This window comes from Panicum virgatum, chromosome 6K, assembly GCF_016808335.1.
Source record: "Panicum virgatum strain AP13 chromosome 6K, P.virgatum_v5, whole genome shotgun sequence".
Lineage (NCBI taxonomy): Eukaryota > Viridiplantae > Streptophyta > Magnoliopsida > Poales > Poaceae > Panicum > Panicum virgatum.
Window position 1 is genome coordinate 46,724,215 of NC_053141.1, and position 69,784 is coordinate 46,793,998.

General features: G+C 47.8%; 6 protein-coding genes and 1 long non-coding RNA gene across 14 annotated transcripts in view; 4 read left to right on the plus strand and 3 right to left on the minus strand.

Moving 5' to 3' along the window:
- Positions 1–15,458: 15,458 nt before the first annotated feature.
- On the plus strand, positions 15,459–19,564 carry LOC120713076 (bZIP transcription factor 29-like). The gene is made up of 4 exons (XM_039999056.1): positions 15,459–16,608; positions 16,686–16,818; positions 16,911–16,995; positions 18,980–19,564. The coding sequence occupies exons 1-4, from the start codon at positions 15,620–15,622 to the stop codon at positions 19,189–19,191; spliced, it is 1,419 nt and encodes a 472-aa protein (XP_039854990.1). The 5' UTR covers positions 15,459–15,619; the 3' UTR covers positions 19,192–19,564.
- Positions 19,565–30,040: 10,476 nt separating this feature from the next.
- On the plus strand, positions 30,041–39,565 carry LOC120713077 (ABC transporter G family member 45). Of its 4 annotated transcripts, XM_039999061.1 has the most exons (22): positions 30,041–30,315; positions 30,493–30,613; positions 33,150–33,238; positions 33,472–33,556; positions 33,678–33,837; positions 34,002–34,078; positions 34,154–34,204; positions 34,271–34,361; positions 34,651–34,952; positions 35,174–35,763; positions 35,855–36,015; positions 36,128–36,231; positions 36,326–36,485; positions 36,572–36,735; positions 36,825–37,157; positions 37,243–37,533; positions 37,841–37,924; positions 37,998–38,131; positions 38,239–38,466; positions 38,563–38,734; positions 38,846–39,100; positions 39,249–39,518. In XM_039999061.1, exons 1-22 carry the CDS (start codon positions 30,137–30,139, stop codon positions 39,516–39,518), a joined length of 4,101 nt encoding a protein of 1,366 aa, XP_039854995.1. In that variant the 5' UTR covers positions 30,041–30,136. The 4 variants fall into 4 exon arrangements, with proteins under 4 accessions (XP_039854995.1, XP_039854992.1, XP_039854994.1 ...); XM_039999058.1 differs by having other exon boundaries at positions 34,002–34,204; XM_039999060.1 differs by having other exon boundaries at positions 34,154–34,361.
- LOC120713078 lies at positions 31,718–39,359 on the minus strand. 4 transcript variants are annotated; one of them, XR_005691189.1, is made up of 7 exons: positions 39,219–39,359; positions 38,867–39,110; positions 38,592–38,747; positions 37,281–37,484; positions 36,108–36,176; positions 33,735–33,815; positions 31,718–32,226 (listed from the first exon to the last, which is right to left on the minus strand). It is a non-coding gene; the product is annotated as an uncharacterized LOC120713078 (long non-coding RNA). The 4 variants fall into 4 exon arrangements; XR_005691190.1 differs by lacking the exon at positions 36,108–36,176; XR_005691187.1 differs by having other exon boundaries at positions 36,108–37,484.
- Positions 39,566–40,338: 773 nt separating the features above from the next.
- On the plus strand, positions 40,339–41,343 carry LOC120713584. Its single transcript, XM_039999514.1, has one exon. The coding sequence runs from the start codon at positions 40,339–40,341 to the stop codon at positions 41,341–41,343; it is 1,005 nt and encodes a 334-aa protein (XP_039855448.1).
- A 4,619-nt stretch (positions 41,344–45,962) lies between these two features.
- Positions 45,963–47,879, plus strand: LOC120713079 (formin-like protein 3). 2 transcript variants are annotated; one of them, XM_039999064.1, is made up of 4 exons: positions 45,965–46,159; positions 46,204–46,287; positions 46,848–46,924; positions 47,595–47,879. In XM_039999064.1, exons 1-4 carry the CDS (start codon positions 46,013–46,015, stop codon positions 47,614–47,616), a joined length of 330 nt encoding a protein of 109 aa, XP_039854998.1. In that variant the 5' UTR covers positions 45,965–46,012; the 3' UTR covers positions 47,617–47,879. The 2 variants fall into 2 exon arrangements, with proteins under 2 accessions (XP_039854997.1, XP_039854998.1); XM_039999063.1 differs by having other exon boundaries at positions 45,963–46,300.
- A 2,929-nt stretch (positions 47,880–50,808) lies between these two features.
- LOC120713080 (transcription factor PCF2-like) lies at positions 50,809–52,341 on the minus strand. Its single transcript, XM_039999065.1, has one exon. It carries the CDS (start codon positions 52,182–52,184, stop codon positions 51,120–51,122), a length of 1,065 nt encoding a protein of 354 aa, XP_039854999.1. The 5' UTR covers positions 52,185–52,341; the 3' UTR covers positions 50,809–51,119.
- Positions 52,342–59,150: 6,809 nt separating this feature from the next.
- Positions 59,151–69,784, minus strand: part of LOC120713585 — an 11,240-nt gene continuing 606 nt past the window's right edge. The window contains exons 2-14 of the mRNA XM_039999515.1: positions 67,491–67,606; positions 67,234–67,385; positions 67,015–67,148; positions 66,647–66,914; positions 66,387–66,513; positions 65,285–65,346; positions 65,126–65,173; positions 64,902–65,030; positions 64,690–64,811; positions 64,254–64,601; positions 63,955–64,085; positions 59,565–59,606; positions 59,151–59,469 (exon numbers count right to left, since the gene is read on the minus strand). Of these exons, the coding sequence (XP_039855449.1) occupies positions 59,400–59,469; positions 59,565–59,606; positions 63,955–64,085; positions 64,254–64,601; positions 64,690–64,811; positions 64,902–65,030; positions 65,126–65,173; positions 65,285–65,346; positions 66,387–66,513; positions 66,647–66,914; positions 67,015–67,140 (1,473 nt within the window). The 5' untranslated portion in view covers positions 67,141–67,148; positions 67,234–67,385; positions 67,491–67,606 and the 3' untranslated portion in view covers positions 59,151–59,399. The remainder of the gene's footprint in view (positions 59,470–59,564; positions 59,607–63,954; positions 64,086–64,253; positions 64,602–64,689; positions 64,812–64,901; positions 65,031–65,125; positions 65,174–65,284; positions 65,347–66,386; positions 66,514–66,646; positions 66,915–67,014; positions 67,149–67,233; positions 67,386–67,490; positions 67,607–69,784) is intronic.

Sequence of the window (69,784 nt, forward strand, 5' to 3'; positions counted from 1 at the left end):
CCCAATTGTTTTAGGCCCGTGGCTTGTTACCGCAGTTATGCATTTTGATAGCAGCTGGCAATAGTCTCAACAGCTATTTATGCTTCGTGGATCTGTGGCGGATTTTGCTGAATTGGTCCGTGGGCAGCGTGTCGTCTTTAGCTTGTTTAGCTGTTTGCTCTTCATCGAGTGTTTATATAGTTGTTAGCGCCATACTGCCGTGCACATCGGTACGCACACAGAACAGTAGCCGCCTCGCGCATGCGAATTCCAATCTTTGGCTTGCTTCCTTCACTTGGCCAGGCCGTCGCTGGAGTGGGAATCCCTCCAGAGACCAGACAACGACGCCGGGGCCGCTCTCCAGGCTCATGGTGCTTAGTAGTAGAGAAATATGAATTTTGGGAAGGCTGTAGCACAACTTTTTCTCTGTATACTTCAACTTTGACTCTCTGTTCTATTGATCCCTCTGAAGAAACTGACCGCGAAAGTTGTTAGCTTGGTCTATCCAACACCGTGAGTGACGTCTCAACTGGCCTCCTGTAATTGCACCTCGGCGAGCCCGTTCACGCCATGAGGGTCGGCCGGCAAGACTCTTGATTGCCTTATCTCCTTCTCTGCTCCCTCTCTATCTTCCCTGGGCCTTCCTCGTTGACTTCTCCTAGAAGGCAGCCGTGTAGTACCAGTTATCCTCCTCCGCAGCTGTACGCCCAAATCCAACAAATTTGTCGCTCATGGTGAACCCGAGCTCAATCCCTCTATCTCTAGCTTTCTCTGCTCTTGATGCATCCATTTCAATCCTCCTCCTTGGAAAGCAGAGCTGAATTGTGGCCGCGGCCGCGGGGGCCAGGGCTAACACAGGATGGCCAGCCACGCGCTTCTTCCTCTTGTCTTCATCCTCCGGGGCCGGGAGCATGGCGAGGAGGCCGAGGCTGAGACTGTCGCTCGGAGGACCCGTGGGAGCGTGTGACAACGAAGACCCCGCCACCGTCGAGCGAACGGATGAGCCGCAGCTCAACCTCGCTGCTGTAGGCGGCCGGCCGGCAGAGCTCCGCGGTTGCTTGACGTAACCGGGCAGGAAGCACCACCGGATGACCGCCTTGTACCTCCGCCCGCCAGCGGCTGCCCTCTGTGCAACCACGGCCGCGCCCATCTCCATCCAACAGCGTCGTCGCCGTCACCGCCTTTGCCCGGACTCACCGCTGCAGTACTCCGAAATCCAGTTCCCCTGGATAAGGAGGAGGACGCGACGGGGCCGACCGAGTGCCGCGTGGGAGGCCAAGCAGGCGGGGCCGGGGTGGAGGGCGGGGAAGGAGGACGCGGTAGGAAAGGGAGCCGGGGAGGGGCCATGGTAAGGAGTGGAAGAGGCGCGGAGGGAGCGGCCGAGCGGCCGGAGCGGACGGTCGGGGCACTCGTGTGGGACGAGGGGTACAAGGGAAGTGGAGATGGAGGGCAGCAGTGCTGATGGGGAAGGCGCTGGCAGATGCAGGGAATGAGGCATCGGCGTGGATGGGCGCCGGGGTGGAGGCGGCGGCATCGGACCTCCGCGCTGGTGTGGCCGGGCTGAACCGCCGGACGGCCGGAGGTCGGAGGGGGCACTGAAGAGTGGAGGGGCAGGCGAAGAATCGCGAGGGGTGTGCTGCTGCACTGTCGTCCGTTGGATTGCGATCGGACGATCTCTGTTTTGGAGCGACGTGGCCCAATGAGGGAGGGAAAATCTCCCCCCGTTTAGGTCTTGTAAAAGATTTGGAAATATGGGCCTCATTTAATATCTCCATTTGGATCTTCTCATCCTGGGGTACACATGCGGTCTTTCAGCCTGGTACTTGGTCGTCGACTTGGTAGACGGATGCCTTTCCATTCCTCTTAGCCGTCTCAACTTCTGGATATCTGGTATTGTTTCTGTGCTTGTTCAATTCGATCCTTGAGATCAGACTTGATCGTCAGCCTGCTCAGTTGTCCTTGCTCAGCAATCGCAAGCTTTAGTTTTTTCAGCTCATCACACAACTCTAGTTGTTTTTCGCGAACCATCATATTGCTGCAATAGCTCTTTCTGCTCAGAGCATTTGCCACAACGTAGGCGTGCCTGGGTGGTATTGGATGGATGTTCAGGTTATAGTCGTTGATCAGTTCTAGCCATCTATGTTGCCTCATGATCACCATGGATGGCATTGTCTTTTTTTTTCTCTTGAATACGTAGGAGAGCTGCGCATCATTATTGTATTAAAAAGAAGAGAGAAAAAAGTGTTTTACAGGTCCAACGCCGAGTGGAGACCCTGCAGGAACAAGCGGCGTACTGTTGGAACATAATTTCACTTTAGGAGGCGCCCAGCTCTTCCAAATGCGAGTAGCCCCCTGCAAGCAAATGCTTCCCTGATGCATTGCCGCATATGCAGTGTAGTTGCCAACAAACTCGAGAGCCTGATGTACTCCATGAGGACTGGGATCGATAAGCTTCCCGAATGTCTCTGACCCACCGGCAAGCACACAGAGGTTCTGCCACCGTTCGTCACCTTGCGGTATGCTTGGAGATCGTCGCAAACAGGTTTGGCGCAATCTGACCCACGGAGCGCCCATCAATCCAGCTATCAGACCAAAATAGGGTGCGCTCACCATTACCAATCGTCACCGTGACAGAAGCGCTGAACAGGGTCTGAACCTCCAGCTCGAAGTTGATCTGCAGGGCCGACCACGCCCTGCGCTCTCGTCCGTGCGCTGAAACCAGAGCCAACGCGTGCGCAAGGCAAACCCAGCCAGCTTCAGGTCAACAATCCCGAGCCCGCCAAACTCGGCGTTCTTCCCTCTGCAGGAGCTGTTAGTTCCTGTCCAAAGAAAATTCTGTCTATTTCCATCCATTTCCCGGACCACCCAGGGTGGCAGCTTATCTGCCATCAACATGTAGATCGGCATGGTGGAGAGGTTGGCTTCGATACGAGTTAGCCTTCCACTTTTGTTCATAAGAGGACCTTGCCAAGGTCCTATTTTGGCTGCCATTTTATCCACCAACGGCTTGTACTGCACCTTTGGGAGGGCCCTGGTTGACAGAGGAACACCGAGATAGGTGATGGGGAAATGCGCAACAGTACAGGGTAGCACCGCTCTGAAGGCCTCCAAGTTGGATTCACAGCCAAAGATTGGCGTGATAGAACACTTGTCTACATTGATCTGCAGCCCAGAAGCATCTCTGAAGAGGTTCAGTATCTCTCGCACGGACGTCATGCTGCACTGGGGCTTGATCGCCGGGAGGCCGATCGGCTGCAACACCCCACCAACTTGTGCTTTGTTTAAGAGCCCATTGAGCACGTCCATTGCAATCACGAACAGCATGGGGGAGAGCAGTACGAATGGGGTGGAGAGAAGCAGAGCAATCCAATCCCACCATCGCTGGGCGAACCCCCCAGGTACGCAGAACCTCAAGCACAAACTGGCAGGAGATATAAAAAGCTTTAGAGAAATCTTTTTTTTTTGCGGGTAAGCTTTAGAGATACCCAGTTTGAGTAATAGCTTCGAGACCTTCCTCCTTTTCAACAGAGTAGCAGATGTCTGAATGTACTTGAAGTTATCAAGTATAGCTCTTCCCTGGATGAAAGCACTCTGATTGCACTTTACCAGTTCGCCAACAAAACTTCCCTCTACAAGATTATTGCTTAAAAAACGGCAGAGTTTGGTTGTGGGTGTGGTAGCAGAGGGAGGAATCATGCTGCAGGGCAGGTGACAGGGATGGGAGTTGTTGCAACTCCGAAATCTGCTGTTAAATTAACCTCTCAAACAAGGCTAATGTGTTGAAGGTTAATTTTAACCAACCAGCCAATGCAAAGTCGAATTCATCGAGACTTATACCTAACAAAGCATGGTGCTGGTTATAAGTAAAATGTGTAGCTAGCTGAGAGGGCTTTTGGGAAGCCATTTTAATTGGGAGAATTGTTTGCTCTATATGGTCTACAGTATAACCACGCATGGTCATTATTCATCTAATTTCCTAAAAGGAATCACACACTGATATATACACACACATTCATTCTCACATTCATCCTATCAAACATATCAGATGGAGAAAGGCTTACATTGAGAATCTCTTCAATCTTATCCTGGTTAAGCTTGAGAGACGGCAGCACGAACTCCTCCACCCTTTTGACAAGGCCACCACGATCCTTCTTGAAGCCCTTCAAGAATTGTGCCTTGACGTGCTCCTCCACAAGAAGATAGGCCTTGCGTTCCTCCTCGGTGAGCTCCTCCATGGTAGCCGTGATGATGTTTTCCTTGTTGATTTCTGAAGAGCCCATCTTCTTCAGGGAGTAGATCAGATCGGTTTTAAAACCAGATTAATCTCTCCCCAGCGGAGTCGCCAAAAAGTATGTTGACACAGAATCGCGCCAACACACTCGAATGCGCTAGAGCGCGCGAACGATCGTCAAAACGATCAACACCCGCGAAACCCTGGGCGGACCGGTCTGACCGGTACCGCCGACCGGTCTGACCAGTGCAAGTAGGGACTCGCTGGAAACCTAGAACAGCGAGCTCGGGAGGGACCCCGTCGGAGCTCGTGATCGTAGGGTTGCTCTGAGGTCGGCAGGCCACTTAGAACGTCTTCAAACGCCGCCGGGACGAAGGAAGAAAGCAATCTAGGGTTGGAAAAGACTAGGGTTTGAGAGATAAAAGTAATGCGATTTTTGTATTGATTCGATTGGGAATAATCTCAATCGGCCTTAGCCTTTATATTTATAGAACGGGGAAGACGTACCCCTTCACGGGTAGAATTACATGATGACTCTTTACAAAAATCCTAATTCTACTCGGACTGTACAGACCAGACCGGTCTGACCGGTCGACCTCAGCAGATGCCAAATTTGGTTGTCAACATTATGCCTTTTTGCTCTCCGGCGTTCGCGGCAACATCGTCTTCCGCCATGCCAGGCCGAGCTCGGGAGCATGCGCACCACCATCCACCACTGCGTGTCCCTCGACCACCCCGACACCCAGACCAGGGCTTAGATTGGCCGCGTCCGCGAGCTCGCTCACGACAACGAGGACTGTGTCGACCACCCCGACACCAGGACACGGCGCCTGCAGGGCGGGCGTGCCGCGGTCCGGCCGCGCCGGGGCACGGGCGCCGCAGCCTGGCCGAGCCGGGGCCCCTCGGCCCCAAGGCAGGCGCGTCACGCCCTGGGCGAGGAGAGGGGCCGGGGCGAGGCGAGCGCGAAGAGGCGGTGGGCGGCGCGCGGCCGGGGAGCGGCCAACAGATGCGGCGCCCGCGGGGATCTGCCTATGGCGAGAGAGAAGAAAGGGACGAGAGGAAGAAGTCTGGAGTATTTTGGTCCATAAATTTTATAAAATACTAAAGAGTTATGTAGTGGTATGTTTTGAAGAGTTGTAAAATCACAGTGGTATGATTCTAATATGATGAATTATAATGGCAAATCAGTGAACTTGGATAATTATAATGGCACGAATGCAATTAACTCATTAAAAAATTGTTAGACAAGTTTCCATCAGGCTATCTCCAACCATTCCCCCCATCCAACTCCCCCCAAACGTACTATTTACTATATTTTACTACCTCCCTCCAAAAGATTCCTCCCCCTATAACTCCTTCTCTCCAACTATTCCCCCATATCTATTCCCCCTATATACTATCACTCATTAACTAACTATTTATTTAACGTTTTTGAATTTTAAAAAAATCATACAGTATTTGTACTGTCATAATACACATTATCATCATGTTACAGGGCTCAAACGGAATTAATATCGTGAAGAAATGGTGTGATTAGAGATATAGGGGGAGTTGAAACTCACCCTATATGTGGGGGGAATTTCAACTCTCCCCGTATATAGTGAGAGATATAGGGGGCACCGTTGGAGCTAGCCTCAGAGCGGATGGGCCCATGAACAGCACGCATCTGCGTCGAGTGGCCCATGGTCCACGTACGAAACAATATAATGTGCACAATTTTCTACCATCGATTGTGACCGAGATTGCATTTCTGGTAACTCCAAAAAAAAGAGATTGAATTTCTGGTGCTGGCCCACAATGCCTAAACTGTCTAGCAACTCAAAATAAAATACTATATTGTTCTGGATACTATGTCGTAACTCAATATTATATTAATTGCAATATTTAATTACTTTTTATATATTGTTCTAGATACTTGGACTAGAAAAAAATTCAAAACGATTTGGCGTCTTTCCTACACCCGTCTACTGCATGTGGATGAAGAGAGCAGCAGTACCATTTTCTCTCTCAAAACATAATACAAGCGTAAATGCTCATTAACATGCACGTACATATTCAAGAGACTATGCTCACAAATCTAGAGATTACGAAGTCACTATAGATGCCTTACAGTTTTTTTTAGATTATCCGGTACAACTCAAATATTCGCATCACACGCGCATACACATGATGGATGTATATATAACATACAATATCAAAACTTCTTTTGTAAAACTTTTATATGAACTTTTTATGATGTTATGCATGGTCAATGATAAAAAACAATAACTTTGGATAGATTTAAAACTACTTGGATATATACGTGAGCGGAGATGATACGATCATATGATCCATCAATCATATGATAGTGATGGTAGAAAATTGCTTTGATAGTGATGCACGTACGATTAGTGTGATAGGTAACAAACACATGCAAACTAATTAATTTAGCCACATGCGACACTGCTAATAATTATTATCTATCGTCATGGGGCCCACAAACAGTATGGTATACAGTAACATTATTTGCATCGATTTTTTTTTTACAACTGGTCTCGTTCGTTTTTCAAGTAGTTGTCACATCAAATGTTGAATTAATTGTTCATATGCCAACTTAATATAAAATTAATTGTGTAAGTTGTAATTATGGTTCTAGACGAATCTATTAAGTATAATTAATGTATGATTAGAGAATAGTTACTGTAGCATTTAGTGATCAAATTATGACTAATTAGGCTTAATAGATTCGTCTCGTGAGGTCACGATTTATGAAATTAGTTTTATAGTAAATTTATATTTAATATTTCTAATTAGTGTTTAAACATGCAATGTGACAAAATTTATGACTTAAACTGAAAAACCAAATGAGACCAAAGGTAGTTGAGAAGGAGGGTTAGTGCCAGCAGTCCGTCTAATGATTAGACCCACAACAACACCAGTAGTAGTTAGGGATGGCAATGGGTACGTACCCGACGGGTAGTGGCCACCCATACCTGTACCCGCTAGGATTAAATTTTACCCATCGGGTTACCCGTACGCACACACGGGTAGGAAAATGCTTTCATACCCGTATCCGACGGGTAATTTATACCCGACGGGTAACTCGTACCCGAAATTATACCCGAAAATTATATATAAATATTAGACATTCACATACAAAATAAATCATTCCAAACTTTATTGCCACAAACTAAGAGAAATAAGGTAGATGACTCATTGGCTCATCATCCCAGCAAGCTAATAGAAATTGGATTGAGCCAACTTCATGGGCCATATGGGCCAAAATGAGTTAGACCGCACTTAAGCTAGCTTATCTTTTGCGGGTATTTTTTACCCGTGGGTACACGGATATGGGTAGTATACATTCACACCCGTACCCGTCATACCTGACGGGTATAAGATTTTACCCAATAACATACCCACGGATAGAAAACTTATTCCATACCCTATCTTCTTATCGGGTAAAATCGGTCGGGTACTCGAATTTTGAGTACCCATTGCTATCTTGAGTAGTAGTAGTTTTCCTAGAAACGCAAGGATTAGGCGGCTTTCCTTCTCGTTGCGCATGTCATCCGCGGATGGATCCGGCCTGTTTCGGTGGTGGATCGCAGCGCAGCCATGGCAGGACACGCCCCGCATGCAGGAAGCCAGGAAGCACTGGGGCAGGCCATTACTCTGCCAGGCTGAGCTACTGTATCTTTTGGTGGGCTGCCTTCTTCTTGACCTTCAGCGGTTTTTTCTTTTTTATATTTAAAAAAAATTAAAATTTCAAAAAAATATGTCGGTTTTGGAAAATTTCAAAAATATACCCCGGTCGCCCTAGGGGGGCGACAGGGCTCAAATGTAATTTTTTTTCTTCAAATTTGCAACGAAGTCCCTGGAGAAAAAAAAAAGAGGGGGGCCTGTCGCCCGTTGGGGGGGCGACAGGCCCCTGTCGCCCACCCCAGGGGCGACAGGCCAGTGGGCCCGCCAGGGGGGCCGGTCGCCCCTCCCGCGGGCGAAAGGGGGGCCTGTCGCCCCCTCCCCCCACGGGCGACCGGGTCAGCCTCCCATATAAGGCCCCCTCATTCCCTCCTCTCATTTGACCTCAAAAAATTCAAAAAAATCCAGAAAAAAGAGAGGGGTGAGAAGAAGGGAAGCGGCGAAGCTCTGCCGAATCCCGCACTTGTGATCTACCGGTAACTTTCGTATAAATTCGTTGATATTGTATAACAATTTAATTTAATTAGCAGATTAGCTGAATTAGATTTGGTGCTTTAGAACACTGGTTTAGTATTACAATTTGAGTACTATTACAGACTTTTTCAAATAAAATAATTATACATTAGAATAGAATTATGATAGTACCTTATTGATATTGCAGTATAAGACAATAGAATTATAACAGTACCTATATTTTCACGCATCGATTTGGTATACGATATGTGCATTGCTTAAATTATGGTTTGTTATTTGGCGCACCACACTATAGCGCCAATGTCTTCGTCAGGATCAACCTACATTCCGTGGAGCAAGTGTAAAGCCACCGTACCCAAAGGAATTAATGTGCCAATGTGCTTCTGCGGTTCGTTATGCAAGTTCATGCAATCTGAGGTTTTAGGAGATGACTACGGCATGAGGTTCTTTATGTGTGAGAACTACGAATATGATCCACCTAAGCGATATGGCAAAGACCGGGCCAAGGTAGCAGGATAACATACGCTATTTTTCTATATGACCTAACATTGAATTATGATTCTAACTTGTGTTGGACAAAGTCTCCTCCGCCTCTTTGTGATTTTATGCAGTGGTTCGACACCGTGCAGTCGCAGCAGGCAAAGGACATTGTGGAACAAAAAGTAAGATGGGCTGCAGAACGTTGGCGCCGAATGAAGCACGAGGAGCGGCAAGAGGAGAAGCGCAACAAAGAGCAAGAAGAGATCCGCAAGAGGATGGAGGAGGTGGATCGTAAGGCGGCGGCCGAACGTGAAGCTGACAGGGATAGAAAGCGAGGGAGGGCACGCCGTGCGAAGGAAGCCGGGCCCGAAGCAATTAGGAAGGGCAAATATCATAGGTGCACTCAGTAGAGTAGTACCATGTAATCCCGGCATTTTACATTCCATAAGGCATGGTAGGTTTAGATGCAACAAGAAATTATCTTGTCGCGTGCACATGCCACTGCAATTAGTTGTTTATGTTTTAAGTTAAGAGCTTAACTCTGTGTGTTGTAGCCTTTATCATTAATTTGCAGTTGTAGCCGGGAGTCTATGAAATCTTTGAACTTTTCCTTAATATTTTCGGAGCTTTTCATGTCACTAGAATACTAAAAAACACACATTAATATAACGATAAGAATTAAGAACTAAGAAATACATCAGGGTCTGCTGCTAAAAAGCTCAGCACGGCGATCACAAGTTTCCCAAATGTCGCATTGTTTGCCTAGACATACGTGACAAAAGACGACAACCTAATAGCAGTGCTCTTCCAACATTTCAAAAAGATGTGACAACACGGCAACCACACCAGCTCACCTTCAAAGCATTCTCTCTGGCGAGGACGACGGACCTGTCATTATACAGCGAAGGTCTGTGGCGTGTAGTGGGGAAGGCGGCATCTAGGCGCGATCGACCGAGCGGCAGTAATGTAGTGCTGTGAGTCTGCATGCACAGAGATGCATCGAGTAGTGAAATTATGACGATTAGGCCGGTGCCCTGCAGTGTTCCGGGCGATGGGATATGTCGGGGCAGTGCAATAATCACGAGTGAGCGCTGTAGAGCGTGCAAGTGCTGAAGTCATGAGCAGTGAGACGTCGTGTCGTTGTTTAAAGTGGGAGGAGTGAGCGGTGTTGAGCGTGCGAGGGTACAAATCAAGAGCAGCGAGAGGTCGTGTCCGTGTTTAAAGTGGTACGAGTGAGTGCTGTGGAGCGTGCGAATACTATAGGCTTTTCATGTTCATTTACACTCCACACTCCGGTTATCAGATCTTTGTGCGCCTATAAATACTCACCAGTTTGTGAACTCCCAGCACTACTCAAACACCAAAGCTTATTGTATACCCAATGTCTGGAGGTGGGTCTAGCGGGAAGAATTACTATGATTTTGGGAAAGGAAAAGGGGAAGAAAGGGAGACCCCATAATATGGGAGGGGCCTCTTGGACCTGATTCCTTTCCGGAACCAGTGTTTGAGTTTCCGCCCAGCACAAGAGTGAATTTACCAATGAAACTCCTCTTCGACAATACGATAACCGTAGAGAACCGTGGCCAAAATGCAGACATGATGAGGACTGCTTAGTGCAGATGTGCACCGACGGGATGGATGGCGGTCGGCGTTTCTTTAAATGTCCACACGCATGGGTAATACTTGGTTGTTTCATTTCTTTATCTTCAAGGAGACACCTTACCTGGAATTTGTTTTGCAGTCTTCCGATGCTCCAGAAAACTGTGGTTTTACTATGTGGGTAGATCCTGCACCAATTGATTTTGTTCAGAGTTCATCGAGTACCTCTAGATAAAGATCTTTGATCTGGAATGTAAGGTGAACCATTATGAGGAAGTGAGCGAGGCTAACAAAGACGACGAAGTTGATGATACCAGCAATGCAGCCGGTTCACAGGATGAACCATGCACTATTCCTTACTGCAACTGCCCTTGTCACAAGAAGAAGGGCCATGCGCCTCCGGCACCACCGCCTGCACCACCTGCAATGGGTGGATACTGCGGAGAAGGCTCAACACAGTTTGCTACGTGGGGGTACGGCTACTAGGACTACCCTAGTGCTAGTGACATGCTGCATCATTGTGTTTATTCTGTTTTTTTTTAAATTACCTAAGGCATGTTAGGTTAGTCCGGAATCTGTTTACCGTAGTTTGCAACGGGTTCTGACATGCCACTGCATGTGTGATGTGTGTTTCATTATCGTTGTATTATGATGTAAAATTTGGTGGTTCACATTATTACTTCTCGTCACCCCTCTCTTTTTTTCTGAATTTTTAGTCTCAAATGACAAAGGGAATGGCGGCGAATGGTGGCCAGGGTTTAAGCAATAACGGAAGCAGCAGCAATTAGTGGATTCATGTTGAGTTCCTCGTGTCAAAAAAAAGAAATGGTTAAGGATAAAATCAACCAAGAAATTATTACTTCGAACTTCTAAGCTTTATTGGTAGAAGTAACTAATAAGTACAAATAAATGATAATCGAAATCGTCCGAATTGCTTCGAGATCTCGTTTTTAGTTTCTAATCATTATAGGTTTGTGAAATCTGCATCTACCAGACATCCGCGCTGACAAAAAAGTTTATAGTTCGAAATCACATGAAAAGTAGTTTCTCTAGTGTCATCCTTTAGAGGCCGCATCGCCCACCAAAATTGACATCCGACACCTTCCGTAAATTTCATGATAATTCGAACTCGATTTCCAAATCCTTCTGCAAATATATCACAATAAATCTTCGGACGCTGGAGGAATTTTATGAAATTCAATAGGCTTTGTTGGCCACACAGGACCCTGTCGCCCCCCCAACGGGCGACAGGGGCCTGTCGCCCCCCCAACGGGCGACAGGCCCCCCTTTTTTTTTCTCCAGGGACTTCGTTGCAAATTTGAAGAAAAAAAATTACATTTGAGCCCTGTCGCCCCCATAGGGCGACCGGCATATATTTTGAAATTTTCCAAAACCGACATATATTTTTAAAATTTTATTTTTTTTAAATATAAAAAAGAAAAAACCGCTGACCTTCATGGGACGAACCGGGCCGCAAGTACGTTGACGGGCCTTTTTCTTCGCGGACCGGCCGGACCATTGCAGTGGAGCTGTAACATATTTTGTCAGAGTTCTCTTTTATGTAATCGCGCCGCGTACGATCGCAGCTTGGGCTCCATCACGAGCTAGTACGTGCGTACGTCTATCAGCACCAGCAGGACGGTTTAATTTGTTGTAGAGCTTAGGTTATAGCGTGACTACTAGAGTATTACTCCATCTATTCCAAACTGTAGATCGTTTTGGCAAATCTAGATATATAGTTTTTGCTACGCGGCTAGATAAATATTATGTTCACATACATAATAAAAATTATAAATTTATATATGTGCTAAATCGACCTTCAACTTAGAGCAGAGAGATTAGTACGTAGTGGCTGAGCATGCAAATCTAATTAAATGAGGCTGCTTTTGGATCCCACCTCCTAAAGCAAAGTGGCTAAAAGCAATGAGTAAATTTTAATCACCCCTCTTTGGATCGCTAGTAGTATGTGCTAGACGAGTAGACGACCTTGCTTGCCCAGGGGCACTCGTCGAGCTGCTGCTGCTGCTGCTGCTGGGCTTTCTTCCTATGCCGCGATCTTGTCCTTGGCCGATCCCGCGTTGTTGCGACGAGGAAGCACGAACGATGCTGCGAAGAACAAGGGAGAAGAAATCCAAAGTCGATCGAGTGCAGAACAGAACTCCTTTTGGTTGCCAGGGCCTTTTGTTTTGTACGATTGACGGGCCTGGTGTCATCCACTTTGGACCTGTTCCGGCCCAAGGCGCGTGGGCCGGTGTGGGGGCCTCGGAGGCCCGTGGATAGGAGGAGATGGGGATGGGCGGGTAGAAAACCTATATATCTTCGGAAAGATACACTGCCGGTTTCCACTAGTGTGATGGACAGTGGGCCGTAGCGAGTCGTGCCATGCATAGCTTGTGCATTTTCTGGAATATAGATAGGAGTCCCCGGCCGCGACAGCGACGGCGGAAAGCATGGTTTGTCACGGCGCTCGACGTGCCGGCCGTCGACCGGCGGTTAGTTATTCCACGCCCGCCGCCGTCGCTCCCGCGAGCTAGCGGACCACGTTGCATTGCATGGTCGACGGACACCGACGCCGCGGCCAGGGTCGCCGCCGGATTTACCCGCTGCTAGATCACTTTCCGGCCGCCCACCTCTGTCCACGCTGCTCCAGCGCCACCGTACCGGCCCGGGCCGCCGGCTCGCTATTTAATTCGGTCAAATCTGCTTGCTCCTCTCCGCTAGAACGTGCAAGATTCGCCCCTTGCTTTTTTCCCCCCTTCTCTTCATCATCTCTTGACCGGCCGCCGCTGCCTGCGACTCGGCACTGCACGTCGGATCACCAGCTTAATTAATACTCGCCTAGAACAGCAGCATGCATCACGAATTGGATAATTAGCGGAGGATAATATATTGTAAATTTAATATACACGGGCAGGAGCAGCAGCATCACCATCTCCCCAGTCTCGGCGCACATGCGAGTGCAATCTGTCAAAAGCCTAAAATAAAGCCACCGCCGCGACTTGGCCTTCGTTCGGGCTTGGCTCATTTCCCTGCCCTTCTCTTCTTTTGCTCGGCTGCACGAACTGGACGTTTCCAGAATGATCGAGAAGGCTAGCTTCTAGACTGCGGCGGCATACTACTCGAATATGCTTTCGCCTTGTGTTTTTCCCTTGACAACACCTGCAGCAGCTCGAGCTCTTGGACACTACTTTCCTATAATTTCTACTAGACTACTACTGTACTGCAAGTGGCGCTGGCCTTTTGCCTACGAGCATAAACGGCTTTGAATTGAGCGCGCAAGTTCACAAACACACTCTACAAAAGTACGAGGATATTCGTGACATATATAAATGTCACCGTAAAGTACTTGACCAATTGAACCGAGTACTTTTATTTAGTTGGGTAAATTCTCTCAGTGCCACAAATATGTTGATATTTTGATTGCTTCTTTCAGTGCTACAAAATTTTCCGAATTGCTCTCAGTGGCACAAGAGTACTAACTTTTGCCCTTTGTGCCATTTCCGTCCATAAAGTGTTTAAGTAGCAACGGAAAAGACCAATTTAACCCCCCCCCCCACCTTCTCTCCCTTTCCATATAGGCCCCACATGCATGTTTGGTTCTCCTTCAACCTACAAGGGGATGATTAATTTCTCACACTTACCAACAATATATTGCAACCCTACAAATACTGATTCAGAACTTTACAATTGATGACAAACATTAGAGAAGGTGACATAATGTTAGGCTTCCCAAACACCGCCGTATCCATCTAATCTAGCCTTTGTAGTCACAAACTATCTATTGCAGCCCTAAATACTGGTGCACAATTTTGCCGCTGTCGGTTAGCTTGGCCTGCAATTGATGACAACAATATGCCTACGAGCATACTAACAGTGCACAATTTTGGTGCTTTCGGTTTGGCCCGCAGTCCAAGAAAACATATGGCTAGGTGACATAAGGCTATAAGATGGCCGGATATTGGCACATTGTCATCACACGCCGTATCCTGCCGATCCAACATCAGCTTTTAGATTGAGTCGTTTATACATATAAATTTTGGGGACTCATCTGAATTTTTCGCCGCATACCCACCAATCTATTAGTGTGTACCTATCATTTGAAGATTTTTCACTACAATTCAATGTACAAAATAGCGGGTCATAGCGGCGCTATAGTGATGCTATAGCGATTTTTGACCAATGCAGCTATAATCCCGTTGTACTAAATAGTGGACTATAGTAGCTGAGAAGAGCTCTCCGCTAACTTTCATAGCTCGCTATTTTAGACACTGCTGCAATTAGAAATGAAAACTACTTATTAGAAGGTTGGAGTAAGGCTAGACTCAACAAATATTGACACTCATTCGTGCACGCCACAAGACCACACCCCATGGAGCCAACACCGACTTCAGGGTTGAGCATGCCACTAGCAATCTAGCCCTAAGCCCAAGCGTTGTTTAAAATATTTAATCAAAGTGTCAAACAAGTTCATGCTTCCATGCAAAATACTAGAATGAAGCATAACATACACTCCACTTCAGACAAAAGAAATTCCAATTGCTGCCGCGATTCCGGAGCCATGACTATCGCTGTTTCACGAGTCAAGACCCATGTGGTGGTGGACGAAGCGTAGTCTAGTCTACAGTCTACACACGGTGGAATGATCCACGAGATGAGACGGCCCGAAGCCAGGAACAGGGGCCTCTACGCACACGCACCCACTAATTGCGGCGTCATCAATCATTAACGACCAGAACTGCCTAAAATACCCCCCCGGACCGGATATTAGCGGCCCCCGGGTCAATCGGACGACGAGGAAAGGGGAATACCCCGCCGGAAAGGAGGGGCTGGTTATTTTCTCTAAACAAAAGGAGGGGCTGATTAGACATTTCCTCCAATAGGATCACGCGTCACGTAACCCGGCCTCGGGCCACATGCACACGCGAACCCACCACCGATTAGCCCCGAGCCCCCCTAAACAATTCGGAATTTCCAATTGCTTCCGCGGAAAAAACATTTTTTTTTTGTTCTAGCGATAGCTTGCTGCTCGCTCTCCATCCTCCTCTCGACCTCCAGGCTGCGGGTTCGGCGCGCCTCGGCTTTGCCTCGCCCCCAATCCCACCTCGCGCTCGCCGCCGGCATTCCGGCAGTTCCTGCTGCGGGAGGGGCCTTCCGGAACCGCGCTGCCGCGCCCCGATGGACGACCCGGGAGCCACCGACCCCGCCGCCGCGCGCCACCACCTCTCGCCGCAGCTCGGGGGGCAGCAGCCGGTGCCGCGCTCCCCGACCCCGCTCGACCTGGCGGCCGCCGCGGCGTCCGGGTACCGCCGCCTCTCGCCGTCGCTCCGCCCGCCGGCGCACCCACAGGCGCGCCTCCCGTCGCCCTACGGCCAGATCCCCGCGCCGGGGGGCGGGGGCCACCACGCGCGCTCCCTCTCCCAGCCGCTCTTCTTCTCGCTCGACTCGCTCCCGCCGCCGCCGTACGCCGATCTGGGCGCCGCGCCGCACGCGGTGCCGCCGTCCCCGCCGTCTTCGAGCTCCGACCCGCAGCAGCAGCCGCCGCCGCCGCCGCCGCTCGGGCTGCCGCCGAGGAAGGGAGCCCACCGCCGCTCGCACAGCGACATCCCCTTTGGCGGCTTCGCGCAGCTCAGTCCGCCGCTGCCCCCGCCGGCGCCGGTCAAGCGCGAGGTCACCGTCGCGGCCGAGGGGTGCAGATCGGACGGCGGCGACGACGCCGCGCTCTACGACCTCGTCAACTCCTACATGGACCTGGACGGCCTGGACCCGCTCAACTCCTCCGAGGACCGCCACGACGACCGCGACAGCCACGCCAGCGGCACGCGCGCGGGGAGCGCGGCCGACAGCAGCGAGAACGAGGCCGAGAGCCAGTCCACGTCGGTCGACAGGAAGGACGGGGGCAAGTCCCGGCATTGTCGCAGCCTCTCCATGGACAGCTTCATGGGGAAGCTCAACTTTGCTGCTGGGGATGAGTCTCCCAAGCTGCCACTGCCTTCTCCCGGTGGCGGCCTCACCAGGAGTGGGAGTGGCTCCCTGGAAGGTGGTGCTGTGGCGCTGTTTGATATGGAGTTTGCCAATGGAGAGTTCACCGAGTCTGAGAAGAAGAAGATCATGGCGAATGAGCGTCTTGCCGAGATTGCTTTGACTGATCCCAAAAGGGTCAAAAGGTGTGCATTTCTTCGTGTAGTGGATAAAATTCCCTCCTTTCCTGAAATTGAGCATTGTGGCTTGTGAGCATTTTCAGGATTCTGGCCAATCGACAGTCAGCGGCAAGGTCAAAGGAGCGCAAGATGAGGTACATCCAGGAGCTTGAGCACAAGGTGCAAGTATTGCAGACAGAGGCTACAACACTCTCAGCACAGTTGACAATGCTACAGGTTTGTTCTGTAGAGCTAGTGCGGATTATATTTTGGATTTTTTGGGCTATTTTTCTTATGGTTTAAGCTTATTTTGTTATGCTTGTTTGCAGAGGGACTCAGCTGGACTGGCCACTCAGAACAATGAGCTAAAAATCAGGCTGCAAGCAATGGAGCAACAAGCACAGCTGAGAGATGGTAAGCTTCTTGCAGTTGTGAGCCTTGTCGGCGACTGTTCTAAGTTTTCTAGTAACAATGAAAAATGTTTCCTTTTCTTCAAAAGCTAGCATATTGACTAATGTACCTTGCATTCGTGCACGTTGTCCATTCTGTTTGATTTCTTAAATCCAGCTGTCAAGTTGCTCACGGAAGTTATGCATGCATAGGTTGCTTGCTGTTGTGAATCCAGTGGCAGTGTTTTTTATGGTCTATGCATTTCATGTTCAGCTTTACTTTGGTAGTGTTGACATTTTGGAATGTGGGGTTTATTAAACTTCTTCTGGGTTGAGTCTGGCTATTATTACTTATGTTTCATCTTAACATTGTACTTTCTACATTGGAACTGGATGAATATGCTAAGTTTTACAACCAATCTAGCTGCATTAGAAAAAAATTGACAATTCTCATATGTAGGAAAAACATGTTCTTTTGTTAGTCAATTGCAGAGCAAACTCACAATGGCAATAATGTGTATTGATTCTCTTAATGCTATTATGTGAAATGGCCATGAATAAGTTTGTCGTGGAAATTAATTTTTTAATTACTAGGTAAATACCTGCCTTTTTTGTCCTGTCACACCATGAGAATGATTTATCAGTTCCAAATTGGTTAGACACTTAAAATTTGATGGGACAATAAGAAAAATCGCAATAGTACCCTACTTAAGGGTTGTGATGAAATTAAACATCATGACTTTTGGCATCTTCAACAAACTTATTAAGTAATTGATTTAGAGGTTTGTTGTATATCTGAGTATCTGGTTGAGTTGGACATATGACATGGTCTTTGATGAACTATGAATGTATCATCTACGGATTATTATAACCCGTTAATATATCAGCTGCAGGCATAATCTGTTTAGTTAGGTAGGTATGCACGTATGCCTTGTTTTGTTTTTGCTGCCTGTTGCTTATGCTGCGAAGTTCTGCATAAATGTTCATATGCTAACTTATGGTTGATAAAAGACTTAGCTTCTTTTTTGGTTAATTGAATAATTTAGTTTAGTGATTATCAAAAATAATTTGCTAGCTAGATGAATTCTGAATGTCTATTTTCTTTCAATTTATTGTTTCTGAATCTTACAGGAGGGATAATTACTGTTTTCCCCCCTCTCCCTGGATCTTTCTTTTTATGCTTAGTGATTATCAAAAATAATTTGCTAGCTAGATGAATTCTGAATGTCTATTTTCTTTCAATTTATTGTTTCTGAATCTTACAGGAGGGATAATTACTGTTTCCCCCCCTCTCCCTGGATCCTTCTTTTTATGCTTTTATTTGTTTCTGGTATATATATCACAACTGAATTCAGAAAATTCTGTACTGAGGCTAGGATTTTGCGGTCAGTAAATAACTAGCGAACTAATCGGCATGAGGTCATGCTATTGGTTGATTTTAAGGTTCTTGTAGTGTAATCAGTGCTGACATTATGTCAAACTCTGATAAAGCTAGGCAGTAGTACTGTTTTGCTAATCATAGAAGTTCCAACTTGACATGATAAAATGTTGGTGGCTGTGTACAGAAAGTTGATTTATTTTCATGATAATAGTATTCAGCAACTGCTAGGCCTACTTTTGGAACTTGCACACGTGTTCACAAAAAGAACTTGCAGCGGAAGCCTATATGTTTGTGATGTTGCATTATCATCAGCATGTATGGTGCCACTCACGCCACTTGTCATGTTGTGATTTTTTTGTACTTGCAGACCCTTCATTTGAAAGGGTATTTATTTCCTTCAGGATTTTAGATTGAGTCTGTCAAAGTTGCAATGTTAGCTGAACTACAAATATAGCCATTTTGCTTTCATGGCACTGGGTGCTTGCTTGCTTTTGGAATCCATGTATATATATAGTTTAGGTTTCTTTCACGGGAAAACTTTTTTACAAGGACGTATTAGTGCCCGCTGCATAAATATAATCACTATTTTTGTGCACTGTAATCTGATTCATGTGTACGCACTATGCAGCCCTGAATGAAGCATTAACCGCTGAGGTCCAGCGTCTGAAGCTCGCCACCGGGGAGATCACCGATGGGCGCATGGCGAAGAGCCTACAGCAGCAGATGAACTCCCAGATGCTGCAGCTCCAGCAGCTGCAAATACAGCAGCAGCAGCAGGCATCCCAGTCGCAGCAGCAAGGCCAGCAGCAGCAGCAGCAGCAGCCCCAGAAATTGGCATAGACCGGGGTGGGGGGGGGGTCTGGGAAAGGATGCGAAAGCTAATTGAACATGGCAGATTGAAAAGGATGTCCGTGACGGTTAAAAGAAAGAAGAAGAATCAATCTTTTGCGTATATCAGACAGGTTGTAGGATAGCAGCAATGGTCCCATGGGTTTCTTTTGTTGAAAAATACCTTAGTTGGAGTATGTTGCGATGTCTCACCATGCATGAGTCCCTGTGTTGAGGCGCCGTGGTAGCGTCCGCCGAACGCTCTTGCCGAGGTGCCTTCTCCAGTACCTTTTGTCTTAAGAGGGTTAGGGTGTCACAAATGTACCAGTGTAATAGTGTAATTATTATTATCATCTATAGCGTACTGCCTTAGTGTCTGTCGAAAGGCTTGTCGTGCTTGGTTCCTGTTGGTCTTGGCTGATGACCACCTGATGTCCTGATGTGGATAGGAGGCAGCAAGCGCATGGTGCCCAAGCCTGAGTGCGCTGCGCTCTGGGAAAGAGGTGTTCTGAATTTGTTTGCCATGTGCTGCTGGTGCTGGACTGTGTTTGTGGAATCCTGGCGTGGAATGGGCTGTGCAGGAGGTGCAAAAAAGTGCCAGGCCTGGAGCGAATAGTTGGTGCCCGTGGCGTCTTTTTTATTTTATATTTTTCAAAAAAAAATTATAGAAATATATTTTTGGGTTCAGATTTTACAGTTCTATACCCCTATCGCCCAGCAGGGGGCGGTAGGGACTTATATGTAAATAAATATAAATTTTATTTGCGTAGAGGTCCTTGGCAGGAGCGGTAGGTCCCCTGCCGCCCCACCACCTGGCGGCAGGGGCCTGCCGCCCGGCAGGGGGGCGGCAGGCTCCCGCCCCAAATATAAAACTCCGCCCCTTCCCTCGCGCCTTGATTTGCTGCCCACGAGATCCAGAGAGGGGAGAGAGAGGAAGGGTGAGTGAGGTAATTCCACCGGCGAAGCCCTGCCGTATTTTGGATCCGAACTGCAGGTAATCAATATTTCTCAACTATTATAGACTTGTTTCTAAAATAATTATGAATTAGAATAGATTTAGTTTTTGGATAGTGAAATATAGAATAGTAAACTTAGAATGACAGTACCTTATTGTTATTGCAGCATAAGGCAATGTCTGCCTCCAATTTTGTTGGTCATGGACCGAAGAAAAATCTAGTATATTTCTTGAGATCATGACACATCTTGTAATCAGTAAAAAGTTGGATCCATTAGCGGATGGTACGATAGAGATGGTGTTGTCCAAATTAGTTGAGTTTAAAAATTTCACATTGTTTCGAGGTATTACAATGCAAGATTTAATGGAACACCTGCTAGAACGTCGGAAGATATACATGAGGGTATGTGAACTAGCGAATCATCCTAATGTTATTGGATTCTTACAAAGTACTTGTAAGATATGGATGCGGCCAGAGGTGTATGAGATGCACATTAAGGTAACTCTTATTCAGTTCTAATCCCGTCCGTCATTTGTAATCCATTTTTACGAAATAGTAAAATTATTGTGTAATTATATGCTAGGATTACCCCAAGGACACGGAGTTGATTAACAATTCGATACCAAATTTCCGTAAATTGGTATGTATCTTCGGTGGAGTTATGCCGCAAACTAGACGAAGGAGGTGGAAAAGATCTTCGGATGATAGTTCTTGGCCTCCGCAAGAACAGATGACCGGAGGTTCGTCAAGCCATGCTGCACCACATCGAGCACCAAGTTGTGTTAACTGGGATGACAATATGGATGACTTCATGCCCCCAAATCATGGCCTCAAACACCTGATGTCCCTCCCCCTGTACACGAACCTAGAACTAGAAAAGAGAGAAAGGGAAAGGCAAGAGGTTCGTGATTCTTCAGACGTTCAAGAAACCAGTAACAGCTTTCTGTATTCTCATTCTCAACAAAGGCAAAGGCGATGAGAACTATCTGCTTGTTGCAATCAATTCCGATTGCCGTCAATATTGTTCCCTTATATTTCTCTGTCAGGAAAGTGCCGTCAATACACAGAACATGAAGGCAGTAAATGAATGCCCTCACACATGCTCCAATGCAGAAGAAAGCTCGCAGCAGAATGCTTGGCCCCCCTGACAAGCTCGGTACACTGTATGTATCAAAAGTACTTTCAGGATTTCTGTGCACAATTGCTTCAAGCATACGAGGTAGGTTGTCATATGATGCTTCATAAGTTTCAAACCTCATCTCAAATACTTTTTGTTTAGCCCGCCAAGCCTTTGCATAGCTGATCACATACTGGAAATTCTGTTCAATGTCTCTAATTATCAATGCATGCTCGTAATCCATTTTGTCAAGAATCACCCCATACATCTTCTTAGCCACGAAAGTTGATGTGATATTACGATGATGTCCCACAACACTTGTCAATCTACAAGTATGCGGTGTAACAATTAAACATTTCCAGTGTGTCTTGAACTTTCCCTTGTATGCATGCACTCACCATGTATAGTCTCTATCTGCACACCTCACCTTGTATTCTTTGCTGCTAGACTTCAGTACTCTGAATTCCTTCCTCAGAGATACAGGCCAGAGCTTCACAGCATCCTTCACATCCTCAATGGTACGGTACTTTACTCCTTGTACAACCTCATTCACTCTGTATGCAAACTCCGAACTCTTAATATCTTGTACCACTGGATTCCCAAAACACTCTTCACGCCATTCACCTAGCACTGGGAAGCGCTCATCGTCCTCATCGTCCGATGAGTCCCCACATTGCTCCATTATTCACGCATCTTGGTCTTCTTTCTCCATTTCCTCCACAATTCCAGGTATCCGCTCGCCTTCATATGCCAAAGCTTGTGGTTTTGGTTCTAGTTCTGGAGCTTGCATGTTCTCTTCTTCTTTATCCTCTTCCATCTCTTCATTGCAGTCAGATGTTGTGTGTGTTGACCCTTCACCTAAATCACCGGTCTTCTGGTGAATCTGAATTACCATTGTGAGAGGCCACCCACTTTCAAGAGCTGCGTGCATGTAATGTTGCCATTCTTCCGTACTACTTATATGCGTCAACTCCCAGAAATCCCCATTAGTTTCCCAGGAAGTCAAGGTATGAACCATAAACAAATGGGTCTTTGGATTCACATTGAACATCCCGTGAAGACATTTCTGTATGGACTCAAAACTCCAATCTAGGGGTTTATCTAGACTGCACTGTCTTCTTTCCAATGCTGATAGATTTACTCCATAGGAATCATGAGTAATTCTATAGAAGTCACCGTAATGAACTTGAAACGCCACTTTGCTCGACATATCTGGCCATCCAAAGACTTCATTTTAATTAATCTAATATCTAGAAATATGCTATGACTTCAATTATAACCACTAATCCGAACCCTAAGTGCGTACAATAATAAAAAATACTAATCATAAAATTAAACATACAAAAATTTTGGAATGACAAAGTTGAGAAATATTGGTTACCTGCGGTTCTGATCCAAAATCCGGCAGGGCTTCGCCGGTGGAATTACCTCCCTCACCCCTCCTCTCTCCCTCTCCCCTATCTGGATCTCGTGGGCAAAAAATGAGGGCGCGGGGGAAGGGGCGGAGTTTTATATTTGGGGCGGGAGCCTGCCGCCCCCCTGCCGGGGGGCAGGCCCCCTGCCGCCAAGTGGTGGGGCGGCAGGCTCCCGCCAAGGACCTCTACGCAAAAAAAAATCTATTTATTTACATATAGGTCCCTACCGCCCCCTTGCCGGGCAGTAGGCCTCCTGCCGCCCCCCTGCCGGGCGGTAGAGGTATAGAACTGTAAAATCTGAAACCAAAAATATATTTTTGTAATTTTTTTGAAAAATATAAAAATAAAAAAGACGCGGTGCCCGTGCCACGGAGTGTGAAGTGGCCTACGGAGTGCTGGTGTCAGTTGTGTATTTCTGTATGACTGTACTATCACATATTCTTCCCATTTTCAGTTCAGAAAAAAATCTGTATCGCATGTCGGTGCGCGGCATGCTCGAAAATGAGCGTGCGGCCCGGCCACTGGAGGAGGAGGTGGGCCGGAACCCAGTGGCCTGCGACACGGGCCGAGGAAGCCTTTGTTCAGCTAGCCGCCGCCGCCGCGACCGGGGGGCTGGCTGCTGGAGCGGGATGCCGCGGAGGGATCGGCGGCGGGCGGCTGCTTCCGACCGCCGCAGAAGGCGGTGGCTGGCTGGCATGTGCCACACGTTTGCCCGACCGGCCCGGCCCCGTGCGTGTTTGGCAAGGCCCCGTGCTTTGGTTGCCTGCTTCCATTCTTGGTCACCTGACCTGGAGGACCTGCAAGCTGCCAGGCACGCGCGCGGAAAGCAGCCAACCGGATCGGGACACGACACCGGCGCGTGCGCGCTCGCCGGCCGCGCAGCGCACGCACCCTCATCCTGGCCGGCGGGTCAAATTGGACCAAGCAGCATCATCTACTACTCGTATGCATGTAGCCGCCGTTGGGTGCCTGCTCTGCTGCGTGGCAAACCAAGCCAAAGCCCGGGGCGGCCGTCGTCCCTGTCGCCTGTGCTGTTCTTCTTCCTCGTTGTTATCTCGACAAACAAGGACAAAAAAGACCCCACGAGTTCCAGGCGCGTTACACGTAGGTACTAGTACGCGACAAAATCGACACTAGCTGGCATGACTGTACATTGTCAGAACCCAGGACCAGGAGCAAAATACCTGCAGGTTGCCATTGCTGCCACGCAAGCATCGCAGCCACCAATGCAAGATGGAATCAGGGCCAAGCGCAATGCAATGCAGCTGCGGGAAGTCGCAGAGCACGCACTGCTCGCTGACCGGCCGGAAACGGCGGAGTCGCTCCGTATGGATCGGATCATCGGAACACCACCGGACTCACTGGACGCCCTGGCTCCGACGGCAGGTCCGGATCGAGTTGGCTGCCCAGGCGTCCGTCCGTTCATTATGATTCGTCGTTGAGTTGAGAGAGAGAGAGAGACCTAGGCACACACGAAAGAGAGAGACGAAACCCCTGCAGCATGCATTATATTGGGCATGGCTGACTTTGTTTGCATCTAATTAATTAATAATCCATCCTAAAAATATTACTACTACATACATGATGATGAGCGGGGCCGGCCAGGAACACAGCCGGTCCTATAATGTTAGGCGCGAGTCCCTTTCGCAGCTTCCAATTATCGCGCTAAATCTTGTCTGTTTGTAGCATACTATAGTACAGCATGTGGAATATATACTGTACAAGGGATCGATTCTAGGATTTATAATTTTAAGGGAGAGGTTAAGGATGATCTCGGAGACGCGTGTGGCCCTCATTAAATGCCGTCTAAACCAACTACTAGTCGGCTAAATCAAGGGATAAACCATGCAGGCCTTAAAAGCCAAGTGCTGACAATGGGAGTCCAAGGTTGAACAGATAATAATAAGCTACTCTTCCGTTTTAAATTATAGGTCATTTGACCGCTCGTCTTATTTAAAAAATTTGTACAAACATAATCAAATTTAAGTCATTTTTTAACAGATTGTATTGATAAAACAAACCACAACAAAAAAATAATATTTTACATAATTTTTTAAATAAGACGAGTAGTCAACAAGTAGTCAAACTTATTAGAATAAAAAATCAAATGACCTATAATTTGGAACGAAGCGGGTACAACAAAGATGTTTTTTAAGAAATGGGGGTGAGGAAGACATGATTTCTTCGCAATATAACCGCAATCCTGTATATAGTTTAATTTTAGGTAGATTATATATATGCTAGGCAATTATGCCTGTGGGTTGCTGCGGACAAAGTTGGTATAAGTATCGGATACATATTGACGCTAGTGTATTAATTTGTAGAGACTTAGATCTACGTGATCGAATCGTGGACGGAGGGGTTGGTCCGATTCGCATACGAAATGAACTAAGATTTACCTATCAATAACACAAGCGGACCAAACTAACATACCAAATAAAAATTTGGTTGAAAACCTTAATATTATTTTCGAGAAGGATGGAGGGAGCACGTATGTACGGGCAACCGCGTATATTATTATTATATTCTGTCCTCGGATAACGGAGGACGGGAAGTCAAGGCGAGCCCTGCAGAATTTCCGACCTGACCGTCCGTGCACACGCAACGAACGGTTCATTTTTTTGGATCGTAGCTGCAGCAGTTTCAAACCGGCCGGTGACTTTGCTTCTTGCTAATCCCGATCGGTAGTGTTCCCTCCCTGAAATGGCACCCGGCCGGCCGGTGACGTGTACTCTATCACCATGGCTAATACTCCAACTCCCCGTACTGTGCATGTGCTTGGACTGGCAGCTAGCTTGTGCTGGGCTATCTGTAGCTTGCTTGCAAGCCTAATTTATGAAAGGAGACGCGTCAAGTAACTAATGTAAGCACGCGCGCGTGTTTATACCATTTTCAGATACATGCAAATTAAAATGCAAGTAGCAGCAGATAGAATTGAAGAATACATGCATGCAATCGTGCTTTGTATTTTTTTTTCTCGAATACGCTGGAAGGCTGTGTATCATTGTATTAAGAAGAGAATAGGAATTAAATGACACAATTTGCAGGGCAAAAGCTCACGCGACACATTAGGCACGAGGTGCTTTGTATTTGGACCGACGATCGAGAGAACAGTCATGCATGATCGGTCGACCTACGGCCATGCTTGCGTGATGCCAACAGTACATGCTAGCTTATAGAGAAGCTGCGTGCAGGTGGCAGATGACGGACAAAATCAATTTCCTGCTCGCCCATGCTTCTGCATTAACCAATCGGAAGTTGACATCGGCATGGCAGAGTTAGCAGTTGTAGTACACTGCGTTCGGCTGGTGGTTTATCCTCCAGCGCTACAGTATTTCCCTCTCACATTCCTCCAGCTCCAGTCTCCAGCCACCAGTCAAGTAACATTATTTTTCTCTCACAGCACTCCAGCTCCAGCCTCCAGCTCCAGCCTGCCGAACGCAGTGGTAGTCAAAAAAAGGACTAATAATCTTATGATGATGTACTCGCCGCATTCATGGAATGAATTATAGTACCCATCCTTAACCAAAGCTAACAGATAGATAGACGATGATCATTTACTATATGATTATTGAGCATGGGCGTGCCAGATCGAAGACGAGGTCACTGGCATATATGTGCATGCAATGCTGCAGTTATCTGCTGCTAGCTGATGAGCCAGAACTGTGTGCTGATCAGTATGCAGTTCTTACAACTACAGGCATCTCAGATGATGAGCTGGGCACTCCAAGTCAACGCTAGGAGTACATGTGCCCGGCCCAGATGCGGATGTGCTGCATCAGTCATTCAGTATTGCTTAGCTTGCTGAATCTGAATGATGGCTGGCACCCAGAGCTTCTAGAGAACGAGACAAGCAAAGCCTTCATACAGCCTAGCGCTGAAATGTTTGCCCGTGCATTTCCCCCTTCTCGCTCTCTTCCGATCCATCTCTTCGACGCAAGAGAACCGAACATAACAATGATTCATTATTCATGCCGTTACAGTGCTGTATCTAGTACGAAAATGGAAGACGGATGAGAGATCTACTGGCATCTAGCTCTCAGGGAGTTTGGCCGGCCCCTGGTACAGTACTCAGTACAGGTAGCGACCATGCATGTGCCTGCAGTTGCAGTGGAGATGCAAGCACACACAGCATATACCAGGCCAGTTCATGGATGATTATCCGTAGATGGTCTGTCTCTCACTCTCTCCATTGCGTTGCGTTGCGTGTGTGTGCAAAGCCAAACGCAAAGCGCGCGGAGCGGCCGGAATTGAAGATGACGCAGGAAGGCGGCCGGCTAATTATGAACTGCGGCGTGTCCATGCCTGCATTCTGTGGTACGGTGGTGGTGGTGGTGGTGCCGCCGCGCACCGCCGCTTCGTCCCCGCCGTCGGCCCGGCCCGCCGGCCGTCCATTCTACTGACCAACTAACTACCCCTGCATGACTCAGGCCTCTTTACTACGGCGCCGCCGACCCAGCTGCTCGATCGATCGCCTCTCCGATCACCCTGAATTCCATGTATAGTACTATATTCTATCTATACAATAATTGTAGATGCAGATGCAGCTATAATTGTAATTCTGAGATAGAACTCGTTGCAGTCATTCAGCAAGGACAGACTAATTAACCCGTTAGTAGTTGTTCTCGATCCTGGCGAGGGACGACACTGCTAACGGCGGCGATGTCTACTTGGCGACACAGTAACCATCTCGTCGTCGTTACCGAGGTTCCTGTCCTAACTAGCGCCGCCGTGGCGCTGTCCGCGTCACGCGCACTGTGCATTGTACTACTGCCATGTACGCAACTGCTACTTGTTGTATCATTACTGATTCAGATTCACTCGTGTATGTACTCGTCCAGAACGTGCCTATAGCTGGCCGGACGACTAAGTATAGAACTAGCTAACAGGTCGATCGAACTAACCTTCGTTAACAGTACTAGTAGTTATGGTCGTCGACGATTGGATTGATACGGTGTTCTTCCAATGCAAGCAAGCTGGAACTTAGTGCTTATCTAAACTGACTAGGAAATGGAAATCAACGGTCGAACCGAAGCAGAGAGACAGACCAGACGACGAGACAGGCAGGGAATAATCAGAGAGCGAGGCACATACTGTCATACAGATAGATAAAGCGATGGGGCACCTGAGAACTTACTCTACTATGCTATTATTACCTGACAGCAACCGTGTCGTCCCAGGACTGCTGCTGGCATGCAGGACAACATCTATCTGACATGCAGCATCAATCACACGTAGCTAGCTCTGCTCCATCGATCTACCAGCTGACATGGACGATCATTGCATCTAACCACGATTGGATCGGAGCTGAACTCGATGTGAGATACATTATACAACTATATGAGATCATCGATTGTGCAATAATCTCTTCACCTCTTGTTTTTTTTCTTTCTTCAATGACTACGTACGCTTGTAGCGTAGCCAATAGTATATATATAGTAGCAGCATGCTTGATGCAGGCTACTGTTACTCATGTCATTATTGCCGGGGATGGATCGGAGTAGATGCATGGCTGGCGAGCGAGATCAGCAGCTGCAGCCTGCAGGCGACTCAAGCTCATTTAAATGGGAGGGAGGGTCGGCGGGCATGGCCCCGAGGTCTTGTGTCGTTTGTCATGGCGGCAGTCTGCAGAGCAGCACATTGCTTGGTAGCAATCTCTCTCTCAAAAAAAGAAAAAAAGATATATGGCAGCTAGGTTGACATTATTTTTCCCCTCTCAACTGTCCTAGTAACTGCATGCATGCGTAGTGAACAGTATCGAGAATTACACTGACGGAGCCAGAGGCATGAGTGGCATGTGGCCACGCATGCAGAAGCCCTCTTGAACTCAAACAAAACAAATGAACAGTATAATAGCTACACCTGAGCTTTGCTTTCCACAACTAAGCCAGCTGGCGCGAGATGTGACGAACAAAGTTGAAGCCATGACGACTGAGCAAAGTTTGGTAAATTCAGATGACCAGTAAAAACATAGCAAGTCACAACACCAAGTGTGATAGTGAACCAACAAAGAGTCCAAAAAAGAGGTGACACATCCAGTGTGCGGTTGTTTCAATGTCTGCAGGTACGGTGGAGAAACAAGCAAACAAACAAACCCTAAGCATTTCATCCTCCTCTCTGGCTTGAAGCCAAAAAAAGAAAAATCCAGCAAAATCGGTTATTATTAGGCCGCCTGACTTTTCGACGAGTTGGCCCTGCCCAGAGATCAAAAACAAAATAAATTTGAGGTTCTCGACTTGTCTGAATCTCCGATCCCGCTGATAGCCATAAAAGGATGGCCGGCGGTGCATGCATGCACGGCCGCAGCAGATCAATGGTCAACGCCTCGCTCATCAATTGATGCACCGATACCGTTATGGTCCAAATATGGGCGCAATGCAATCTCTAGCGTCGTTAACAGTGGTGTGTGTGTGTGACACAACACATGCTATATATACCTGTATATGTGCATTTCTTACAGCCATTAAAGGATCGGACTTCTTTCTCTTTTGAGTTTTTTCTGGCAGACCGGTCGCGCAAGATCTTTGGTCATATGATAACAATAAGATAATGCTATTTTTGCTTGTGCGTTGTGACGTGCTCGGAGAAAAGACATTGAATTTTCAAGAAATCTATCTTCATATCCTTGCCCCCTTAATTTAAATATATGGCGCTGAGGGTAGATCGATCGATCGCGCCGTTTTATCAGACTAATGCCATCCATACTATCACCAAATTTATGTGTAGATATGATCAGCATTTGTCAAATGACATGTATGTTGGATCAAGAGTCAAGACCACATAGGTCATTAACTAGCTTGTTGGGTAGTAGCATAGATCAAGTATGCATTTAAAGCAGTGGTACGTGTGTGTCTATATATATATATATATATATATATATATATATATATATATATATATATATATATATATTATTCCATGATGCCTCTTATTACATACTGTCGAGTTAGATGAAACAAGATTACTATCCTACCCATCAGGATCATCATCTTCCTCGCCACCATCATTCATACTCAATTCTGAATTATTATTAGAGGTTCTAATAAGTTTGTACTAAGTCAAAATTTTGTTTGTTATCGTAGATGTTAATACGTTTTTCCATAAACTTGACCATATATAGTCAAAATCCCTCTTAAAAAGAATTTAGGGTTTAGGTACAAAATATGATATAAATTGAAAAATAAAGGAGAGAATGAAGAAGAACTCAAACTAAAGTGGGCAAAGTTTGTCGGCCGGAGGGCACATACGTGGTCGTTAGCTGTTGGATAATTAAACTCCATCTCCAAACGCCTCGAGATTTAAACACACCTTTCTCGCTCTGCCTATATATACCCATCTGCATCTGGCTCCAGATATGCACGCGCATACAGACATCTATCGGTACCGGCCGTGTGCCGACCATTCATGTTCATATCATTAGGACAAGTAGCTAGCGAGCCACTTAGCCGGCCGGCCGTGTCGTGAGGAGGATGGAGTACAGCAGGGAGCCGGGGCGGCAGCCGGCGGCGGCGGCCGTGGAGATGTCCGCCGGGAGCGAAGGCGAAGGGTGGTACGACGTGGTGGCCACGGCGGCGAGGAAGGAGCCGCCGCCGCTCACCCACGACGACAACCGCGGCTTCCTCCGCATGCTCCGCGAGAAGAAGGAGAGGTCCGATCCGTCATCCGTGTGTGGATTACCATTAATTAATTACACCAAGAAAAAAGAATATATATCCATGCATCATCGATCTAAACTGCCCGTGCTCACGGATCATGTTGCACGCATGGTTGTGCTTGTGCTGCGAGCTGAACTGATGGACATGTATGGATCGATCATGGTCATCAGGCTGGGCGTGGAGGCGGCGAGGGTGGAGGTGCGGTTCGAGAGGCTGACCGTTGAGGCGGACGTCCGGGTGGGCCGCCGCGCCGTGCCGACGCTGCTCAACTGCGCCGTCAACGCCGCCCAGGTAACCAAACCAGCCAACAACGCCGGCGAGCCGCGCGATGCCTGGGATCCGACGATCCCATCGTCATCTATACTATCATTGCTAGCTTCGTTCGTTCCCATGGCCAGGCATGCTGCTGCGATGTGTTTGCTTCGCTCCTTGGCTTTCTTTCTGGCTTTGTCTCTTTTCCTTGCTCGGCCTCGGGTGCATGCATTGCAAGCTGCAACTGCAAGAGGCAGTTTCTTTTTTGTTGTTTTCATTTTTTTTCCTTTTTAAAAGTCTGTTTTATTTTTAGAGAGAGAGAGAGAGAGGAGACGATGTGGATTTGGTTTGGTGAGATACGTCGAATGGATTGTAGGTCCATTGAGGTCCGTGTAGGTTACGCGGCACCAAAGATCCAAGCTTTTGAGCAACAAGTGCATGAGGAACAAGCTTGATCGACAAGGGCCGTGTTTGGTAAAACATCACATCAAAATTTTACAAAAAGACAAATTTTCGCATGGAGTATTAAATGTAGTCTATTTGCAAATTTTTTTCAGAGACGGGTGTAACTTTTCGAGATGAATCTAATGACGGTAATTAATTGTTGATTTGCTACAGTAATGCTACAGTAACCATTCTCTAATCACGCGGTCAAAGGCCTCATTAGATTCGTCTCGCGATTTACACGAGGGTTGTGGATGTGGTTTTGTAATTAGACTTCATTTAATACTCTAAATTAGTGGTCAAAGGGCCAAAAAGTTTTCGCGAAATTTTTTTCAGCCTTAACCAAACACGGCCAAGAATATAGTTAGTTAGCAGAGCAGGGGCCTCTATACAGTTAGTGCACTTAGCTCGATCAATAGTCAGTAAAATCATATGCGTCTCTTCAGTGACAAAAGTTGCATATGGGTAGATTTAATTTGTACAGTATTTTAAGGCCAAGTTAGTTCTGTAGCTATGCCTATATAAATGCAATATATAAGTGAGAAATCAAAGATTAAAAATAAGTGAGAAGTTAAAGATTAAAAATCTATCTTGTAAAATTTCTCCTACCAATATATATATATATATATATATATATATATATATATATATATATATATATATATATATATATATATATAGTACACAGGGAGCACTTGGTTGTAGTGTCTGGAACACAATAACGTCCGGTACCTGAAAATCCGAGGATTTCTTCACGTAGGACAAGCAGAGTGTCCTGTCAAGCATCAGCGGGAGCTGCTGCGTCATGCTATAACTGTGTATCTATGTCACACACGGGACCACATCTCCAGATGACCAGATATAAATATATGCTGTATCATAAATTAACACAAGTGATCGATGGAGCAGTGTCATGGGCGGGCAGGCCCTCCGATGCATATCAAAGCTCTCGCGACAGGCCCCATGTCCTGAGATTTTCGACGGAGACAGTGGCGCACAGCCTCGTAGCCAGACGCAGACAGCCACCCAGCTGGGGCCCTGGTTAGGTTCAGCCTTCAACCCATGTCTGGTTAGGTCAGCCAGTCTCAAGAGTGAACGGCAATCATAAGCTGGCGTCCTGTGTGCGGCTGCGAGCATCTTCAATTCTAGATCCGTCCCCCTCCAACCTCATGAACGGTGTCAATGGCGGCAGCAACAATGATCCGGCCCTGTCAAGGAAGAGAACACAGCACGTCGCTGTTAGATTTATCATGGTGATTTCCCCTTCAGAGGGATCAGCAGCCATGATTAATGAGGTTCATTCTCTGCCAAGATTTCGGTATGATGGTTAGAGCATGAGGACTGTCCATGCACCTATTTGCCTATTTAGACATGCAGCTATTCACAACAGACTCCCCATTTTTGTCTCACCTAAGACCCCTATTCTAGTACCTGAAACTCGAAACGTTGATGCAAAACTGAAAACTTCAAACATATCCTGTTGTTTTAATGTGCGACGTGCTATGGCCGCCCAATACTAGCTATAAATATAATGGTACCAGACTTGACGCGGCGAAGCACTGCCTGGCCGTGTTTGCCGAGATTCAACAGATATGCCAACCCTACCCTAAGCATACTAGCAAGATTCTTTCCTGATAATAAACATGCCTTCCATACCCCTTCAAACTTTCCTAGCTCCTCATTTCTCAGCACAAAGCAATCCATGCGCTCGGGAATTATGCATTTCTTTCCCAGAATGTACAGCAAGCCTAGCATAGCAAAATAATCCAGGACTACCTTTGCCCATTAAGGTTCACAGTTCAGAATTTACACTGCACAGACACATGGACTATGCACAAACCACAGTGCTATGCAGAAAAGATTTTTTTTTGACATCTAATAGGTAGTACAACAACTGATAAAAGTTAATCGCGACAGACTGACAGAACATAGCTGGATAGGTAAATCTGCAGACTAGTTTAGCAGTTTAGATCGAGCCAGTGGGCTGAAATCTTGTTATGCTGTTGTGTACTTTAGCCAGCACTAAAATACATTTGTATGCCATGCATGTGTTTGTTTGTTTTGTAATGCAAAATCGGTAGGCCATATTTAGAAAACATATTATTAAATGAAATTTTGTCTTGATATGCAGGAATTAGCAACATCTGCCCATATGTGTGTTACAAGGAAAAGGCCTATGAGGATAATAAACGAAGTAAGTGGGGCCATTCGACCATCAAGGTAAATGCCTCCATATCTTTCACTAACTGCCAAGTTCAAATATTGGACCCATTCTACCTCAAAACTATGAATTTGATCAAATTTAGCAGAGAAGTACTAAAATACACCTGTCTGAATTTGTTAGCCTTTTTGTGCTTTTCGTCGTCAATAAAAAAAAAGTCCCTTCTATGTAGTCTAGCACTTGAGTATCTATTGTCTTTACTAAGATATTGAACTTAATCCCATTCTGTCAGGATGACACTACTTCTAGGTGCACCAGGTTCAGGGAAAACAACTTTTCTAAAAGCATTGGCAGGAAAATTGGATTCTTCTTTGAAGGTAGACTAAGTTACCTACATGCTATCAGAAGTATTTGCTAATGAGAAAAGGAAAAAAAATATAGAGATAACCTGACAGTGACAGAAGTGCATTTTCTTAATGATGCAATGACTCCCAATAGTTCAAAGGAAAGGTACTGTACAACGGAGAAGAAATGAGCTCCTCAACACCACAGTACCTGCGTGCTTATGTTAGCCAGTATGATCTCCACCATGCTGAGATGACAGTAAGAGAGACGATCGACTTCTCTTCCAAGATGCTGGGAACCAATAATGAATTTGGTAAGACATCCTCTTGCATATAGTGAGCTATTCATTCTGAACATAATTGGAATGCCCTGCAGTAACACTGTAATGCAAGATGTATAGAGTGTTCAAGATGTATCAACTTTTCCATGGCACAAACACTGATACAGACTCTTGTTTGCTTGGAATGATAACCTCAGAGATGCTAGGAGAAGCAATAAGAAGAAAAAAGGGTGTCATCAATAAAATGGACCAGGATCTTGATTCATTCATTAAGGTAGTTTCACATTGTACTACACTTACAAAACTGGATTGTATTTTGTCCAGTTACTCAAACAACTGCTTTCTGCAGGCTACCACCTTTGGAGAAGGAAGCAACCTTACAACAAACTACATTATCAAGGTAACATGGCTACTTCAGTTTGCCATATATCTTGACAACATAATAGTAACAGTTGATTATATGCAGATACTTGGCTTGTCTGAGTGTGCTGATACCCTAGTAGGAGATGAGATGAGAAGAGGAATATCAGGAGGGCAAAAGAAAAGAGCCACAATTGGTAAGCATACCACTTTTTCAATCAGAAAAAAGCAATAGTGCACTATGTTCCTTTTAATAAACTATAAAATGAAACTCAACAATTTATTCGACTGTATCAGAGCAAGCATCCCTCAAGTTGTTATAATTAGATGAAACTAGGATTTGCATTCATTCCTGGAAATCACATGAAAGCGCATTCCATGCAAATCTAAAGATATGGAGATAGTGCCACTGCCAGACTACCAGCTACCAAGAAGTTCAATACTGACATCATGTTACAAATTTATTAAAATGATTTTTTAACGCAGGGGAGATGCTAGTTGGTCTTGCAAGATGTTTCTTTATGGATGATATATCAACAGGTCTAGATAGCTCCACCACATTTGAGATCATGAAATTTCTCCAACAGATGGTACATTTGATGGATCTCACAATGGTTATTTCCTTGCTGCAACCACCTCCCGAGACATTGGAATTATTTGATGACATTATACTTTTATGTGAGGGGCAAATTGTGTATCATGGTCCTCGAGAAAATGCTACAGACTTCTTTGAAACTATGGGATTCAAATGCCCTAGCAGGAAGAATGTAGCGGATTTCCTTCAAGAGGTAATCAATTATCAGATGGACCTATCAGGAATAGCTAAATGTAACAGTAGTGCTAACTGATTAAAAAATGGATATATACTTTTAATACACCCAATACATTAAATCCAAAAATTAAGCAGGCAATATATGACTTATAATTCCATGCAGTATCTATCAGTATTCTGCACTATATGTTGCGCAAAATAATGTTAATATTTTCTCTCCCATTGGCCACTGACCAGGTAACCTCAAAGATGGACCAAAAGCAGTACTGGGCTGGTGATCCAAATAAGTATCAGTACCATTCAATTGAAAAATTTGCAGAAGCATTCCGAATGTCATATCTCCCTCGACTAGCAGAAGAAAAACTGTGCAGTACAAACAATACTGGAAATGAAGTAAAAATGAATGCAAGTCGCCAGATCTCCAGATGGAACATTTTCAAGGCATGCTTTTCAAGAGAAGTGTTGCTCCTAAAACGAAACTCTCCGGTACATATATTCAAGACCATACAGATAACTATTATGGCTTTGGTAATCTCCACACTTTTCCTGAGAACAAAAATGAGCCATAAATCCGTACTTGATGCCAATAAGTACATGGGAGCGCTTTTCATGGCTGTTGTGATAGTAAACTTCAATGGCATGACTGAAATTGCAATGACAATAAAGCGGCTTCCCACCTTCTACAAGCAAAGGGAACTACTAGCATTGCCAGGATGGGCACTCCTCTCTTCAGTTTTTCTTATTAGTATCCCGATATCGCTTGTTGAAACAGGCCTTTGGACAGGCTTAACCTACTACGTGATTGGATATGCACCTTCACCTATCAGGTAATCATCTCTTGACACTTACATAGCTAATGATCTCTAGTACTTCAATAGGACAAAATAAGAAGAAAAAAAATTCCGTTGTTAATGGCAGGTTCATCCAGCACTTTCTGGTACTTTTTGCCATGCATCAAATGTCAATGGGCCTGTATCGCTTCTTGGCGGCCATAGGAAGGACACAAGTGATGGCCAACATGCTAGGCACTGCAGCTCTTATAGCAATCTACATACTTGGAGGCTTTGTCATATCAAAAGGTTAGATGATTCAGCTTATCATGCACCATGAAGCATGCGCACCGTAACAAAGGATAAATATTAATACAGATTCTGTGAAATTAGTTGCTAACCAGTTATGTAAATTCAACAGATGATCTCCAACCATGGTTGCGCTGGGGATATTGGACGTCCCCGTTCACCTATGCACAGAATGCGATTGCCCTCAATGAATTTCATGACAAAAGATGGGCTACAGTAAGCACTAATTTCAACACTTGGACTTGCTAACTATATGCTAGCATATCCTTTTCCAAATTACACTAAGGTTCTTGATCTTTGGTGTTGATAGGAATTTTATTATGCTGATGCAAACACCGTCGGTGAAGCTATCCTCAGGATCAGGGGGCTGCTCACGGAATGGCAGTGGTACTGGATTTGTGTCAGTATTTTATTTGGATACTCGCTGGTCTTCAACATTCTCAGCATATTGGCATTAGAGTTCATGAGCTGTATGTATACTAATCTATCACGAACCTTAAAAATATTTTGAATATAAATGAAAAAGATAATTATATGTCTTGTTTACTACTTGCAGCTCCACACAAGCATCAAGTTAACATCAAGACCACTAAGGCAAATTTCGAGTACCACAGCCAGATGGTTGTGAATGGCAATTCGTCAAATGATCAAGTTATCCTCCCATTTCGACCCCTCTCCCTTGTATTTGATCACATCAACTATTTCGTTGACATGCCTAAGGTAATCCCTTGACTACTTCAAACCTTAGCCAGTAGCTGCATCAATTCCAATCACCAATATTGAAGAAAAGCGTACAAATATCCCACCAGGAGATGACAAAAAATGGAGTAACGGAGAAAAAACTTCAGCTGCTACAAGATGTCAGCGGTGCTTTTAGGCCAGGAGTGCTAACAGCTCTAATGGGAATAACTGGTGCTGGCAAGACAACATTGCTAGATGTATTAGCTGGAAGAAAAACCGGGGGATATATTGAAGGGACTATTAAAATAGCAGGTTACCCTAAGAAGCAGGAGACATTCTCAAGGATCTCAGGTTACTGTGAACAGAGTGATATTCACTCCCCTAATCTGACTGTTTATGAGTCACTGAAGTTTTCTGCATGGCTTCGCCTGCCTTCAAATGTTAAACCTCATCAAAGAGACGTATGTTTATGAACCTCCCCCACCCCTCTTTGCCATTGCTAGAAGATAACATCTGACACAATATTTCTCTTCAAATTCATTTCAGATGTTTATCGACGAAGTCATGAGTCTAGTTGAACTCACAGAGTTGAAGAATGCCATGGTGGGAATTCCAGGGGCAACGGGCCTGTCAGCTGAGCAGCGGAAAAGATTAACAATAGCTGTGGAGCTGGTAGCTAGTCCCTCTATTATATTTATGGATGAGCCAACCACTGGCTTGGATGCTCGTGCTGCAGCAATTGTCATGAGAACAGTACGAAAGACAGTAGACACTGGCCGAACTGTTGTCTGCACAATTCACCAACCAAGCATTGAGATATTTGAATCCTTTGATGAGGTATGAAGAAGTTTAAATGGTGTATAACTATAAAGGGGTGGAGAAAAATATAATTACAACAATCAGCTAAGAAACATGATAGTCAAATGCTCAAGTGATGTTAGGGTGGGAAGTTATTGATTCATATTAATTTTGCAGCCAAAAACAACAAAATAAATTGGCCAAGTAAATAGTAATATCCATAATGTTCTGCAATCTTTGACCTAAAGTAGAAAAAGATCAAGGAACTGCATGGTAACTGTCCTTCTACACAAGTAGGCGCTACAAAATCATCTTCTGAGTTTCAGTTCAATTTGGCCAATTGCAGCTTCTGCTTATGAAAAGAGGAGGTCAGCTCATATACAATGGCTCGCTAGGACCACTATCTAGCAACATGACAAAGTATTTCGAGGTAAGATTGCCTTAGAACTATCTTTACTTGTGAGATGCAGAAAGAAGAAAATACTGAAATCACTTTTTAACAGGCAATATCAGGCGTTCCTAGAATAAACAAGGGCCAAAATCCAGCAGCATGGATGCTAGACATCAGTTCACATATAACAGAATATGAGATTGGAGTGGATTATGCAGAAATTTATCGCAACTCCTCCCTCTACAGGTACACACAGTAGTAAAGCCATAAAGCTGCAGATCACTCTATTACGTTAAATGGCACAAAAAATAAGGTGAAAGTGAATCTAATGGAATTACTGGTGATATCTGCAGGGAGAACAGGCTTGTAATTGATGAGTTGGAACAACCAGAACCAAACACAGAGGATCTACATTTTCCTCAGGGTTATTGGCAAAACTTCACGACGCAATGCATGGCTTGCCTGTGGAAGCAAAGTTGTGCGTACTGGAAAAACTCGGAACACAATATTGTTCGGTTCATAAACACTATTGCCGTTGCGATCATGTTTGGAACCGTATTCTGGAAAATCGGCTCAACCATGTAAGTCGGGGTTCTGATGCATGATGACCATCTTTCATGAACACTTTAGTTATTTATGCCCCGATTAAGATCCTGATACAAATTCGTGCGCAACAGAAAGGATGAGCAAGATTTGTTCAACGTACTTGGGATCGTATATGCGTCAGCACTGTTCCTGGGCTTCATGAATTGCAGCATCCTGCAGCCGGTGGTGGCAACCGAGAGAGTCGTGCTCTACCGTGAGAAGGCGGCGGGCATGTACTCCACCATGGCCTACGCCATTGCTCAGGTAACGTTCCAGCCTTCAAGGAAGGAAAAATGAAGCTGTTGTGAATGCAGCAAGCAAGCTTGTCAGGGACTAGGAACACTTGAACAGAGGTCTGGTTTTTATGTGCTGCAGGTGTCGGTGGAGTTGCCTTACATGCTGGTGCAGGTGCTGATCTTCTCGTGGATCGTGTACCCGATGATCGGGTTCGAGCTGGCGGCGGGCAAGTTCTTGTGGTTCTTCCTGTACCTGGTGATGAGCTTCATGTACTACACGCTGTACGGGATGATGACGGTGGCGCTGACCCCCAACATCGAGATCGCCATGGGCCTGTCGTTCCTCATCTTCATCTTCTGGAACGTCTTCTCCGGCTTCATCATCGCGAGAGAGGTACCCCTCCCTGATGCATTGATGAGAAATTAGCGACTCCATTGCCTTCACAGTGTAGTGCGGGTGGAACCCCCCCCCCCCCCCCCCCCCCCAAAAAAAATAAAATAATAATAATAACCTGAGGAAGGGGAATGGTTTGGTGGTGCAGATGATGCCGGTGTGGTGGCGGTGGGTGTACTGGGCGGACCCGGCGGCGTGGACGGTGTACGGGCTCATGTTCTCGCAGCTGGGGGACCGGACGGAGCAGATCCAGGTGCCGGGGGCCGGGGAGCAGACGGTGCGCGAGTTCCTGGAGGGGTACCTGGGCCTGCAGGACAGCCACTTCGAGCTGGTGACCTGCCTCCACCTCGCCATCATCGGCCTCTTCGCCTTGCTCTTCTTCCTCGCCATCAAGCACCTCAACTTCCAGCGCAGGTAGAGGGCGGCGGCGGCGGCGGATTCGCCATCAATAGACGGCGACATTAAGCGTCTCTCCCCAGTCCAATCAGACGGCGCCCGCTTTCTAACAAACAAACAAAAAACTGTAGAGGAAGCTGCGATTGTGAAGAAGCAATCAATCTAAGTGTGCAATTAAGTAGATTACTACTACTAGGGGACATATCATGTGCAATCAAGCTTATGGTGCAATTACCGTGCAATCCAACTAAAAAAATTCAAAAAATTCTGAAAAAAATCTTGAATGTGCATCTCAACATATTTCATCTATATATAAAATTTCAGGGTCAAATTCGTCCTCCTCTAGAAATTACAAAAAAGACAAATTTAGATTGCATTTGAACTATTACTTTTGTCAGAAACTGGTACGGGAAACGGATTATTAGTAGGGCAGGAATTTAGCTGTAGGTAGATTCATCAACCCAAAAGGGAAGCAGTGCCAAAGTGTACTAATACTACTACTGCTGCTGATTACAGAATGCAAATGCCATTGCGTGCCGTTTGCTTTTGAATTGTAAAAGTGGCTGATCACTTATCCTCTAGAGGCCGTTGCATGGTTTGTTAGAGGCCGTTGCCTAGGCTGTTAGGAGACCGAGTCTGCCGCACTTGCCAGCGCGCCGTGCGCGCGTCGTGGCCGCGATGCCCGCCCAAGGCAGCATGCGCGGAGCCATCTCCTGTACTTAAACACCAGAGAAGATCAATACAACGTGCGTTGCATCTCTCACACTCTTTCATGGTACCATTCGCCTACTGATCCTTCCGCCTCTTCCGCTGCCTATCCTCTCCTCTCCTCGTCTGTCGCCATGTCCGCCAGCTCGAGCTCGTCGGGCACCAACCCGTTCGCCGCTGCTGCCGCAGTAGCGATCTCGGCTGCCACCGCTCAACTGATCAACATCAAGTCCCACGTACCCGTGACGCTTGATCTCGGCGACTCCAACTTCGGCACATGGCGCACCTTCTTCCTCATCGCGTTCCGCAAGTTCGGTGTCCTCGACCACATCGACGGCACTCGGTTCGCCAGCCTGATGCTTGACGACGCCGAGTGGACGCAGATCGATACTTGCATCGTCTCCTGGCTCTACACCACGCTCTCCTCCGACCTCCTCTCCGCCGTCATCCAGCCGGCCGACGACACCTACACCACCTGGACCGCCATCACCGACCAGTTCCTCGACAACGTCGTGTATCGCACCGTCCAGGCTCGTCAGCAGTTCCACGGGCTTCATCAGGGGGACATGACGATCACGGAGTACTGCGGCCAGCTCAAGGTCCTGACCGACACCCTCCGCGACGTCGGTGCTCCCGTCTCCGACCCCGACCTCGTCGTCAGCCTCCTCAGCGGCCTCAACGATAAATTCACCAACTGCGTCACCACCATCTCCGCCGCGCGCCCCAGGATGACGTTTCGCCAAGCCCGGTCGTTCCTCCTACAGGAGGAAATCTGGATGAACACACGGGCTCAGAAGGCTGCCGCCACCGCCCTGCTCTCTTCGTCGCGTTCCACAGGCGCATCTCCCGCAACGCCCGCCGCCGGATCTGCGCCCCCTACTTCTCCGTCCGTTCCGCAGGCCGGTGGCCAGCACTCCGGCGGGAACGACAACCGTGCACGCAAGCGCAAGAAGCAGGACAGCCGCCCTCGCAACAACCATGGCTGCACAAACACTGGTGGCCAGTCACGCGGCACTCCCACGGCCGCCTCCTGGGACAACCCCTGGCACGGCGTGGTCCAGGCTTGGCCTCTCGCGGGTCTTCCCCAGGTCCAACCTACGGCTGGAGTGCTCGGTGCTCGTCCAGGGGTCCAGCCCTAGCAGTCCATGGCGGCGCTCCACCAACCTGCCGGCCAGCTCCCGCCTACGCTGTACCAGGCGCTGACCGGCCTCTCCCTCCAGTCCACACCACCCAGCGCCTCTGACTGGGTGTTCGACACCGGCGCGTCGTCACACATGGCCTCCTCGTCCGGTATACTCTCCTCCACTACTCCTTCCACCTCTCGCATTGTTGTCGGCAACGGCGCCTCGCTGCCAGTCCAGTGCGCGGGCACTGCTGCTATCCCCCCTCCCTTACTCTTCATGATGTTCTTGTTTCACCATCCTTGATTCACAACTTGGTTTCCGTTCGTCGGCTTACACGCGACAATTCCGTTTCGGCTGAATTTGACCCCTTTGGTTTCTCCATCAAGGATCTACACAGCCGGACGACTCTACTCCGAAGTAACAGCACCGGCGATCTGTACCCCCTGCGCTCCGCAACGTCTTCGCCACCTGATGTCTACCTTCAGGTCTCCGTCGATCTGTGGCACGCTCGTTTGGGTCACCCTGGCCAGCCTGCTCTCCGGCGTCTCCTCAATAACGTTGTCTTTGATTGTAAGCCCACAAATAATCATAGTTGTGCATCCTGTCGCATTGGCAAACATGTTCGTCTTCCGTTTTCTGAATCAAACACAGTCTCTCCCTTTCCTTTCTGTCTTGTGCATTGTGATGTGTGGACGTCGCCTGTGCTGAGTAATTCAGATTATCAGTACTACCTCGTGCTTCTGGATGACTACTCTCACTATACGTGGACATTTCCCCTGCGCCGAAAGTCTGATGTGTTTCACAAACTCGTGTCATTTCATGCTTTCGCCCAGGTTCAGTTCGGACGCTCGATCCTTGCGTTCCAGACCGATAATGGCAAGGAGTTCGACAACCATGCCTTTCGGTCCTTCCTCGCAGCACACGGCTCCGTTCTGCGTCTCACCTGCCCCTACACTTCCCAGCAAAATGGCCGAGCCGAGCGCATCCTCCGAACGCTCAACGACTGCGTCCGCACCATGCTTCTTCACGCTGACATGCCTCTGCGCTTCTGGCCGGACGCACAGCAGACCGCCACTCACCTGATCAACCGGCGGCCTTGCACACCCCGAGGCCATGCCATACCCCATCTTCTCCTGTTCGGTGTCCAGCCGGACTATACACACCTACGCACCTTCGGATGTCTATGTTTCCCCAACACCACAGCCACGTCGCCGCACAAACTCGCACCGCGATCTATACCGTGTGTGTTCCTGGGTTATCCTGACAATACCAAGGGGTACAGGTGCTATGACATGACGTCTCACCGGGTTATCACCTCACGACATGTTGTCTTCGACGAACTTGTGTTTCCGTTTCGCCAGGAACAACAGGTGACGCCCACGACTGCCCCTTCGCCGACTACAGTCATTGAGCAAGTGCCGGTCGCGCTGCAACCTCGACGTGGGCCGGCTTTAGCGCCACCAGGTGCTGCCAGCCCGCCATCCAACACATCACGCCTCACCTCTTCGGCTCCAGCAGCTGCCTCCATGACGCCAGCACCACCGGCGCCTGCCTCCACTGCCGACCACGGCGCGCCTACTCCGGTGGCCAGCACTGGCCCCCCTGAGCCGCCACCTGCAGCACCTCCGGATGCCCAATTGAGTACATCTGCACCGTCGGCGCCGTCTGGCCACCCCATGATCACGCGCCGTCGCGCCGGCATCGTTCGACCGAATCCCCGCTACGCCAACATCGCCGACGTCGACGACGTTCCTCGCTCCGTCCGCGCCGCAGTCCGCGACCCTGCGTGGCACGCTGCCATGCTCGACGAGGTCCGGGCTCTACAGCAGAATCAGACCTGGGAGCTGGTGCCCCGTCCGACGGGTGCACATGTGATCACAGGGAAATGGATCTTCAAGAAGAAGTACCACGCCGACGGAACACTGGAACGTCGCAAAGCACGATGGGTAGTCCGTGGATTTTCGCAGCGGCCTGGTCTCGACTTCGATCAGACCTTCGCGCCGGTGGTCAAGCCCGCCACGATTCGTGTCGTCCTGCACCTCGCCGCCGCCAACGACTGGCCGGTCCACCAACTTGACGTGAAAAACGCATTTCTTCACGGCGAGCTTACGGAGCGCGTCTACTGTCATCAGCCGGCCGGGTTCGTCGACGCATCCCGCCCCAATGACGTCTGCCTGCTCCGGAAATCACTCTACGGCCTCAAGCAGGCGCCGCGCGCTTGGTTCCAGCGCTTCGCCACGCACCTCGTCCATCTCGGCTTCGTCCCCAGCAAAGCCGACTCGTCGCTCTTCGTCCTCCGACGAGGCAACGACGTCGCGTATCTTCTTCTATACGTCGACGATATCGTGCTTACGGCGTCATCATCGGCTGTTCTGCAACACATCGTCACTCGGCTCCGCGACGAGTTCGCGATGAAGGATCTTGGCCCCGTCCACTTCTTCCTCGGCATCCAAGTTAAGCGCTCGACGGCCGACTTCTTCCTCTCGCAAGAACAGTAAGCCGACGACATCCTTGATCGCGCGGGCATGAGTGACTGCAAGCCTGCGACCACGCCGGTGGACACGAAAGCGAAGCTTCCAAGCGACGCAGGAGCACCTGTTGCCGACCCAACATTCTACCGCAGCATTGTTGGTGCACTCCAGTACCTAACCTTGACGCGGCCCGACCTCACCTATGCCGTCCAGCAAGCGTGCCTGCACATGCATGCTCCCAAAGACGTGCATTGGATGTTCGTCAAGAGGATCTTGCGCTATGTGCGCGGCACAGCGTGCAAGGGTCTCCAACTTCATCGCTCCTCTACGCCAGCACTCACGGGCTACTCCGACGCCGACTGGGCGGGCTGCCCCGACACGCGACGTTCGACGTCCGGGTTCTGTGTGTTCCTGGGCGACTCGTTGGTGTCATGGTCGTCCAAACGCCAGCCCGTCGTCTCCAGGTCGAGCGCGGAGGCTGAGTACAGAGGTGTGGCCAACGTCGCGGCAGAATGCTGTTGGCTTCGTCATCTTCTTGGCGAACTTCTGCAACCGGTGTCCAAGGCGTCAATCGTGTACTGCGACAACGTCTCGGCCGTCTACATGACCCAGAATCCTGTGCATCACGGAAGAACCAAGCACGTTGAGTTGGACATTCATTTTGTTCGCGAGAAAGTTGCTGTTGGGGACATTCGTGTCGCACACGTTCCGGCTCGTCATCAGCTCGCGGACATCATGACAAAGGGGCTGCCAACTACGTTGTTTGAAGATTTTCGCTCCAGTTTGTGCATCGTCGACGACGCACGAACTGCGGGGGGTGTAAAAGTGGCTGATCACTTATCCTCTAGAGGCTGTTGCATGGTTTGTTAGAGGCCGTTGCCTAGGCTGTTAGGAGACCGAGTCTGCCGCACTTGCCAGCGCGCCGTGCGCGCGTCGTGGCCGCGATGCCCGCCCAAGGCAGCATGCGCGGAGCCGTCTCCTGTACTTAAACACCAGAGAAGATCAATACAACGTGCGTTGCATCTCTCACACTCTTTCATGAATTCCCCCATCCCTTCCCTGCTCTGCCAATTTGATCCTCAGTTCAGTTGCGCGGGGATGGATGCCTGTATTAGCAGGAGCACACACACTGGAGGGCCTAACATCCGATCCACGTCGGGGTTCTCATCTCCGAATTAATCCAACTGCTCATTTGGGATATGGAGGTAACGTCTAACGTGATATAGCAACATTCCTGTCCGTTAAAATATCAAAGAGTATGCTAAAACATTGAGATAAGAAAAAAAAAACGAATCAAAGGCGGCACAAAATTAAACAGAATTGAGGTCAAACATCAGGAAAGATACAGAAAAGAAGCGATGAAAAATTATAGAAATATGGTGAAACACACAACTCCGTTGAAGCCTTCCGTCGAACAGGTGGCGTGCTTTTTTTTTTGTGATAATATGCTTCTGTATTCCTTTAGTTAAGGATAAATTACAAATACACAAAGAAATACAGAAACATACATGGAGGATACATGGACAGCTGTTTCAACAGGTGGCGTGCTTGCCATTCTGCCATGCATACCAACCTGAACACCACATGAAAATTGACAAGCCTTGGGCTTGACCCTTGGGACACTCGCCACTGCCCACCGCAGTGCTAGAAAGCTCACGAGGCCCGCCGTCTTGCAGCTATATGCGTCTCATCGCATCGCTTTATCCTGCTTCCACCACACATGGCATCGCTTGATCACCTTGTTCCGTGCCATGACTATAGTCTGATAAAAAACCCACCACTACTAGTACTACTAGTACCACAGCTTCCGTTCACTCTGTCGGTCACTGTCAGTGACACTGATGAGTGAGGTTAAGACCATAATCACAAAGTTCCCGGGTCGACTGGGTCGAAGAACAGTGTCGAGGGTCGAGGATTGATACTTTATAGAATTATAGTACGAATGTGGTATACTCATTCGGAACGAGAATCTCAAATTTGGTACGTGATTCTGTCGTTTATGGGTTGATGACCTTGGAACGATACTTGAGGTTGAGGGTACTTCGAGTCTCCAAAATTAAAAAGAAAGAAAAATACATAAATCCAATACAGAAAAAATACACAAATCTAATACGTGTTCAATGGACGGACCACACATTACTAGCATGAAAAGCCCATCAATCCAGCCCAACCCGCGGGTCTCAACCTCCACCTAACTCCACCTTATCGGTTCGATGCCCCGGCCCTGTCCTCCACCCGTGACCCGCCTCCTCTGCCCCGGCCGCCGCCGCTCGCCCGCCCACCCGCGCCTCCTCCTCGCTGCCGAGGCCGCCGCTGTCTGCTCACCCCTGCCTCCTCATGTCCTCCACCAGCCTCCTCCTCTGCCCCGACCGCCGCCGCCCGCCCACCCGCGCCGCCTCCTCCACTGCCCAGGCCGCCGCCTCCTGCTCGCCCCTTCCGTCATGCCGTCGCCGTCGAGATCAGGGGGACTGCTCACGGAGTGGCAGTGGTACTGGATTTGTGTCAGTATTTTATTTGGATACTCAAGATCAGTTTGCATCTGACACAATATTTCTCTTCAAATTCATTTTAGATGTTTGTGCAATAACCATGAGAAGCACATGTAGATGCATATGTAATTTCTTGGATAGATTTTCATTTGTCAAGTTTGACAGTGTGCTCTGCAAAACACATGCATGTTTGGATGCATCCGGTTGGGATTATTGACAAGATTAGCCCCAAGTTCCCATCAGGGCAACAGTCAGTACATGTATGCTTGCTTTGGATGGGAATGTGTCCGTAGCTTTGGATGCATGTTTGCTTTATTTTCATCCAAGAAAGTTATTAAGTTTGTAGTTTTCTTTCTTGCTGGGCATCTTTTTTGTGGCAGATAATTCCTCCATGCCACATTGTTGGGCAAGAGAATATTTCTGGTGATGTAATTTTAGGGCTGAAACTGTTGGGAGCTTTCACAGATATATCCTAGCTTTAGGGCTGAAATGTTTTGATTAATTTTTTTTTACATTGCTTGCATTGAGTTGCTGAATATCTTTGCTTTTTTCTGAACAGGACCTGCTAGTGCTGCTATCAGATCAAGAACAAGCCATACCTATAGTCAAGCTAGCACTGATCTCAGGCATGCCTAGGTACACTGCTCTTGATGCTTATTTTTATCTGCTTGTAGCTTGTCAAATTCTTTTTTTGGAAACCATCATTAAATTATCAAGAATCTTAGTTCTATCTGTGTTGGTTGTTAAATGCGGTTAGATTACTGTCTTTGCTCTTTAGTCTGATACATGCTGCTGCAATGGCAAAGTTAATCAAGTGATATTTTGGAAACTTTTCCATTGCTTGATCCTTGCCTTTTGTTTTATAATTTGCCAACTTTTAAAGACCATTATGTACTTATGTTTGGTTATCGTTAGTACTAGCACTTGCTCTTGATCATTTTGGATATTCAGTCATCCTCGCTATATTTTATAATACCAGCAGCGTGCAGTCAGCTATATTTTATATGCTGGCAGAGTAGTTTAGGTGTTGCATCTTGCATAACGAGTATCTGAATCTCAAAGGTAGAAGTAATGTCCATGCAGATTTTGGGAACAAGGGCACAGTTGCTTGAGTGGTTTGTTAACAAAATTACTTGCCCATATTTACTTGAGTTGCTGACCTTTGCAGCTTCTTGATGTAAAAATATATATGTTTTCTTTAACTTTTCTGTTCTTTAACATGGTTAGATATAACTTGCAAGCTTTACCTGATCATTTTTCTAGACCATTTTCAGCAGTGACTCCATTATTATTGATCTAATTGCAGATGTCTACTAACCAGAGGCTAGATTACACTAACCAAAGGCTTCTTGAGGGACTCATCAACTAGCTTTGTATTTATGTCTACCATCGTTAGAGTGTATAATATTTTAGCTGGCTTTTAAATTTGTAATGCACAAAACAGTGTCCTTTTATATCTCTTGCATAGCCGAATGGCTTTTGTATCGGCTCAAACTTGGTACCTTTTCATAGATTGATTTGTCTAAATTTCTAGAAAATGTCATGTACTTTGTGATAGCCTGATGACTTGGTGATAAAATTTTCTTGTTTATCAGCATGTCATCCGAAATGTGCTGCTCATGAATATAGTGATAGCCTGCTCATGTACAAAAGTCATGCTATTAACTTAGGATTACTACTATGTGTGTCATGTATTCTTGGTTGTTTTTTTTTTAAAAAAAAGCATGCATGGCGGTGGCAAACTTGGGCAGTGCTGCCCTGCCGGTGGAGGGGGATTTCCAATTCCAAAATAATCCCCGTAGGCGTAGGGTCATTTTTCCGGGGCTAATCAACCACGAGTCAGGGTGCCAACGGGGCTAACGGGCTTGGGGACCTGTGTGGATCCGCCCCGTTTGGGACGGGTATGGGCTGGAACCCCCCGGGCTAACGGGTGGGACCCAAAATTTAGTGGCGCAGGTTCGGGGAGAGATGTGCTTGGAGCGCTTGGATAAGAGCGGTTGGAGACTAGCTATCAATGTGCATGAACTTTGAACTTATTTCTTTCGGGTTTCATCTCTAGCCTACCCCAACTTGTTTGAGAAAAAAAGCTATATTGTTGTTTGGTTCGGGGAGAGATTTGTACCTGTGGAGATCCACGGAGCCCGAAAAAAAAACAAGAAGCAACTCATATAATAAGTAGCCCACTAGGGCCCAGTCCATCAAGGCAAGTCTAATATATTCAATTGGAACCCTAATTTTTACCTGTGACCTGCAGCCGCCACCTACATTACGCTCGCCGCCCAGTCGGCGCTCCGCTCCGGGCTCCTCCCATCCTTCGCCTCCGCCAGCGACCTCCATGAATGTGCCTGCCTGCCGCCGCCTCGCGTCTCATCCGCGCCGCCTCGCTCGCGTCTCGCCTGCCGCCACCTTGGCTCGGCTTCCGTCCCCGCGGGGCTCCATCGGGGATCCATGGGGAATGGGGCCGGGATGAGTTTTGCCCTGTTAAGCCATTCGGGGTCGGGGCGGGGAATGGCGTTCGGGATCGAGGCGGGGATGGGGATCGCTCCCCCGGCCCCGACCCGCCCCGTTCCCACCCTGAGCCACGAGCTGCCAAACTAGCCCATAGGTAGATTATTACTGCTACTACTGCTGATTACAGAATGCAAAATGTCATTGAGTGCCGACCGGTGTCTCAGGCTACTTTTGCATTTGTCCCATCCCATCCCCTCCCTGCTCTGTCAATTTGATGATTGGCAGAAAGCAGAGGCAGTTCAATTGCAATCGATCCTCAGTTGTGATTGGTAATGAAGGATCGTGGTAGCAGGTTCAGATATGGCGGATTCAGAAAGGTGGGCGCGTTTATGGGCCTACCGCCTACGGCCCGATGCCCATTTCCATGGCCCGGACGGGCAAAACGGTGAGGGTCGTCGTCGGTCTCAAAGTTGTTAACGCAGACGGGCAGGGCAAACCTGAATTCAGTCAGCATGACGAGAGCTGCAGAGAGAATGTGGTGCACTGGTACTAGATTTTCGTTGGAGCATGGTCAGGTGGACGGGCAGAGCAGTACAGTCACTCGCGTACGTACTCCACATCAGGAGCTCATCAACATCACATACCTGTTGGAACTGGTACAAAGAGCGAGCCCATCACGAGCAACCAGACACGAGTAGACGACCCATCGCCAATTCGCCATGTTGCCTGTGGCCGCAAAAGCGCCTCATCCTTTGCCCTTTGGCCGCCCGCCCGGCCCCCACCAGTCACCAGAGACACCACAGTACGATGCGATGGGAGGAGGAACGGGGGAGGAAGCATCCGCCCGCCGTCAGGGGAGGCTGGCGCACGAGCAAACCCAACGCCACGCCCCGCTTTGCCGCAATCTCTCGCCAGTCGCCAGTGGCGAGCTCGTGGGCGGCTCAACTCAGCACAACAGCCTGTGCGTGCGGGTAGGCTTTGGACGGACGGAAAGCGCAGTGCGACCGCCGCTCGCCGGCAGGAAAAGCCACCGCGCCCGCCCCTCCCGCGTCCTCGGACCCACCAGCGGACCCGGTCCCCACCGCGCGGAGAGGCAGGGGGCAGCGGGACGTCGGGCGGGCCACGGCACGGGGGCCCACGGACCCCACCACGGCAACCACCACCCACCGACACGTGTCCCGGGGCTGGGGCGCGGGGCCAGATCCTCGGGGCGGACCCCACGCCTCCCGCGCCAGCCAGGGCCCCCACCACGCGGCGGGGCCACGAACCGAGGCGGGCCCCGCGCCACCGGTCACGTGACGGGCAGCCCGTGCCTGGCTGGCAGCCTGGCCGCCTGTCCCCACCCACCCAAGCCATCTCTGGCCTTGTTTGGTTTTGTAGCATGGTAAGGAATAGTAAACTTTGACCGTTAATTACGGTATCAAATAAAACCAGTTTACAAAACCAACTTCAGAACCCTGCGCTAGTGACACTGAAGAATCTAATGAGGCTTTTGGCCGCGCGATTAGAAGATGATTTGCTGTAGCATCACTGTAGCAAATCATCGATTAATTACCGTCATTAGATTCGTCGCGAAAAGTTACACCCATTCTTAAAAAAGTTTTGCAAATAGACTTCATTTAGTACTTCATACATACAAGATTCTTTTTTCGAAAAATGTGCGTGCTAGTATCCTTGCCAAACCGAACAAGGCCTCTCTCTGCGAGGGGGAGCCAGCCGCACGGTCCAAGAGGGCGCGCGCGCTTTGACCTGACCCACCACCCCACGTCCCCACCACAATACTTTGCTTGCGCCCGGGCCGGGCCCCCCGCGCCCCACCGCACCCCGAACCACCGCCGGAGCCCAAGAAAGCAGCCGGCCCCACCGCCGGAGCCCCAGAAAGCAGCCGGCCCCACCGCCCGGCCGTGTGCGTTAAATTTTGCCCCCACGTACGCACGTGCTCGCCGCTCCGCCTCGTCTCCCTCCCCCTACCCCTACCCCTACTGTGCTCTGCACCTAAACCCCCATGGCCCCATCGGCCCATCATCCCTTCCTCATCGGACCGAAAATGGCGACACGGCAAACACACAGAGAAAAGGTCGTTAATTAACTGAACAAATCAGCTGCTCATTTCATTTGCATTACATTACATGCTTCTTCTTCTACCTCTTTCTTCTTCACCATCATCTTCTTCTTCTCTCTACCACTAACACTGGGTTACTGGCCTGAGCCTAAGACGGAAAGCGCACACACACGGCTGCCTGAGCATCGCGTAATTACTAGTTCATCATAAGGAGGAGGATTGCGAAAGGGGGAAAAGATTGATTAATTAATTAAATTAGAGGGAAAAGAACCTAAGCTTTGTGGTTTGGACTTTTCCGGGCGTGCGCCGGGCCGCGCGCTACTCCTCCGGGCTGGAGTCGGACACCGGCTCCTCCTCGTCGTCGTCCTCCTCCTCCTCCGGGTGGTCCACGTCGCTCCGGCCGCCGCGCTGCTGCTCGTGGGGCCCGGACCCCGGGTGCTGCTCCGAGTTGCTGTTGTGCGACATGGTGGAGGCATGCTGCTGCTGCTGGAAGTCGGCGACGTTCACCGCCGTCGGGAACACGGCGGTCTGCCCGCCGCCGAGGTTGATGAGCTGCGGCGCGGACTGGATGGCCCAGAACTGCGCGGGCTGGGCGGCCGCGCCCCCCGCCGCGGCGCCGGGCTGCGGGACCATCCACACGGCGGTGGCCTGCGGGATCATGCGGTTGGCGCCGCCGCCGGGGCTGCCGGCGGCCGGGACCGCGAAGACCGGGACGAGCCCCTGGGGCGCGCCGGGCGCCGCGGTGATGGGGGCGAGCCCGCTCGGGACGGAGATGGCCGCCCCGCCGGTGCCCTGCAGGAGCGGGTCGGCGATGACCGGGTAGTAGGCCGCGGGCGCCGCGGTGGCGAGCGGGGACGCGCCCGCCGCCGCGCGCGTGGGCTGCAGCTTCCGGCGGCGCTTGGCGGAGGACTCCTCGCCGTCGACCATGACCATGGCGAGGGACGAGGGGCTCGAGGAGGAGGACGACTGCGTGGGGATGCGGATGACGCCGTCGACGGTGGTCGCGATCGCCGGGACCGTGCCGGTGCCGGTGGCGGCGATGATGGCGGGCTCCGACTGCTGCAGCAGCCACCGGATGGTCTCGCCGTCGGACTTGTGCCCTAGCTCCCGCGTGAGCTGGAAGATCCTGGCCGCGCAAGCCGCCGGCATGCGGATCCGCCGCCCGCGGCCCTCCACCTTGGTGTGCCGGTCGCGGTTCCGCGGCGGCGGCTTGCTGCGCACCACCGCCATCCCGCCGAAGTACTCCACCGGCTCCGGCTTCGGGACCATGAACCCGTGCATGGGGATCGCGCCCATCGCCACCCCCGCCGCCCCCGCCCCCACCACGTGCTGCCGCGCAGCGGCCTCGCCCTCCTCCGCCCTGTCCTGCGCCTGCGCCTCCATGGCGCGAATCGAAACCAGAGGAGGGAGGGATTGGATTGCCCTTGTAATCGCTCGCCCGCCTCGTCCCTCGCCTCTCCGCGTGTGAACGCGGAGGTGGGGCTCGCCTCGGACGGTTTACTTGGCTCGCATCCTCCGCGTCGGGCGAGCGAGCGAGAGAGAAGAGAGCTAGATTTATCGCGCGGTGTCACTTGGAGGTGGGACCATGACGCGGTGGGGGGCCCGGTGCTGACCTGTACCGGCCCCCGCCGCATTAATCTGCGCGCCCGGCGCGCATCCGACGGCCCAGGGCGCGTTGCCGCGTGCCCAGCGTCCTCCTGACCGGCGGGGCCCGGCGCGCATGCTGGTCAAATTAGCCACCCATTCATGAATAATTAATGTGTATTATGGGAGCGGGCATTTGGATTAGGGCAAGCATTAGCATGGGCATGGCCTTAAGGCCCCATTTAGTTCCCAAAAAATTTTCTACAGTACCCGTCACATCAAATCTTTCGACACATGCATGAAACATTAAATATAGTTGAAAAAAATAACTAATTACACAGTCTAACTGATTAGCACGAGATGAATCTTTTAAGTCTAATTAGTTCATGATTGGACATTATTTATCAAGTAACAACGAAATGTGGTACAGTAACTTTCCACCCTATTTTTTGCAAACTAAACACGGCATAAGATTCTCGTCCGTGCCTGACTCGTGACCTCCCAGCTACTCCAAGCCCTTTCTGACAGGTTGGACCAGTGATCGGATAGATTAAACAATAACGTGGGGACTCCTAATGACAGGTGGCCCCGGCGCCGGGTTAGTGGGGCAGCGGTGGTGGAGGAGGGGTCCATCGGCGGCGGGGGCAGGCGGGACCCGGCTATTCCGGGACACGCGTCGCGGGATGAGTGGAGGCTACCGTCCGTGTAGCGTGCTGTATGGGACTCCGCGCACCGGGAGCAGGGGATCCGGAGCGGGACCCCTGGGGCGCGCTGGGCCCAGGGATTGGCCCAGCTGGATCCAACGCGAAAAGTGGGGACCACCTGCCTGTAACCGAGATCTGGGCCCATCAATCCAGAGATATCGCGTGCCTTTGAATTTTGATGGCCCTTTGCCCCTTTGGCTACGAGTTCCTACAAAACAAAGGCTTACGTGATTCTTTTGTTTTTCTTGGAGAGGAAAGGCGTATATGATTCTGCAACATTTGGGTAGTTCATCCATACCGTAACTGTGCATTGACTGAATGTGCATGTTTTTATACTATGAAGAGGATTGTCTTTTGAAACGAATGGGGTTTTCCCACGGACTGCACGAGGGTGCAATGTCACTTCCTTACAGGTTTTTTCTTCGCTTGGTTTAAGATGTGTCCAAACAGTATAAGACAATGTTATGTTACGTAAGAAGCCACCGAGGATTCCTCAAAAATATAAACGGAAAAACAAAATATAAAAAGGGAAAAAGAGGGGGGGAAAATGTATAAGCATGGGACATACACGCAACGAGATGTTCCACCATCCGATGGGGCTAACGGTGGAGATTTATTTGCAAAACAGTCACACCAAAGGATGCGTCATCCACAATTACGTCCATCCGTAACGTCAAAGTCAGGTGACTAGGTAGGGCGTAACTTGCGTAGCGACGGTGCCCAGGACCTTGCCCGCATCAGCAGTTCTGGCAAAGATCGAAAGTCCGTTCATTTCAAAAAAAAAAACAAAGATCGAAAGTCCAAGAGAACTTGCGGAGGAAAAAGTTGAACGGTTTCTCATCGTTGACGGTTGATTATAAGCCTTTTTCATTTAGATTAGATTTTGTAGAATAAGTAATAAGCAAATGTGCAAAAAGTTTCATTAAAGGACGGAGGATTGGGAAAAGAAAACGTACACTCTGTTCGCCGTGCTGTCGCTGGTGGCTGGTGCTGATTTGTTGTGAGAGAAAAGTACTGTTGTCTGGCTGGTGACTACTGGCTGGTGCGGGTTTGGTGTGAGGGAAAAATACTGTTGGCTGGTTGTAGCGAACAGAGTGGTAATATGTGATTATTTTGTTCCTATCATTGTTTTTCTGAGTTCTGACAAAAGGATGTATAAGATAGGGTTAGATATCTTCACCCAACTCATCTTGAATGCACATCTCAAAGCAGGATCGGATGATGGCTACAGGTCGATGTTCATGTCCGCACATCATCATGGGTCTACATGTTTTATGTGCAGCAGTGCGGGTACACGTTAGGCGCATGGTTGTGGACTGCGTACGCCACCATGCAAAGAAAACAGATGTCGTATAAAAAGATGGGAGAAGTGCTGATTTTCTTTTCTTTTTTTTGAATCAAAGAAGTGCTGGTTTTCAATCATGAACACAAAGATTTATCTACGAAGTCTGATCGAAAAAACAAACAAAGGGACGGAAACCGACCAATATTTGCAGGATGTGTCGCCGTATGTGGGCCTAATACCAAAGAGTTTTTTTTTTATAGCGGGTGTGACCCCGTGCTTTTGGAAAAAGTCCTTTCTGACTCCCTCAACTTTGGACCGAATCCGCTTTTCCTCTCTAGATTACAAAACCGGTTATTTAGACTCCTCGAACTTCCGAAACCGTTGGTGCGACCTCCTTTGAGCGGTTCCAGGGTGACGTGGCAGCGGTTTTCTCTTTTTCTTTTATATTTATTTTGACTGAATCTTTAAAAAATTATATTAAATCACAAAAAAAATCATAAAATAGAAAATCCAATTTTGTTAGACTCCACATGAGTAGATCTACATAATGAACATATTATATGGTATACTTTAGTATAAATTTTTTGCTGTAATTTTATATATATACTTTTCTATAATTATTTTATAGATACAGTTTTCGTTGTCTAATTATGGTAAAAATTTTATAGTGGGATAATTATTATATGGTGGAGCTGTAGTAAAAATGTTATAATTATGGGATCATGTATGACTGAGATATAGATTTATCTATATAAACTTAGATAAATTTAGACGAATCAATAGATAAACTTAGATAAATCTATATCTCAGTCATACATGATCCTATAATCATAAATTTTTTACTACATCTCCATCATATAATGATTAGCCCACCATAAAAATTTCACCATAATTAGACAACAGAAATTGTATCTATAAATTAATTACAGAAAAGTATATATATAAAATTACAGCAAAAAATTTATACTAAAGTATACTATATAATATGTTCACTGCATAGATCTACTCATGTGCAGTCCAACAAAATTGGATTTTCTATTTTATGATTTTTTTATAATTTAATATGATTTTTAAATATTTAGTCAAAGTAAATATAAAAGAAAAAGAGAAAACCGTTGTCACGTCACCCTTAAACCGCTCAAAGGAGGTCGCGCGAATGGTTTCGGAAGTTCGAGGAGTCTAAATAACCGGTTTTGTGGTCTAGGGAGGAAAAAACAAATTCGCGTGAACCGATGTCCATCGGCCCATTTCAAGAGCTAACATGCCGTTTGGTTTATGCTATGCCTCCATATTGCATAAAGAAAAAAAAATGTGTTGTGCGGTACATCTCTTGGGCCTGTTTAACCTAACCCTTGTGTATCTCAATTTTTAACTATCTATGTCTCACAAATTGTTACTGTTATATGCTGGTGGAGTATTTGTTATTCAGAGTTGTTAATCTCTATTGCCTTGATGCTTACTCAGGATATTTACATCATAAACTGATGTCTTCCTGTGGTTTCCATGTTCATCAGGAGCAGTGGCAAGGTGTTATATTTATTTTTGAAAAAAAAAATCCATTTATAACATACAAGCTGAGTTTTAATTTTAGATTTTGTCTGTTGACTTATAACATAGAGCTCTATGTTATAAAATATATTAGATTTTATATGATTACTTTTTGTACAATTTTATATATCTAAGATCAGTTTCATATTAATTATTCCTAATATATGAAATAATCATGAAAAAAAATCTTAGTATAATTTTTTTAGCATAAAGCATCATGTTTTCACAAAATTTGAAGTCAATTTCAACTCATACACAGGTCTAATTAGGGGTAGATTGGACCAAATAAAACAGTTTAGGGGAGTAAAGTGAGTCAAAATTTCGTTCAGGGATAAAGTGAATAGTTGAGGGGAATAAAATGGACTCTTTCCTTTATTTTCTCCAATGGAAACAACGTCGTTCTTTTTATACAGCACAATGATCTGCTGGACCCATACATGGGATGATGTGGCAGCAACTAAATTTGTTTTGGAAACTGTTTGGGGGCGGGGTGGGGGGGGTTCTGTTTTGACAAGTCCAAAAACTAAGTTATTGGGAGTTTACTTAGCGACGGTTGGAGATGCTCTTAGCGAGCCAATACAGAATTACCCCATAAATCATCCCGACAAATTGGGAACCCTTCCCAGCACAAAAAAAAAAAAAAAAAACCGATGGCAGCTCCCCGCAAACCTTGCAAGGGAGGAGACAGCGCTCCAACAAAATACCACCTGCAGATTCTAGGCTCCCAGCCTCGAAGACATTTCTCTTCCTTTCCACCCTCTCACCGAGGACTGCCGCTGCTTGTACGACACACGAGTGCCTTGCGCGCGCCAAGGCGCGCGTAATTTATTTACTTGTTTCCGTTTGGCAATATAAGTTTATATAGAGGTTTATAGTAGATGTATAGACAAATGGATATACATAGATAGAAATAGAATATTTGTTTTTAAAGCAAAAAAGTAGTACCTGAAATCCGACGTCTCATTCTCGCCGTCGAAGGCGGCCGGGAGCGGTCCTCGAGCATCTCCTCACCATGCAATGCGCGGCTATCACGCCCGACCTGCGGCACCACGGCGTACTGGAGCGAGGCTGGGTCGCCCACTGGTGACGGCATGAACTCGCCGCACCCGTCGAGGGCGTGCCCGGCGGCCCGCCCGAACTCGCCGCGTGGCTCTCCGGCCTAGCTTCACTGTCATTGTTGTAGTAGAGCACACACCCATTCGGAGGCCACCAAAATTACCGGTCGAGAGTTCTAGATTTAGATATTTTGCAGTGACCGAATGGAGAGCTGACGCATGGACCATTCGTGTCTCAAGGCCTCAAAGATAACGATGGCACGGCTAGTCACATGGACTGTCAATTTAGGATCGAATGGTCGGAATCTTTTTTACTGATGTGGCCGGTCTGCCCTTGTGCCGACCTTCGGGGCATTCACATATAGAAATTAGGGCCGTGATTAGATTCAAAAATTTATCCCAAAAACGCCATCGAATATTTGAGCACATGCATGGAATACTAAATAAAATCTATTTACAAAACTTTTTACACGGATAGGATGTAAATAGCGACACGAATCTAATGAGCCTACTTAATCTATGATTTGCAACAGTGATATTACAGTAATCGTTCACTAATTATATGTTAATCATGAATTAAGTATGCTCATTAGATTCGTCTCGTGATTTACAACCCATCCATGCAATAGGTTTTGTAAATAGATTTTATTTAGTACTCAGAAATAGCAAGATTCCCTTTCATCCGTAGCCAGACAGCGATTCTACAATAACCGTCCACTAATTATGAGTTAGTCATGAATTAAGTGTGCTCATTAGATTCATCTCGTGATTTACAAACCATCCGTGTAAAAGGTTTTGTAAATAGCTTTTATTTAGTACTTTGAAATAGAAAGATTCCCTTTCATCCGTAGCCATACAGTGATACTACAGTAACCGTTCACTAATTATGAGTTAATCATGAATTAAGTATGCTTATTAGATTCGTCTCGTGATTTACAACTCATCCATACAAAAGGTTTTGTAAATAAATTTTATTTAGTACTCCGAAATAGCAAGATTCTCTTTCATCCGTAGCCATCGGATCGCGATCGGACGGCCGGATTTTTCCGGCCTACGTGGCCTGCCTGTCCGCGCGCCGCCCCTCGGGGCTTTAACATATAGAAAAATTTGCCATAAAAAGATTTTGATCTTCAATGGTACATTGTACTTGCTGAGATCCCTTGGTGTATGCTCTTTGCTGATGATGTGGTGCTAGTTGATGAGAGTAGGGCAGGGGTTAATAGGAAGTTAGAGCTGTGGAGACGCACGTTAGAGTCAAAAGGGTTCAGACTTAGTAGGACCAAGACCGAGTACATAATGTGCGATTTCAGCGCGACTAGGCATGAGGGGGGAGACGTTAGTCTAGATGGGCAAGTGGTGGTCCAGAAGGATACTTTTCGGTATTTAGGATCGGTGCTACAAAAGGATAGCGACATTGATGAAGATGTTAGACAAGAGGGTGCCACAAAAGTTAAAAGGCAAATTCTATAGGACAGCAATTCGTCCGGCGATGTTATACGGTGCTGAATATTGGCCTACAAAAAGGCGACATGTCCAGCAACTGAGTGTAGCAAAGATGCGGATGTTGCGGTGGTTTTGCGGGCACACAAGGAGGGATAGAGTCCGAAACGAAGTTATTCGGGATAGGGTCGGGGTAGCACCAATTGAGGAGAAACTTACCCAGCATCGGCTGAGATGGTTTGGATATGTCCAACAAAGGCCTTCTGAGACGCCGGTGCGTAATGTGGTTCTTAAGCGGATCGATAATGTAAAGAAAGGTAGAGGTAGACCTAATCTGACGTGGGATGAGTCGGTTAAGAGAGACCTTAAGGATTGGAATATCTCTAAAGATATAGTTTTATATAGGAGCGCTTGGAGACTAGCTATTAATGTGCCTGAACTTTGAACTTATTTCTTTCGAGTTTCATCTCTAGCCTACCCCAACTTGTTTGGGAAAAAAGGCTATGTTATCGTTGTAATGGTACATTGTACTTCCAAATAGTATTAACGTACTTGCTATACACCCCTCTGTCAGCAATAAATCTGTACATTGATTTGTCTAATACCCACTCTGGCTCCCCTTGATCGAGGTGCTGTCTTGCAGAATATACAGCAGGGCCTCCCATCGCTCACATTCATCATGGACTTCCATCAAGTGAAAATGCATTTTCATAGTAAAAAAAAACGACATAAATTCCACAAGGCACGGGCACAAATTTACTGCCCAGGGCAGTATAATTCACATAGCATGCATCAAGTGGTTCAATACTTTCTAAATAAAGGGACACAAGTAAAACCAGTAAGCTAAATACTGAAAGGAAAACACCTCACTTAGAAGATGTTGATGACAATACTCAGGTTCAATACTTATTTGATGAAGAGGCACAAGTAAAACCAGTAGGCTAAATACAGATAAACGGGGCAACAATTCCACACCAATAATTTAGAACACATTATTTCTATGTTGAAGAATATGTGGACGATAATACCAATATGGCTCGGGCACAGGCCATCTGTCATTGAAAAAGTTTTCAAAAAGAAAAAAAATCGTGTGACTAAATTTCCATGAAAAGAATGCAATAAACACAGCATTGAGACGAGTCCAAACCTGTACAGGTCACCTTTGTCGATACTCTCAGCAGAATTATGCCTACAAAACATCAGGCAAAATTTCAACATAAATAATAATAGAACTGCCTACAAAAGCATCAGACGATAATTTAATGGGACGTGATGTACGTCGAACTACGTCATCCGACGGGCATACCACACTCAACAACCAGCAATTCACTGTGCATTGTTGCTTTTCATTTGGGCCCAACCAAAAAGAGATTTAATCAGTACACAGCGTCATACGCCAGATGGAAGACAATCATACATATAGATGTTTTGAATTCTAATTCTAACATACTATAACAGAACTAGATTGAACAACAAAGTATATAGGCTTAATGGGGTCTAATGCTGCTGCTGGCTCATATTTCAAATCTACAGCTTGCTTGTTACATTGAAATCCAATAACCTATGAAACCCTCAATAATAATTGTAGAAAGGTAGAGAGATGGGGAAACACCGCACACCCTAATGGGGGGGAGGTGACCTTTCATTATATAGCGCCAATGGCTTGGAGTACAAGATGTACATGCCCAATATGGGCCGACATGCCCAATATGGGCCTATACAAATACATAGGCCTATACGATGCCTAATACCCGCCCGCAGTCGAAGCGTCAGGCAGTCGGACGTAAAGACTGAATCTGAAATCCTGGGACAGCTGGACAGGTAACCCCTTCGTCATAATATCAGCGAACTAATACTATGACAGCACATGGAGGACACGAACTTCTCCAAGAGCCACCTTCTCGCGGACGAAGTGGATGTCGATCTCGATGTGCTTGGTACGACGGTGGTGGACCGGGTTGGCTGTCATGTAGACAGTGCTGATGTTGTCGCAGTAGACGACTGTAGCAACCTTCAGCGGGATATGGAGTTCCTGAAGAAGTTGCCGCAACCAGCAGCACTCGGCGACGACGTGAGCAACCGCCCGGTACTCGGCCTCCGCACTGAACCGGGATACCGTGGTTTGCCGTTTGGACGACCAGGACACCAGGCTGTCTCCTAAGAAGACACAAAAGCCTGATGTAGAGTGGCGGTAGTTTGGGCAACCTGCCCAGTCAGCGTCAGAGTAGGCGACCAGTTTGTCGACCGGTCTAGTGCCGATGTGAAGATCGGCTGAAAGGGTGCCCTTCACATACCGGAGGATGCACTTGACCAACGCAAGGTGAGGCTCGCGCGGATCGTGCATGAACAGGCAGACTTACTGCACTGCGTATGCAAGATCAGGTCGAGTCAGCGTGAGGTACTGAAGGGCGCCGGCGAGACTCCGGTACTCGATGGGATCGACGACGGGGGAGCCCTCAGTGGCAGAGAGCTTGGCACGAGCGTCAACGGGTGTCGATGTAGAGCGACACTCGGCCATGCCTGCTCGCTGAAGAAGGTCCAGGGCGTACTGTCGCTGGGAGAGGAATAGCCCGTCGGAGGAACGTGTGACGGAGATCCCGAGAAAGTGGTGGAGATCGCCAAGGTCCGTCATGGCGAACTTCGAGTGCAATCGCTCGCTGATGCGCTGCAGGAGAGCTGGAGTCGACGTAGAGGAGCAGGTACGCCGTGGCACCCCCCTCTTGTGAAGCACAAAGAGGGAGGTGTCGGATGCCGAGGGAGAGAAGCCAAGCTGTCGAAGATAGGCGGCGAACCGCTGGTACCATGCGCGAGGAGCCTGCTTGAGACCATAGAGAGATCACTGCAGGAGACACACATGGTCAGGATGAGCAGGGTCAACAAAGCCTGGAGGCTGCTGACAGTAGACGGTCTCCTCCAAGTGTCCGTGAAGAAAGGCGTTCTTCACGTCCATTTGGTGGATCGGCCAACCCCGGGAAGCGGCGATGCTGAGGACGACGCGGATCGTCGCCGGCTTGACGACAGGGTTGAACGTCTCATCGTAGTCGATGCCGTGGCGCTGAGTGAAGCCGCGAACAACCCAGCGAGCCTTGTGACGGGCAAGCGAACCATCGGAGTGGAATTTATGCTTATAAATCAACTTGCTAGTCACAACGTTCGCGCCTAGGTGTTGTTGTCGATGAGGGCCTGGTACTCATCCGCCATGGCAGCACGCCACAGGGGATCGGCGAGAGCGCTCCTGTAGTTCCCTGGTATCGGGGAGACGGCGGTGGAGACGAGGGCGACCTGTGCTGTTAGTTCGAATGGCCTAGAGGTAAAAGAACTAGAAGCTGAAAACGAGAGACGCACATGTTTCCCAAGCTGGCACGAATGACAGATAGTGTTTGGTGCCTTATTACAATGGATAAACTGATTATTCCTAAGGATGTCGATGGCAGAGGATCCTGGATGACCCAGACGGTGATGCCAGAGGTCGGTGGAGATGGCGAGATGGGCTTGTGGTGCTGGTGGGGCGGCGGGGAAGGTGTAGAGGTCGCCAGCACTATTGCAGCGAAGCATCACACGGCTGGTCAGGATATCCTTCACAGAAAAAACTCAGTGCATCAAATTCAATGGAACAGTTGTTATCCCTAGTAAACTGGCGAACAGAAAGGAGATTGCGCACAAGGGATGGAACAACTAGAATATTGCTAAGAAGAAAATTAGACGCTGCTGTAGGAAGGATTGACTCGCCACGACAGGTGATAGAAATAGTTTGACCATTGCCAACAGTGATGAAAGAATGAGAAGGAAAACGGGACAGGAGTATACCATCCGTGGTGCTCATGTGTGATGAAGCACCGGAGTCCATGACCCAGGGACCCTGGTTTTGGAGCGCCATCTGGTTGAGAGCAGTGATGAGGCCAGCCTGGTCCCACATAGGTGTCGGCGAGGACACCTAGACAGGAGCGAAGGCGGTGTGCGCCTGAGGAGCGGCGCCGTGGATGCCAGGGCGCCAGGCGCCGGCTGCAGCACCCTGCTGCTGGGGCGGATACGGACCCTGGGGCGCCCAAGGATTGTAGCAAATCCAAGGGCCCATGGGGCGGTAGGGCTGGGGGGGGCTGTAGGAGGTGGCGCCGCTGTTGCTCTGCTGCTGCGCGCGGCCGCCGCCGTAATTGCCCTTCCGGCTGCCCTTCTCCTTGTTGCCAGAGCCACCGCCAGGTCTGGGAGGGGCCGTCTGGCCACCACCAGTGCCACTGGAGGAGGCGCCGGTGGTGCTGGAACGGCACCCGCCCGGGCTAGTACAGCCGGAGCCGGTAGAGGCGAGGAGGGCGGTGTTGGCGATGGCCTTCTCATCGTGGGACAGCCGGGTCTCCTTGAGGACGAGCATGTCGTGGGCACGGGAGAACGTCGGAAGGACGGTGGAGTTGGTGATGTCGTCGACAGTGCTGGCTTAGCGAGGGTAAAGCCCACGCAGCATGGCGAGGACGAGCGAGCGGCCCTCCACAGGGTGGCCGACGGCACGGAGTTCAGCAGCCTTCAACTTGATGCGCTGGCAGTACTCCGAGATGGTGGAGTCGCCCTGGGTGAGCGTATGAAACTGCTCGAGGAGGACGGCGCGCGGCTCCTGGTTGGCGGTGAAGAGGTCCTCGATGGCCGCCCAAAGCTGCCGGGCGGTCTGATCATCGCCGGCCAAGGCGAGGTCGAGGACGGAGTCGCCGACGGAGCCGAAGAGCCAACTCTTGACGCAAGAGTCGGCGATGACCCACTGGGGGTCGTCGGAGTGGGGGGTGCCAGGAGCGTCGATGTGCGGACGAAGACCGAACTTGCCGCACAACACCTTGAAGTAGGACGCCCACTTGTAGTAGTTGGAGTTCATCTCCAACGTGAAGGGGGCGTGGGTCTTCACACAAACAGCAGCAGCCGGATGGATGAAGATGGGTGGCGCAGAGTCGTCGGGGCCAAAGGAGGCGCTGGAAGAACTCGACATGGTCGAGTTGGTCAGGGCGGCGGACGACATGGCGACGAGGGGTGGCGCTGCGCAGTCAGAGAGGCGGTGCAGGAGCCGGGGTGGACGCGCGGGGAGGGAGATCCCGGCCCGGGGCTGGCGGCGGCGCGGCGTCGAGGGTGGACGTGCAAGGGGGATCCCTGCGCGTGTGAGAGGAGAGGCGGCGGCTAGGGAAGGAACCCTAGCGCCTAAGGCGGAAGCGAAGGAGAGAGGATCTAAAACCCTAATCTCGTGATACCATGTAGAAAGGTAGAGAGATGGGGAAATACCGCACACCCTAATCGGGGGGTGACCTTTCATTATATAGCGTCAATGGCTTGGAGTACAAGATGTACATGCCCAATATGGGCCAACATGCCCAATATGGGCCTATACAAATACATAGGCCTATACAATGCCTAATAATAATAAGTAATATAGTTGGCCTCAAGCTAATAATAGAGATTCAAGAGCAATGGAAAAAATCCACATTACGAATATCAGTGCTATACTGGGCCTATGAAACGTTGAATTGGTTTCAAGTGCAAAATCCACAAGCTTGTCGAAGACATACCCATTTGCATCAAAGTGCCTCAATAGTTCCTGAATTTTTTCCCTTGGAAGGTACAGAGTTTCTTTGTCATCAATAAAATTCATGCCAACAAAATTCCCACATATATCAATAAGAGGCCCTCCAATCCCAGCCTAGCAAACAATGAGCAAATAAAGTGACACCAGATAAGAGATACACAGAAAAAGATCCTATTTCAATTCAAATAGTTTCGCAGACTCAGTAATGGTTGACTTACTCATTTCTCATAAAATAATTAATTTGCACCATCTAGAACACAAAATACTATCAGCACAAAATACCTTGGTGATTTTACATGTGGAGGTCCCAAGCTCTTTGCAGTCCAGTTTGCTTGGTTTGTCAACCAACTCCCCCTTTGTGGCCATTAACTTGCAATTTTTGAAGCAAAATCCTACAGCCACTACATCGGTATTAGGGGCAAAATGAATATCTTTCTCAAGTTCTAAGGCACGAGGACTGCGGAAACAGATGATGTCAACGGTATTAGGGGCAAAATAAATATCTTTCTCAAGTTCTAAGGCACGAGGACTGCGGAAACAGATGATGTCGACAATTGCAACATTATAGCGTAAATCATAATGTTTCAACACTGCTGTCACACGGCTTTTATTTTGAAGGCACACTTCAATCTGCAGTGACAAGATTAGAGTTAACCATCATTATAAATGGGCATACATAATAAAGAGAAAATAATGGATAAAAAATACCAGTACTAACCCTCAAGTTATCATAAATCTTGCTTTTATCATCAGTACTTCTAACAAGGCTTGCTGAAGTCAGAATTCTTCCAGGGTAACAGTCTATAAATACGCCCGTGCAAGCAAAATGCCTTGAACCTTCTACACAGATCATAATATGATCATTAATTATCAATCCGATAAAAAATATAAAACAGTAACATGCAATTGAGCGTATCGGAATATAATCACCATTAAATGATGCAAGCGCGACAACACATTCAGACAAAGTTGAACTAAGTTCTTTACTGAGTGTACTCCAGATATCACCCTCAAATTTATCTTCAAACGAATTGTACACGCGCATCACAGAAAGTTCACCTGTTTAAAGAAATATGATACACAGGTGCTTGAATATAGCTGCCAACACATTCAACATAAAGGGGTACGCATGAAAATTGGGGGCAATTACACACCAGTTACAATAAGTTTCTTTGGGATGGGATAATCACTGCGTCTTGGAACTTCACAGAAAAATTGAATGGAATCAGATGCAATAGGTTAAATAAATTAATGAATATATGCAATAACTCATGAACATGTACTAAAATAAAAACAACTGTTCATTAAGTTACATTTGTGTATCGCAATTGTGATTGGTGTTTTTGTACCACAGCCCCCTTGATTATTGTCAGTCCTGCACAGAGCAGACAGAACATGTCATGATAAATCATAGAATGACTATGTTAATGACCAAAACACAAATTGAATCACCAAAGAAGGTGAAGGTTGGAAGTAGAGCAACCAGATTACAGACAGTTCACAACTATAGATTTTAGATAAAAAATCACACCTAGTATCCAAGAATGTCATGGACGTACATTACATGGTCTGTATTGTAATTTGGGATGACAAATTGACCACATTTTCACTCAATGGCTAGAATGCATGCCAACATGGCATGTGGTGAGGGCACAATTGTTCAGGTAAGGGCATCCCCAACTCCGTGTAGGATAGTGTCCATGGCATTAACTACATTGCCGCATAGAACTTTTGGCTTATGTGGCACTATAATAAATGAGAGAGAGAGAGTGAAGAGAGGAAGAAACTGGGTCTCATGCAAGACCCAGTGTCAACACGTAAACTAATGCGCTAGACACTACAAATTGTGCATTGGAAGTGAGGTGGTGTCTTCATAATAAATGGATAACAAATATGATAGGTGGAGAAAATAGAATGAGTTTAATACGAATCCGTACCAAGACATCATGGGTTTGTAGAGTATAGTTTCTAAAGGTGGTGTCTTGATGATGTGGCAACATGGACACTACCCATAGACACTTTTTGTTGGGATTGCCATAAGTACCAATATTTAATTGGGCCAAGGAGAAATGATCATTGACGCAAAACAAGTAGAAACATCATTATTAAGATACAAATTGGTACCAAATAGCTAATTGTCAATTAGGATGAACTAATAAACATAAAAAAACTGACTTCAACGTAGACTGCTTTACAAGCTCAAATAGGAGTGAGATGCAGGATATGACAGTGGACGCTGGACAGACAAGCATGGGCAAGCCAATCAAGGAAACTAAAACTGCAAGTCCAGAAACACCAACCTAAATCCAAAATGCTCCAAGCTCAATAAGAGTGGGATGCAGGATATGGTAGTAGACAGACAAGCATAGGAAAGCCAATCACAGAAATTAATAACTGAAGTCCAGATATACCAACCTAAATCCAAAATGCTCCAAGCATTCAATAATTTTGTCCCGGGGTACAAATACAGCCCTTGCGCCTCCACGACAGATTATTCCAGCAAAGCTCCCACCAAAACCAAAAAGGGACCTCCAATCAAAGCCTGGCACAAAAGAAGTGACAATGAAGAAAGCTAGAGGAAAATGAAATTTACACAAGTGACAAATAAGTTATGTGAAAGGTTAGGCTAGGTAATGCACATAAGTTATTTCCACCACGTAGAAAAGTAACAGAACCACAACCCACCATATCAAGTTCACAGAATTCATCATTTAGTCTGCCAATCTCTATCCCACATGTGGTTGTTAACAAGCCGGAGTCGAAACACCGCTGCACAGCTACTACCTTAGTGGACTCATCAAATTGCACCTGATGCCTGGAACTAATTTTTGGTGCGCAAAAACCATGGAGACGCTCAATGTTGACAACAGCAAGATCATACTTCAAATCATAATGGTGCAACCACCCAATGACAACTAGATCATCTGGAAGGCGCACTTTAATCTGCAACGATCAATTAAGCAAGAAGAGGTGTACTAGATAAAATACTCTTACTAGTAAATAAGCAAGAAAAAAGAAGTATAGAGAAGTTAGCAAAACTAACCTTCAAGTTATCAATGATCTTGTTTTCATCATCAAAAGACCTAACCAAGCTAGCTGAAGTCAGAACACTTGTAGCATCAGTACCTGATTCTGTTGGGATGAATAAGCCTGTACATCCGAAGAACATGGTACCTTCTACAGATAATCATACTTTCAACCATCAGCTACTGTCAAATTCAAAAAGGATGCGGAGAATAAAGGCTACATAACATATAATTACCTGTGAATGAAGCAACAGAGACAACACATTCACGGAGAATTGAAACAGTTAAGCTTGTGAGTTCACTCGAGGAACTATCACCATATTTACTCACATGATCATATTCAGCTTCGGATACCAAATCAATGCTTCAGATACCAAATCAATCGATCCTAGATAATTAAAGAAGCACGGTAAAAGAAAACAATTGTGAGTGTTACAGCGGATTGACAAAAAAAATGGAAGAATGGCATGGAAAACTTGTTATCATGACTCACTAGGCATCAGGGCTTCCTTTTGACAAGCATTTTTGTTTACAATCAAGTGTGGTGTGTCGTTGCCTGTTCGCTTGCGCTTGGTAATCTGATGCTCTGTTGTCACCATTTTCATGACCCTGAAAATTAACGATTGTACGAATGTTACCGTCAAATATAATTCTCCAAGCATACAGTGACCTAGTATAAGACTTTTGATATCTGAAAAAGTAAAAATACAGGTATTTTCACAGAAGGGGCCCAAATGTAGTGAAGTACAAATGAACATTGAGAATAACAGGAACAGTGCAAAAGATGAGATGACACGCGATAAAAAATGGAGAGCGAACATTAACTCAGAAAATGCAGCAGCAGTTCTAATGAACAAATACATCCCCGGTAATTTAATCAGGTTCCGGCAAAAACTAGGGTTATCCCAACAGTGCTGGAGGACAAGAAAAGAGGCATCATCAACCCATTTTGACCAAGTAAACACACGGTTGCCCCGATTTTGACACTTTTTGCTATCAAAGTAGGCAAAACAAAGCACCCAGGGATGTTATAGATCACATATGTCGTGGTGCTGCAAACCACAGCCGGGTGGCGGAAGGCACCCGCCCCAGCCCAGAGGGTGTGTACTCGGGGGTTAGCTAGTCCTAGTTCGATCTCTCTCAAGAACACGATGAACACAGCGGGATTAGAGTGGTTCGGGCCGCCGGAGCGTAATACCCTACGTCCACTGTGTGTTGTATTGCCTTCCCTTGAGAGAGAGAGTTGCGAGAGCTTGTGTGTGTAGTGTTGAATCTCCAGGGAGTCTGAGCCCTGTAAAACCCGTGTTCTAGCGGGCGTGCTCTCCCTTTTATATGTCCAAGGGGGGCACGTACACTGAGCGGGGCCCCGACAAGTGGGCCCGGCGATGTATTATAAACTACACTTTGGCCTTCAATGCCTCAGATCCGGAGATCTTGTCGTCGGCTTCCGTGCGTAGCTTCTGACCAGGGATGGTCTTGAGCTGTTCTGTCAGAGTAGAGTCTAGCCTCTGGAGCCGCGCGTCGAGGTCATGATGAAGCGCCGAACTACTGACTCAGTCCGCTGTAGCAGCGTGCGCTGTTGCTCCAGTTAGTAGCTGCTCATCATGACTCGTCGCCCACGCGCGCGGCGCTGAGACACTGCTGCGTGCCTCGGTAACAGACGAGCCACAGTGTGGACTGACAAAAGCTGCCCCGTGCCCAGAGGCAGCAGAGCCCGCTTCAACCACTCGCACTTAATGCGGGTGGGTGAGGGAGCTTCCAGCGGAAAGCTTGCGCCCGCGCCCGCGTCTTCGTGACACGTGGCGGCTCCGGACCCCTCCCGAGCAGCTAGCTGAGCCGAGAGCTCACGGGGTCCGGATAGGCACGTGGAGGTCCCGGACCCATCTGCGGGAGTCCGGATGGCACGTGGAGGTCCCGGACCCATCTGCGGGAGTCCGGATGGCACGTGGAGGTCCCGGACCCATCTGCGGGAGTCCGGATGGCACGTGGAGGTCCCGGACCCACCTGCGGGGGTCCGGGTCCGCGGCCACAGGTGCTGAACATTTTCACCTCTGGGACACGTGGTGACACCGGACCCGTCCCCGAGCGGGAAGCGGGTCCGGGACCGTTGGTCCGGTGAGATGGAATCGGACCCCAGGGGTCCGGCTGCTCAGCTCCTTAGGGCGTAGTTATGGATAACTATGCGAGTCTTGGCACAGTAGGAGTGGGTACCCTAGTTGCAGGGTACCGACAACATAGGCTACTAGCAATCATCATGTGACCTTGTCATACACCCAAGTGAGATCCGAACATATTTTCTTTAAGGGACATTTTTCCTAATTCATGGAACAACATTTTTTCCAGCCATGGTACATCCAACTACGGTCTTCCATGACATAATTAATTATGGGAACCCACTAGGGTTGGTATTGATGTCCTCATAAATTAATGCCGCAAGAATAAACTGAAACAGTACATTAGCATGTCACTGTTCGCATCATGGCTAGCACATATATTGTGAAACTTGCAGCAAAAAGTTTATTAATATACAAATTATTACTATTAACAAAAGGAGAGGGGAAATGTGCAGTGAAGCAATGCAAGGTTACGAGGTAAAACCAGCTTATGTGCTAAGCTTAATTCATTTCATGGCGCCTGTTTTTCTAATAACAGTTGGGAATAAACAATCCAATTGGGAATAAACAATCTAATTGCCAACCTTGTTAAACAAGGGCACTGAACTGATCTCGAAGACAAAATAAGCTGCTACAGTTTCCCAGAAGTATATCGGTGCACGAACCACACTTA

Bases quoted from the DNA above. Each gene is read 5' to 3' on its own strand.
- LOC120713080 (XM_039999065.1), bottom strand. From the start codon at position 52,184: ATGGAGGCGCAGGCGCAGGACAGGGCGGAGGAGGGCGAGGCCGCTGCG.
- LOC120713077 (XM_039999057.1), top strand. From the start codon at position 30,137: ATGGAGTACAGCAGGGAGCCGGGGCGGCAGCCGGCGGCGGCGGCCGTG. The intron at 33,239-33,471 runs GTAAATGCCTCC...CCATTCTGTCAG, and splicing joins GGGGCCATTCGACCATCAAG to GATGACACTACTTCTAGGTG. The intron at 37,158-37,242 runs GTATGTTTATGA...AATTCATTTCAG, and splicing joins TTAAACCTCATCAAAGAGAC to ATGTTTATCGACGAAGTCAT.
- LOC120713079 (XM_039999063.1), top strand. From the start codon at position 46,013: ATGCCCCGGCCCTGTCCTCCACCCGTGACCCGCCTCCTCTGCCCCGGC. The intron at 46,301-46,847 runs GTCAGTATTTTA...TTTTCTGAACAG, and splicing joins GGCAGTGGTACTGGATTTGT to GACCTGCTAGTGCTGCTATC. The intron at 46,925-47,594 runs GTACACTGCTCT...ATCTAATTGCAG, and splicing joins CTGATCTCAGGCATGCCTAG to ATGTCTACTAACCAGAGGCT.
- LOC120713584 (XM_039999514.1), top strand. From the start codon at position 40,339: ATGTCCGCCAGCTCGAGCTCGTCGGGCACCAACCCGTTCGCCGCTGCT.
- LOC120713076 (XM_039999056.1), top strand. From the start codon at position 15,620: ATGGACGACCCGGGAGCCACCGACCCCGCCGCCGCGCGCCACCACCTC. The intron at 16,609-16,685 runs GTGTGCATTTCT...GAGCATTTTCAG, and splicing joins GATCCCAAAAGGGTCAAAAG to GATTCTGGCCAATCGACAGT. The intron at 16,819-16,910 runs GTTTGTTCTGTA...GCTTGTTTGCAG, and splicing joins CACAGTTGACAATGCTACAG to AGGGACTCAGCTGGACTGGC.